This window comes from Octopus sinensis, linkage group LG3 (assembly GCF_006345805.1).
Source record: "Octopus sinensis linkage group LG3, ASM634580v1, whole genome shotgun sequence".
NCBI classification, from domain to species: domain Eukaryota; kingdom Metazoa; phylum Mollusca; class Cephalopoda; order Octopoda; family Octopodidae; genus Octopus; species Octopus sinensis.
In genome coordinates this window covers 131,831,270-131,903,358 of record NC_042999.1, presented here as the reverse complement: position 1 = coordinate 131,903,358, position 72,089 = coordinate 131,831,270, and the positions used below count along the sequence as shown (strand labels likewise).

The window sequence follows — 72,089 nt, the reverse complement described above, 5'->3', positions numbered from 1 at the left end:
TTTGTAGATTTGGGCTTTGCAATTTTGACATGTCATTCAGAACATCATTCTTCAACTTAGTTGTTTAAATTCAAGCTATTGCCTATTTTGAGTTATTTCCCTAAGATTGCATGACCATGAATTGTTGTCTATATTGATGGCAGGGACTAAATACCCTGCCCTTGTGTGAGGGTCAGCTAGGCCTAGGGCAGTATGTCAAGGTTGTAAGCAACCAGGTGTACCTCTGGTGGTAACAACATAACAGTTCAATCTCCCTATTAATAGATACTACAGGTTGGTGGAGAATGTGTAGTCTCCCATGAAGACAGAATTGGCAATTACAAGCTCCAAGTGAATAAAAAAGGGGCCTGTTAGGAATAATCCATTTGATGGGAAGTCATTTCGATGGCCACAATCTTCAAACGAAGCAGGACAGGGAGGTGGAGTGTTCTGTATTCATACATCTGAAGGACTGCATGTGCTGTGCATACCATCTCTTAAAGTTACTGACTCTCATGCCTGTGTAGTGTCTTGTGATGCCATCAGATGTGAGGGTGGCTCTATAGATTACAACTTTTGAGACAGGATCTTCCTAGTGGGCAGTTGATAGGATATTGACAGTTACAGGTTGGGGTGTAAGGCTGTGTATGTTTGTATTTGTGCCTACTGTAGAATGTGGGTTTTGAAACAATATTGGCTAAACTGAAGTGGCTGACCATGACACTATGAGGACTGAAGAGTTTATAACTATGAGTTCTAGGTATATGTGAGGATTGGGCACAGTTGTTTGGACGCTAGCAATTTGACATTGCTGACACTGAACAAGTTTTGATGAGAAAGAGAGAGGGGGGGAGAGAGAGAAGACGGGAGATGTTTGTAGCAACTGGGATCATAATGTTTTTCTCTCTTATTGATTTTTCTGCACACAGTGCCAAAATTGAAATTCAGTCAGATTTTGTAAAAAGATGTTCAGAAATCCATTGTGAGAAAATTATACGAGGTCTGATCAATAAATATCCGGACTATTGCCATAGTAAGAAAGATAAAGCACACAGAATGAAGCCACTTGGCAAAGATTGACCTTGAACTCTGCTGTGCATGTACACTAAGTTTTAATGGTCTAGCTCACTTCCACTATTTACAGCAGTGCTTGGAAGGAAGGTGTGTAGCTCGTAATTGTCGCATTAACCATGACAAAGAAAGTTGTCATGGTGATACCTGCTCAGAGGCCTACGCAAAGTTGCAGAAAGTGTATGGAGAGGAGTGTATGAACCACACACAAGTGTATGAGTGGTTCAGACGTTTCCAAGATGGTCAAATAAATGTCGATAATGACCAATGTTCTGGGAGACTTGCAACCGGCAGAACTGAGAAAAATATTGCAAATTATGAGCAACTGTGAGGGGAAATCATTGAATTACCATCCATGAGTTGTCAGAGGATGTGCAGATTAGTTACGGTTCAGTTCAGTCCATTATCACTGAAGATTTGGGTATGAGAAGCGTGTCTGCCAAGTTTGTGCCAAAACTGCTTTCAGCTGACCAAAAAGACACTCAGGTTTCAGTTGCACAAGATCGCTTCGTGTCGGAATGATGAAAACTTTGCGTAGGCCTCTGAGCTGGTATTACCAAACTTTTTGCAAAATTTGATGCAGATTCTCTACTCAATGTTTTCTGTCATGGTCAATATGACACTCATATGCTACACACCTTCCTTCCAAGCACTGCTGTAAATAGCAAAAGTGAGCTAGAATGTTAAAACTTAGTGTGCATGCACAGCTGAGTTCAAGGTCAATCTGTGCCAAGCGGCTTCACTCCATGTGCTTTAGCTTTGTTACTATGGCAACAGTCCGGATACTTATTGATCAGACCACATACATAAAGTGAAGCAGAAAGCTAAACGAAGTTGAGTTGCTGTTTAGGATAAAAACAAAAATTTTACAATGCTAAAAGGTCACAGGGACAGTACTTAAAACAGCTGTATCAAAATGTCTCAAACCCTTATAAGTGACAACCGTCACAAGAGAAAGCTTAACCCTTTAGCATTCAGATTACTGTCAAATGCAATGCTTATTTATCAACATTGTTTTGAGTTGATTATGTATTATCTCGTAGCTTTGAGATTTCAGTGATGTGATTTACGTTTAGCATGACATTGTAGGGTAGATGTAAGAGGCCAGATCTGGCCAGTTTGAACAGAAAACAAGTAGAATATTTGAACTAAATATGGGCAGTTTAACCTTTTAGCATTCAAACAGCCATATCTGGTCCACATATTCTACCTATTTTATATTCAAACAATCCAGATCAAGCCTCTTACACCTTCCCTACAATGTTATTCTAAAAATAAACAACCACATCATCGAAATCTTGAAGTTATGAGATAATGCATGATTAATTTAAAACGATGCAAATAAACATATTTGACAGAGTAATCTGAATGTTAAAGGGTTAAATGCTAAAGAATTAGAACAAATACCAAACTTCAGTTTTGTGATGCAGATGGATGCTGACAGCTCCATGATGAAGTGACAATCTCTAAAAGTAGATGGAACATGTAGAAGTGGAAGACCCAGGAAGATATAAGATGAAGTACTGAAGAATGACCTCAGGGTGCTGAACCTTTCAGGCAAGATGACAAAGGACCAAGAAGCCTGGCACCTTGCTGTACTCAAGAAGCCCCATTTTCTGCAGCAAAAGTGTTAAGACTGGCCTTTCTGATGGTGTCATATAGAGCATCCATGCAGTGCCATGTAAGAGCATCCAGGTGGTTCCACATAAAAGTGCCCATGTAGCACCATGTAAAAGCACCCGTCTGGTGTCACATAAAAGCACTCAGCACATTCTGTGAAGTGATTGGTATTAGGAAGGGCATCCAGCTGTAGAAACCATGCCAAATCAGACTGGAGTATGGTGCAGTTCCTCAGCTTGCCAGCTCTGGTCAAACTGTCCAACCCAAACCAGCATGGACAATGACCATTAAATGATGAACAGACTCTACAGACAAGACAAAAGAAAAAAAAAACTGAAGCCTAAGTCTATGGAAACATCATTGGTAGCTTCCCACTCCAGCATTCAGATAATTTTTCTGGGTCTTTTCCTTCTTCTTCATTTGTAATGTTATCTTTGGCTGACTATCAGTTTCATAATAGTCAGATGTATTTGAAAGTAAGCTGCACCTGAAGTGGAGACATTCTTGGCAGCTGTAGCATTCCACTTATATTATAACCCACATTAATATTTTATTGTATAAATGGTTAACTAATAAAATAGTGGTTCAAAAACAGTGTAGCACAAGAGGTGTCTTAGTGTGCCACAGATTTTTTTAAAATATCATTTAAGGATTTAGAAAATCCAACCTAATTTTTTAGCATCTTGAAAAAACATGTTACTGATAATTCTGTTATAGGTAGGTTTAGTAAATAAAACAATAGTTTACTTTACTTTTTTAAAGTTTTTTTTTTAAAGTTTTAACATTAAAAAGGTTCTTATTTTAAATTTTCCTTGTAAAATATATCAGCAATTTTTTGCTTGATCTGACTGCACCACAGAATCAAAAAGATTTTGGATTTTACAAGGCAGAGTTAGTCTCAATTCAATCTAAATCATAATCTACACACAAAAATAAAGGAATCCAATAAGAGTACTGAGCTATTTTTATAACTGCTAGCTTCATGACATTGATGGTATCAAATAAAGTACATGACCAAAAGCATCTTTCTCAGATAGTGGAAAGAATCAAGAGTTGACCATAAAGTACATGAGGCAAGAGGCAGGAGTATAAAAATCATCATCATTTTTACATCTGCTTTTACATTCTGGCATGGACAGGACAGATTCTGCTAGTCTAAGTCAGTAGTTATTCAGAGTTACTGCTTTCCGAGGTGAATTAGGTTCCATGTCTTGTCATATATTCCACTTTTTGGCATAGTTTCTAGGGCTCTAAATGCCCTTCCTATCACCACCCACTTTACAGCATGAATGAACTTTATTGTGATACAGGCACTAAAGAAGCTATCATCTTTCTCAAGACCAAGGACCCTATGTTGTCTCCATTCATTCCTTTACTGCCACCCCCCACCCAACAAAACCAAAGAGAGCTGGATTTTCTTCATGTTGTCTCTGTTTGCTTGTATCTTTCTTCCTTTCCTACACAACTAGCCATGTAAAAAGTGACAGTTGAAGGCGGAATGAAGAATAAAGACCTGCATTGGTCTTTATTCTTGCTGCTCTTGATGCCAGAATGGGGAGTTAGCTGCCAGGAGGTTCACTGCAGCAATAAACATTGCTAAGTATAAAGGTTGCCTCTATTTTAGGCCATTAAAAACATGGTAGAGAAATAGCCATAAAGGTATGGTAGAGAAATGGCCTTGTAACCCCTCTAACATCATGCCCAGGTTATTAGAGATTTAGCAGCCAGAGATGACTAACAGGTGGGTATATGGGCTGCCTTGTACAAGTCCACAGCAGTAGCCAGACAATGTTGATATCATAGTCGCATTGAAACTTTTATAGACATAGCCAACATTTTCTCTACTCTGCACCTAATTTACAAAGAGAGGATCTTTGCAGAGTTAAAATTACAAATGGACAGATAGTTGTCTCACATGCTACCTGCCAAGGCTGAAGGTGCATCCTGTATATTGCATCAGTCTTTGATGTAAGATTAATTGTAAATGAGCATAAAGTTGTCAATAGTAGAGTAGTACAGTCTCCATGGCACCAGGTAAGATGAGTTGGTAAAGAGCATGTCAGAACATATCACCTGGTGCCCAAGCTAACAGACCAGTGCTTCTTGCACCAAATAGTTAGAATGGCAGGGTAAACTAGAGAGCAAGCAGGGAGTGATGGACATGCTATCTTCTTTTATTTAAGGCAGCATGATAGAAGAAAGGAGTAATAGAAAAGTAACAGAAGAGACAGAGTAAGAGTGTACTGGAAAACAGAGATAGACAAACAGTGGCATGATGACTATTGGTAACAAGATTGAATAGAAACAACATGGTTAGAGGAGATATAAGAAGAAAATTGCAGTGGAATGTCAGTACACAACCTGAATCTGAAGCAGATTCTGAAGATCAGGAACAAGGACAGACATATTTCACTACATATTCAGATGTTCCAATGGAACTGCAATTTTGACACAGAAACATCTATTTCAAATTCAGCGTGAACTGTAGGCATGGTTCTCACAGCCATGTTATCTCCAGAAGCTTTGAATCTCAAGTCAATCTGACCTGAAGCCATTCTGTCACTTCAACACAAACTTCACATCTGAACTTCTATTGGAGCAACCGCCACAACAAATACATAAATAAACGTGTTTATAACATATACAGAGTTTGAGTTCCAAGTGATTCACAGTACCAAAAATAAAGTCAGTGAGCTGGATTTGTTAGGGTAATGCACCTACAGTTAATTCCTGCATGAAAAGAAGTCATATCCACTATCGTTAGAGATAAGATCCTCTATGTAGATCTCGTTTCTTTTTAACCACTACTAACTTTAAAAAAAAATGAAAGACCTAATGAATAATACAGTTTACTGTCTGCAAATGAAAAATAATGATCATGGCTAGAATGTCTTTCTTTATGAATTACAGTTCTACTTGATCAGTATGGAATTATAATTTATACAGGATTATATAATAACTAAAACATAATCACTTTAAGTATTGCCTTTACCAAAATCTTTTCCTTGAAACATAGTACCAAAATAAACATTGCATTCCAAACACAGACAGGGAAAGAGGACATCACAATTTCATGGAAAATCTTAAAAAGGAAAAAAAAAAGCAGCAACCCTCAGAAACGTAATGAAGAGCTCTAACACATGTTTAGCAGAGAAATACTATGTATTCTATCTGCTAAAGCCCATTCTACAGAGCTGGTATCAAAACCAGCAGAAATTTCTCACTGTCAAACCCAAACATATCCCTTTAATTTCACATCCACTGGATACCACTGCTGATAGATTTAATTATAAATAGCTGCCTTTATAGACATATGCAATATATATATATGGTGGCACGTAAAATACACCAATCCGACCGTACGACGGGCACCCATGCCAACCCCCTTTGCTTGCGAAGACATGTTGGGGCAAGCGAAATCGAAATCGAATTGAACCAGCCAGGATCCCTGGTCTGGTGGTACGTAAAAAGCACTATCCGACTTGTGCACTTAACACAACATTCAGACATCAGAGTGATTATGCTTCACCAATATTTTTTCTTTTCCTAAGCACTATCACTAGCTACTGACATCACCCATCATTGTTTATATTCATGTTGTAAAGCCAGAGCCTGTATATGTCCTTACTACAGGGGTTCCCAACTGGGAGTGCCTGCATCACTGAGTGGGAATGGGAACAACAAAGAAGGAAAATATTTATCATCATTATCATTCTTTTAATGTCCACTTTTCCAAGCTGGTATGAGTCAGATGGAATTCGTTGCAGATGATTTTCTATGGTCAGATGCCTTTCTTGTTGCCAAGTAAGGTAATATTTCTCCAAGGCCAGACATGTTTCCATGGAAGATTGGAAACGAGGGACACCACGTATGTAACAGTGACAATTGTGTACAACAATCACACACATACACAAATATATATATAATGAGCTTCTTTCAGTTTCCATCTGTCAAATCCACTCATAAGGCTTTGATCAGCCCAGAAGTCATACAGTGAAACTGAACCAGAGGCAAGTGGTTGAGAAGCAAGCTTCTTAATCACACAGCTATATTTACAGCAACCCCAAGGTGCCACCTAATGAGACTGAACCTGGAACCAAGTGGTCAGAGAGCTGCACCAGGCTCCTGTCTGATTTGGCTTGGTTTCTACAACCGGATGCCCTTCCTAATGTCAACCACTGTACAGTGTGTACTGAGTGCTTTAAATGTGGCATAGGCACAAGCACTTTTATGTGACACTGGTATGATTGCTTTTCATGTGGCACAACAGGCTTCTTTCAGTTTCCATCTCTCAGATCCATTCAGAAGGCTTGGGGACTATAGTAGCTAACAAAAGAAGATATAAAACAAAAATAGTTGGATGTGATTTGATGGAAATTTGGCTGCTATTTCAAGCAGGACAAGCAACCACTTGAAGGTTTTAGGTACCTGGCTTATTCCTACAAAAATGATTTAGATTGAGTTATTTTTAAATAATTTGCTTCAGATCAAATCTGAGGTGTGAATGACTGTACAGGGCTTGAAATGCTTAAATGGTATGAAAGAGGTAAGTTGAAAATGGAAAAGCTGGACTTACCTTCTTTGGGCTTTTACTCAATAATTTAGTTTGACCAGATCCAGAGATAGAATATCTAGTATTTTTAGACTTAAATATTTTCCTTTCAGTTGGTTTTTCTTTTGTTGTCTGACGGGTGTAAGTTTTAGCTGTTTTCATAGTTAATGATTTGTCATAAGTATCATCATCAAGATCAAAAATATCTGCATTAGGAGAGTCACGATCATTACTGTTCGACACAGAATTACATGAGTCATTCATAAAATCAAAGTCATCATCTTCATCTAATTTAAACAGATCATCATATTCATTGTGCTTTAACACATTGGTAGAATTAACTTCTTTCTTGCTGGGCCCATCAGATCCCGTAGAATCATCTTTGTCGTCCAGTGAAAACAATTTTATAGATTCTTCATCGGAATGATCATTGAACATCTCAACATCAACCTCAGCAAAATTCAACTGGGATGATCCACCTTTCTCAATTTCATCTAAGCCTTTTCGTACTTCTTCAGGAGAAAGTGGAGGTGGCCCTTCATCACTACTTTCTGAAAAAACAGGGCTGCTTGGAGAAATGATATTTGGTTGCTTCTCTTCACTTACATTCACTGATTTCTTTTTAATAATCTTATCAAATAACTCGCTGGCAGTTTCCCTCGGAGTTTTCTTTAAACTTTTGATATTGTCCATTCCTTTTGGCTTACATAGAAATATTATGGTTGTGCCACGTTTATTTTTCACTTCACTCCGAGAGATGACCGTACTGTTTGTGAAACTGTCTTGAGTGTCACATAAAACAGTATTAGATGCATGGGCACTGATGGGTGCTTTAGTCTTAGTTGTTGATTTTACCATATGTTTAGAAGGAGAGCTGGTTGGAACAACAGACACAGGCAGTTTATGATTTGTGTATGTGCGGAATATAGGTTTCCGTTTAAATTTATAACTGTCATCATCAGTATTCTCTTCAGATGGAGGCAAATTGCTTAAAACAGATATCAGTTTCTCAGGAGAAGATTGAGCACTCAATGTGATGCAAGATGAAGGTTCTGGACTGTTGGAATGTTGGGTAGAAACACCAGAGTTATTTGGAGAAAGGAAGAATTTCTGTGAGTATGAATAATCACTGACCTTGATGGTCATTTTCTGAGGAGAAGAATCCAAAGAGAGTCGTTCTTGTGGACTATTGTGCAAATTAGTAAATTGGTCTATTGTAGATTGACGCATGTTATCAGTTCGTTTAGTCGGACTTACAGAATAGGTTTTAGCTGACCTGTACAATACTTTATCAGGATCTGTGTTAGGCAATGGTTTTACTGCCGCAGGATCAATATTGTACTCATTGAAATTCTTCTTGGTTACAATGCCAACAGCAGGAGCTGTGACAATAATATTTTTCTGTGATGCATTTGAATGCAGAGGTACCATAGTTATGGAACTACGGCTTGTTCCTTTTAAGTCTTCAGATTCAAAGCTAAAAGGGTCATCGGAAATATCGTCATCAAAACGAGTTCTTTTAGATACTTCCATTTCTCTATCTCTGGCAATTTTTGCCTCTGGATCTCTTTCTCTTCGTCCACGTACTGCTGTGAAGGAAGTTTTTCCCCATTTTTGAATAAGAGGCGATGCTTTTACTGTTAAGCTTTTATTATTTTTGTTATGTATTATATCATCAAAGGCACGACTTGAAGCAGATTCAGATGATCTACCATACGTTTTCATGGCACACCGCTTCATTTTAGTGAAGGGCGCTGCAATAGATAGAAAAAATATTATGAAGATCACATTGTAATAAAGAAATAGAGATAATAACTTAAACACATATTGCAATAGTGAATAATATAGTACATTAGTACACATAATTTACACAATTAAACAAAATGCAATCATTATCAAACATACTGAAGTATTGTAGTGAACATACAGGAGTTGGACAAAATAATGGAAACACCTTAAAGTTTCAAACAAATTTATTTTAATATGGGGTAGGACTGCCTTTTGTAGTAATTACAGCTTGAATTCTATGAGGTATGGACTCATAGAAAATTTGATTTGTTTCCAAAGGAATTTTTGTCCATTCTTCAGCCAAAATAGTCTCCAGTTCTTGTAGTGATGATGGTGGAGGATATTGACTCCTTACTTGTTTTTCTAAAATGCACCATAAATGTTCAATAATATTGAGATCTGGGGACTGTGGTGGCTTCACTAGAATGTTCCTCGTGCCATTCAGTAACAACTTTAGCTGTGTGAATTGGTGCATTATCATCCTGAAAGATTGCATTTCCCTGCCGGAACAGTTCCACAACAATAGGATGAATTTGATCAGATAAAATGCTTAAATAGTCTTGACTATTAATTCTGCCATGATGGGAAATCATTGGGCCAGCAGATTTCCAAGATATAGCCCCCGCAGATCATCACAGATCCTCCTCCATGTTTAACTCTTGGAAGAAGGCAGTCTGGGTCAAATGCTTCTTTTGGCTGTCTCCACACGTATACTTGGTTGGTGGTTGGAAATAAGGTAAAGGATGACTCATCCAAGAACATAACATTCTTCTACTGCTCTAGGGACCAATTCTGTAGGTTGTTACTCCACTCTAAATGCTTTGCAACTTTTGTTTTTGAAAGTAGCAGTTTTCTGATTGCAGCCCTCCTGTGAAATCCTGCTTTGTGCAGCTTCCAGCGAGTTTTTGTGGAAACTGGGTTCTCGAAGTGGTCATTAAGCTCTGCAGTAATTTCAGGAGCTGTACTTTGGTGATCCTTTCTAACAATTTGCATAAGAGTCTGACGGTCCCTATCTGACAGTTTTGGTTTTCTTCCGGAGTTTTGTTTCAACAAGGAAGTTTTTCCGTTTTTCTTAAAGGCTGTCATTACTTTCGAGACAGTACTTCTTGATACACTAAACATTTTGGCTGTTTTCATTATGCTAGCATCTGCCATACAAATACCAACAATTTGACCAATAGATCTGTCATTTTAATGAATTTTATTTACCTTTTTCTGATGATATCTGAAAAGAAACAGCAATTTTAGCAAAACATATTAAGCAACACTAATAATAAATCAAAAAGCATAAAAATAAACAAGCTTTTGACGGTTTTATAAATATTCAAAATCATGATGCTAGGTGTTTCCATTATTTTGTCCAACCCCTGTACAATATAGTAGAAATACTATGCACTACAACAGAACATATCACCACAAAACATTGCAGTACATATACAGCAGAATAGTTGTACTACTACTACTGTGTAAATGTGTTTCACTTCAATATTCCAAACAGTAGTGAACACACAATACAATACTGAACATGGTGTCAAGGCTGGCCCTAGGGTTGCCGGCGCCCCAGGCAAGCTGAACTTCGGCGTGTACAAGCTGACGCTCATGGAAATTTTCTTGTCTTTGTCATGCCCTCCTTGGTTCCCCGGGCAGCTGCCAGAGTTGTCAGTACCTTGAGCTAGCCCTGCATATGGCAATATAGTTGTGAACACTGCAGAACTGTAGTGAACGTATCTGAACACAATAACCCTTTTTTTTATTAATAGCCAATACTAACTACAATAGTGAAAAAAATTTTAGTATGCTAACAGGTAACCACCTTAAGTTTGAAAACAAGTTTTATGTTATTTTATTAAATGCTCACCACCATATCAGTATGGAAACACCACAATTTCAGAAAATTTTACACAAAATAATATCTTGATTTATGGATGTTGTCAATCATACCTTACTATAGAAATTTCTGTTGTTTTTTAAAATCCTGGTCAGATCTAATTTGAACACACCAACAATTAATGGTATTTCAGCCATGTCCATCTTGTTTTTTACTCAGGCATGGCTTTTTTATTAAGAAGCTTGTTTCTCAATCATATAGTCTAGGATTTGGTCTCACTGTGTAGCACTTTTGGTGTCTTTGACTACAGCCCTGGGTTGACCAAAGAATTGAGAGTGGATTTGGTAGATGGAAACTGAAAGAAGCTCCTCACTTTAGGAGCAGTCTCCAGGAACAAATTAACTTGTATAGCAAGGCATTACTGTATATGTGTGTACCCTTGTCTTGACATCATGTGGTGGTTGTAAATGAGAATCGTCATACAAGTGAGCATGTCTAGCTATAGGGAATTATACCTTACTTGGAAACAGATGATGGTTGCAAGAGAAAGGCATCTGGACATAGAAAATTTGTCTCAACAAATTCTATCTGACCCGTGCAAACATGGAAAAATGGACACATGATGATGATGTTGACAACAATGACGATGATGTTGTGGTGCATGCATGTATTTGTACACAATAGCGTATTATCCAAAACCTTCCTCTATCTTTTTAAGAAGGTAACATGTGATTTGATATTTCTAGCAGGTTAAGCAACCACATACAGAGTTCCTCTTTGGTTTTTTTTTTTTTCTGACAGAGAATCACCAATGTGGGACACAGTATGACAGTCAGGTATACTGTAATCAAAATTCTGTCTAGTCTCTTTTTATATCTACCAATCAATGGCGGATACATTTTTGTTAAGAGGCTAAATGTAGCACTTGAGGTGCTCTGAACTAATTTTCTACAACTTTCAAAATGGTAACTACATATGTAAGTCTTAGGGCAATCTAATATTAAAGAAAACAAAAATCCAAGTGGTTAAAGTTAGAATGCAGAAATACAGCTAAAAATTGGAGAAATAAAGAGCAAATGAAAATCAATATAACAGTTTCATTCCAGCAGCTTGCAAAGACTTGAGGTAAAATTCCTGATAATAGTTAACTAATGCTATAATAATCTGGTTATAGGGCATAAAGAAAAATTTAGGATAGTTTTATGCAAGAAGGATCCCAAGTGGCTGTGTGGTAAGCGGTGTAGGAGTGGCTGTGTGGTATGTAGCCTGCTTACGGACCACATGGTTCTGGGTTCAGTCCCACTGTGTGGCACCTTGGGCAAGTGTCTTCTACTATAGCCTTGGGTCGACCAAAGCTTTGTGAATGGATTTGGTAGACGGAAACTGAAAGAAGCCCGTCGTATATATGCATATATATGTATGTGTGTGTGTGTATATGTTTGTCCCACCAACATCGCTTGACAACTGTAACTTAGCGGTTCGGCAAAAGAGACCGATAGAATAAGTACTAGGCTTACAAAGAATAAGTCTTGGGTTCGATTTGCTCGATTAAAGGTGGTGCTCCAGCATGGCCACAGTCAAATGACTGAAACAAGTAAAAGAGAGTATGATATCTAAGAATATTGACTCGCTGAACATTGTTTTGAATTAATCATGCATTATCTCACATTTGATTATTTTTTAGAAAGGCATTGTAGAATAGGTGTGAGCGGCTGGATTTGGCTAGTTTGACTTTATTAAACAGGTGGAATATTTGGGCCAGATATGGCTGCTTTAAATGCTAAAGGACTAAAATTTCGTGTTAGTTTATGTCCAGATATGGACATACCAAAGACAAAGTTATTGCATTAAATTCTTGATTACTTTCAACCTTAATTGAACAGAAAGGGCAGTGTATGGAAATAAGGTAACAAAAGAGAGTTAACTTCAAGTCCTTTCCAGTCTAAAACTGATAAAATATATATCTCTAGTCCATTAATGAAGCAGAACTACCTTAGCTCTTGAACACGATGAATCATAAAAATACTAATTTCAATACAAAGAATAAAAGAATAGAATATTATCTCCTACCATTTCTAAAAACTTAAGAAAAAAAGGAGTAAAACTGAGGTAAATCACTTTCAGCCAAAAGTCAATTATTATTTTTAATAAGCATAAGGGTTGTATACATATTCAAGCTTTTGCGTATTTTGTTAAATTAGTATTCAGTGTTTTCTTAATCTTTTGCCCCATGGCAGAAATTCCAGTATCTGCTTGTTTCTCTCTGGCCTCTTTATTAAAAAAAAACCTACTAGTAACCTTGTTATTGTTATTTAACTCTTTAGCATTTAAGCCTTAGTTATATTGGGCCCAAATATTCTATCTGTTCTATGCTCAAACTGGCCAGATCCTGCCTCTCACACCTACCCAACAATGTAAAATTCTCAAAATAAGCAATCACATCATTGAAATCTCAAAGCTACAAGATAATGCCTTATTAATTCAAAACAAGCATCATCATCATCATTTAGTGTCCATTTTCCATGCTGACATGGATTAGACAATTTGACTGGAACTGGGGAAACCAGAGAGCTGCACCTGGCTCCAGTCTGTTTTGGCATGGTTTCTGCAACTGGATGCCCTTCCTAATGCCAACCACTCCACAGAGTGTACCAGGGTCTTTCATGTGTCACTGGGTGCCTTTTATATATTACTGGCATTGACCATGACTACGATTTCACTAAGCTTGATGTGTATTTTCAAGCACAGCGAATCACCAAGCCTCAGTCACTTGTCATTGCCTTTGTGAGACTCAACATCCTAAGACAATGTGAATAAATAAGCATTATGCTTGACAGAGTAATCTGAAAGCTAATGGCTTAAACCCCAAATTAGTAGTCATCAAGCAGATTCATGAACAAAAGCATTCCAATTGTGAACATCTTGTCTTTTTTTACTTATCAAAGATCACATTGTCCAATTCATCCTTCCCTTTTCTTGAAACAGTAGCTTGTGATTTGAGGGAGATTTCACAGCTATTTCTACCAAGTCAAACATAGAGATTGCTAGGTCATCAATACTATCTGCTGCCTTATTATTATTACTATTATTATTAAGTTAGCGAGCTGGCAGAATCATTAGCACGCCAGGTGAAATGCTTAATGGTATTTCATCTGCCACTACGTTCTGAGTTCAAATTCCGCTGAGGTCGACTTTGCCTTTCATCCTTTCGGGGCCGATTAAATAAGTACCAGTTATGCACTGGGGTCGATGTAATCGACTTAATCCGTTTGTCTGTCCTTGTTTATCCCCTCTGTGTTTAGCCCCTTGTGGGTAGTAAAGAAATAGGTATTTCATCTACTACTACGTTCTGAGTTCAAATTCTGCTGAGGTTGACTTTGCCTTTAATCCTTAATTAAGTACCAATGAAACACTGAGGTCAATAAATTCACCATAAATTTTAGACCTGGTGCCTTCAGGAGAAAGGATCATGATTATTATTATTATATCCTATCCTCCAGTTAGTATCACCAGCAATAATGAATCAGAAATTCCCTCCCAATGACAACGTTGTTATCTGATGTTTTAATGACACTAAAACTCCAGCGAAGACTCCACTTCCCATGGATGACTTCCAATTTTATTTAATTCCTCTCAGTACAAATGCCATTCTGCAGTGACTTTTCCTGGAAGTCTCATATTCTTTACATGACTAAAATTAGAAAACATTTTAGCTGTGATTATTAGTTAACTGACAATGCACCTCCCCACTTTCCATCATACTGACCAACTCAATTATATCTCCTAACCTTATGAATTATGGGCAAATGACCTTATCTCTACAATATGAGTTAACCCTTTGTCATTCAAATTACTCAATCAAATATAATAGTTATTTATTCACATTGTTTTGAATTAATCCTGCAATATCTCATAGCTTCAAGATTTCAATGATTGCTATTTTTAGAATGACATTGTAGGATATGTGTGAAAGGCTGGATCTGGTCAGTCTGAACATAAAACAGGTAGAATAGTTTGGTTGGATATGACCAGTTTAAATGCTAAAGTGTTAAAAGCTTACGCTTTGTCCTTTTTTTTAGGTTAAATGCACTTTGAGAAGATGTTTTAGTTTTGTCGAGAACATGACAACTTCTTTAGTGCTGGTGCCACAATTCACACTTAGAAGATACACTGTAAAGATGTCAGGAAAGACATCCAGCTATTGAGACCAATAAAAATTAAAAAAACAAACAAAAATGAAACATGGTCCTCAGACGTATCTAGGCGAGCAGTAGCTTACAATAAGGATTGGTGTGGAGCATGACAACCTTTCCAACCCATGCCAACATGGAAAGCAGATACAAAATGATGATAGAATAAAATGGGGTGGGGGGCTTTAACCCTTTAGCATCCAAATTGTTCTGTCAAACATATTGCTTATTTATTCAAATCAGTTTGAATTAATCATGCATTATCTTGCAGCTTCAAGATTTCAATCATGTAATTGTATATTCTTAGTACGATATGGTATGGTAAGTGTGAGAAGCTAAATCTGCTCAGTTTAAACATAAAACATGTAGAATATTTGGGCCTGATATGGCCGGTTTAAGGGGATTATATAATATCTGTAACTTTATATATTGATATTATGTAGGAACAAATCAACAAGAATCTCCTGTTAGAGTTCCTGTTATAATTTTGTTCAAATTATTAAACTTAAATAGGACACTTTAATAACTGCAATCTTGGATGTATTCAAATTGAAAGAGTTAAATAGGTAAAAGAAAAAATGTTTCCTTGTATTAAAAGTAGCTCATATGAGAGGAACTCAACTCTGCATTGCAATCCAGTTAAAACACTCACCAATTTTATAGTGCTGCTCATAGCAGTAAAGTATATTAGCTGGTAATATCCACTTATGAATAAGGCAATGAACTGGCAGAATTCTTAGTGTGCCAGGCAAAATACTTAGAAGTATTTAATCCCTCCTTACATTTTGACTTCAAATTCTGCCTTTTATCCTTTCAGGGTTGATAAAATAAGTACCAGCTGAGCACTGAGGTCAATTTAATTAACTTACTCCTTCCCCTGAAATTCCTGGCCTTGTGCCATAATTTGAAACCAATATATACTTATTGGCCATCACACATATGTGTGATGGTCATATGAACCAACTGAAGCAAAAAGAAAATCAAAATATTCTAAATTATTTATTGAATTAATTTGAACAACGATCACGAGGGTGATCGTTGACAGAGTGGCTAACCGGCTTCCATGCCAGTGGCACATAAAAGGGCACCATTCGAGTGTGATCATTACCAGTGTCACCTAACTGGCACTTGTGCCCGTGTTAGTAGGGTGCCAAGAGTACCATCCGAGCGTGATTGTTGCCAGAACAGCCGACTGCCTCTGTGCCGGCGGCACGTAAAAGGGCACCATTCGAGCGTGATCATTACCAATGTCGCCTTACTGGCACTTGTACCGGTAACATGTGTAAAAAGATTTGAGCGAGGTCATTGCCAGTACCGCCTGACTGGCACGTAAAAAGCACCTACTACACTCTCGGAGTGGTTGGCGTTAGGAAGGGCATCCAGCTGTAGAAACTCTGCCAGATCAAGATTGGAGCCTGGTGCGGCCGTCTGATTTGCCAGCCCTCAGTCAAAATCGTCCAACCCATGCTAGCATGGAAAGCAGATGTTAAACGATGATGATGATGAATGAACTGGTCATTTAGAGATAAGTGTCTTGGACATGGACATAATACAAGGAACATGACATGAGCTGTTAATCTCAGAGGCTTATCTACTAACCCCAGTACCTTTCAAGTAGAGACTGACTCTTCAATACAGAAGACAGGTTTAATACACTGAATGCTGTGATCCTCTCAGACTTATGATTTGACAATGCCATCTTTTATATATGAGGCTACGTATGTGGAGAGGACATTTTTATGACTTTGTTAGACTAACTCTATCATTCATGATAGACTGGTTTTGTTAATCATGATAGTAAAACTGGCTCTATCAGTTATAATAATTAAACAAGCTTTGTCAGTTGTCAAAGTTAGACTGGTTCTGTCAATCATCATCATTTACTGTTCATTTTCCATGCTGGCATGGGTTGGACAGTTTGATAGGATCTGGTGAGCAACAAAGCTATGTTGAGCTCTAATGTTAGCTTTGACATGATCTCTACAGCTGGATGCCCTTTCTAACACCAGTCACTCTACAGTGTGTACTGGCTGCTTTTTTTATATGGCACCAGCACTAGTGGGGTTGCCAAGTAACTAGCAAGACAAGAAAAGAACAGACTCTGTCATATGATAGTTAGACTGACTGTCAGTCATTACATTTAGACTGGCTTTATCAGTCATGATTTGTTAGATTACAGTATTTTCTCCATCATAACTAGACTATATGACAATTACATCAGCTGTCAAAGAGCCTGATGCTTAATATTAGGTGTTTTCAAGAAAGGTTTACCAGTACAATGTGAGAGTGCATGGCCTATTGGTTAGGGAATTGCACTCACAATCATCAGATTGTGGTTTCAATCCCTGGATCGGGTGGTACATTATGTTCTTGAGCAAAGCACCTCATATTGCTCTGTGATACACCATGTATCTGTTCAGGCAATGTTGATTTGATGGAAGGAGTGAACTAATGTACAAGACATACATCTGATAAATAAATCATTCATGCAGGTTGTTCAGCTAGAAATTGCAGAACGGCCTTTTTTGGACTATCATCATCAACACATGTACAGTAGATTACTCTATGACAAGCATCTCTCTCTTTGTCCACCAGTTTTACACTGACTGGACAACAAATGTGCTTCAATTCAACCAATACTGAAGACAAGTTTAATATACTGAGTGTAGTGTTTCCCTCAGACTTATGATTTGGCAGTGCACTCTTTTATACATGAAGTTATGTATGTGGAGATGACATCTTTATGACTCTGTTAGTGTTAGTTGCAATAGTTAAACTAACTCTATCACTCATGATAGACTGGTTTCGTTAATCATGATAGTTAAACTGGCTCTATAAGCTATAATAATTAAACAAGCTTTGTCAGTTATCAAAATTAGACTGGCTCTGTCAATCATTGTCATCATCAACATTTAATGTTGATTTTCCATGCTGGCATGAGTTGGATGATTTGACAAGACCCAGTGAGTGGCAGAACCACACTGAGCTTCAGTGTCAGATTTGGTATGGTTTCTTTAATAAGTTGCCTGAGGTAGCTGGGTAGGTGACTGATACTATCTTCCTAGCTATGTCCCAAACTCAACCAAATCCCACAACTCCCTAGTGATTTAGATGCAGATTGAATTGCAAATGTGCATGTAGGTGAGGATACTTCTTATGACAACACCTGAAGAAGTCACTATTATCAATTGAGATGCAATTGCTCAATTTGCATCAATGCAAAATATCTCATCTCCAAAACAGCAAAGGATCTGCAACAGTTTCTAAAATCCTCCAACCTACCACTCTTCATCCTTTAGCATTCTGTCAAATGTAATACTTACATATTCACAATGTTCTGAATTGATCATGCATTATCTTGTAGCATCGAGGTTTCGATGATGCGATTGTCTATTTTTACAACATTGTAGGGTAGGTGTGAGAGGCTAGATCTGGCCAGTTTGAAAATGAACCAGATAGAATATTTTGGTTGGATATGGCTGGTTTAAATCAAGATGACCCACTCACTGATAAAATTATTATATTTGCTGTCTGTTTTGCTTATGATAGCCTCAACACAGTAAAACTGACTGACCAGCTAAGAATAGCAGTCAAATTTCCATCAAGTCATATGCTACTATCTTAAAAAGGAAAAATGATATGATCTAGTCATGAGACTATTCTTGAAGATAATGACAAAACAATGAAAGAACATGCATGATGTTCCAAAGTATAAAAATGTCTTTGGTTACTTCAAACCAACTCACTCTGATGTACTTTTTATTATCCTTAAACAGTTCACCTCAAGAGCTCTCATCTTCATCAACAATCTTGTCTCCCAACAGAGGATGCAACCATATCTATGGGAATATAGCTCCCTACCCCCAACCACATTTCATCCCTTAACACCCATCATTTCCTCTGTCATCTGGCTTTCTCAGTTATTGTTTCTTCCTTTCCTACTGTCGCCACCAATCATCTCCTTTCTGCACCTTCTCTCCCCTCTCTATGCTGCTCTCCATCATCAACTCCTTGCTTACCTGCTATTACCCTCAATGCCCTCACATATTTACTGCAAGCCCTGCTCTCAAGCTTTTCCTATATTTCTTTCCATTTGCTACAATTACCTCATCCTGTCCACTCATCCAGTCCAACCCTCTACATCACCTCACTTATTCTCAGAACTCCTAATGTCCCTTGAGGGCATGTCCTAACACATCTTTGCCATCCTCTCTTTCACTATTACTCTCCAGCTCCCCTGTCCTTTGTTTTCCTGCTGGGATACCCATGTATCTGTGTTACAATGAGATACCCATATCTGTCCCTTCTATGCCTTAAATTTCCCACCTGGCAAAAAAAAAAGAAAAAAAGCTACTCACCCTCAACATTACTCCCCCCCATCCCAGTTGAGGGATTTTTGTCTTGCAAGGTACTCGACCCTGTTGGTACTACATAAAAAGCACCCAATATAAAGTGGCTGGTGTTAGAAAGGGCATCCACCTGAAGAAACCATACCAAAACAGACAATGGAATCAGGTGTGGCTCCTTCACCTTGCCAGCCCCTGTAAAACTATACAACCTATACCAGCATGAAAAATGCATGTTAAATGATGGTGACAGTAGTGTGCCATATTGGATCTAAAATACAGTCAACAATCCCTTTCACTGAAGGGTGATGGAAGTGCATGTAAATAACCAACTTCTTTATTACCTTTCCAGTGTTCAAAAGCATAGGTCTATCTACAGATCAGATTTCTTACATTGTGCACTAATGGGACCTTGCTTTGGAAAACAGAGGAAAAAATAATTCAGCTGTTCTTAACATCATAACATTCAATTATGTTGACAGTATCTTTACTTCAAGATGAGGAAATCAACAAAACATTTTATTGCATTCTGCATAGAAATATCATGGCAAAGCTGCTCCTCTCTCCACAATCCAAATATAAGCTCTCAAAGCTGCAACAAATGCTAGAACTCACAATTTCAGACATGATCCTTTGTGGTGATTCTACATTGTCAAAACTGCATTACAAAAGCTAAGATTACTTTTCAGGGGAAGAAATATATCAGCTCTGATTAGTCGCTGAGCATCTTAAAATTCAAGTAAAACCCACAGATGACGCCAGCCACCACCATTTAACATTCATGTTTCATGCTGGGCTAAGTTGGATGGTTTGACAGAATGTTGTGAGCCCAAGGATTGCATCATGTTCCAGTGTATACCTGGGCATGGTTTCTACAGCTGGATAACCTTAATGCCAACTACTTTACAGCATGTACTAGGTGCTCTATTTTTTTTGTACCACCAACACTAATGAGGTTGCAACTTTATGCTAGGTGATGAGAGGTAAAAGTTGAAGAGAAGGGAACACAGCAGAACAGGTTTCTTGCTGCAGAGGAGTTACATGGCTACTCACATTTTAGACGAGAAGATGGGAGTGGTTGAGCAAGAGTTAGGGAGCAATAAAAATAATATGTGATACCGAGTTCGAGTGGACCTTCATACAATAAGGTGGATAGTAATAAATGGAACAAAGGGACCAAGAGTAATGGAAGGGTAGGAAATGACTGACAGTGCAGAGCAGCAGAATAATAATGATAAAACAGTAGACAGGAGAAGGACAAGAGAGGGATGATGTTGGGGAGGTTACATGAGTGAGATGGGGAAGAGAGAGGCAGGCATAGTGCATGAGATAAATAGTTGTGGGAGGAGAAGAGATAATTGGTGGGTCAGTAGTGGTGAGGAATCAAATAATTTTGATAACATAAGAAGGCCATCTAATTAATTGGCAATGATCCACTCATCACTTCAACCACTGGCTCATTGATGTGCTGTCTCTCTGCCTATCTTCTTTGAGCTATCTATACACTCTTTCTACTCAAACTCCCCTATCTCTCTTCCTCCTCCTAACACCCTTAATGTATCTCTTTACTCTCTTTTACTTATTTCAGTCATTTGACTGTGGCCATGCTGGAGCACCGCATTTAGTCGAACAAATCGACTCCAGGACTTATTCTGTGTAAGTCCAGTACTTATTCTATCGGTCTCTTTTGCCGAATTATGGGGACATAAACACACCAGCATCGGTTATCAAGTGATATTGGAGAGAAGAAACACAGACACACACACACATATATACGAATGGCTTTTTTCTGTTTCCATCTACCAAATCCACTCACAAGGCTATAGTAGAAGACACTTGCCCAATGAGCCATGCAGTGGGACTGAACCTGGAACTATGTGGTTTGTAAGCAAGCTACTTACCACACAGCCACTCCTATGCCTATCTGTCATAAATCTGCACAAATCACTTTGTCCTATTTTTTCACTAGATGTGAAAATTGAACACATCAATATTAGTAAGGGGGGGGGGTTGGAATGGTCACAGGCACCCCTTTCCCTCCCCTATCTAATAAACGCAAAGTTGCTGAAGAATTCCTGGCTTTGGATAAAAGAAAGTACAGGAGGATCAGTTAATTTTGATTTTATTCAACATTCTGCTCTCAGATTTACATACTTATTGCAGGGGTCCATCAGTTTTTTTAAACCCTGTAAAAGAACTCGGAAAGTTGGGCCTCCAACTAGGCCTTTTGCAATACCCTTAAAGCCAGGAACTTTTCAGCACTCGCTCATATATAAAAAATACTAGAATAATGCTCATGTATGTATACGGAGTGGTTCAGCCCCCACCTCCCACAAACATATTCATCAATATTCTACAACCAGTATCAAACTGTGGCCACTTTCTCTTTTGTGCATACAGCAACTGGCTCTCCATTGAATGAACTTGTCAACTCTATATAGCACTCAAGTCACTCAATAAACCAGTTTCTTCAAATCCTCACCAGAATTTCTCACTTTCCATACTACACTACACAACACATTTTCCTAATCTTTCTCTCCTTTAAACCACTAACTTTCCAACTTCTTTTATTCTAGGAAAGTTCCAAAACACCACTGACACAATTCCATCGCACATTGCAACATACCACTCTCAACCAGCCTGCCAGAGACATGGGTCAGAAACCCATATCTTCACAATATATCATCATCATCTAACATGGATCAATTGGAATTTGTTGATTTCATTTTTCACAGTTGAATGCCCATCCCATCACCAACCCTCACCTGTTTGCAAGGAAGTTAATATTTCCCCACAGTCAGATATGTTCTCACAAAATATTGGAAATGAATGACATTGCTTGTATGACAGTGATAATCATTTAACAACTATCACGCAATGTCAGAACAAGGAGACACAAGCACACACTCAATGGACCTTTTTCAGTTTCAGTCTACCAAATCCACTCACAATTCTTTGGTTGTTCAGGGGCAATAGTAACACATGCCCAAAGTGCCATGCATGAGAACCATGTGGTTGAGAGTGATGAAGTTTGTTTCTCAACAACATGATCTTAGGTTCAGTCCTATGGCATGGTACCATGGGCAAGTCTACTATAGACTCAAGTGAACCAAAGCCTTGTAAGTGGATTTGATAAACAGAAAGTGAAAGAAACCTGTTGTGCATATATATCTTTATCTTTTACTTATTTCAGTCATAAACACACTAACACCAGAATGATGAGTTTGGAAAGCAAGCTTCTTACCACAAAGCTACACCTGTACCTAACTATGTGTGTGTGTGTGTTACTGTCTCCATGCCTTGACTTCATGTGATAGTTGTAAAACAAATGTGGCTGTCGTTCATTTTGAGTCTTCTGTCTAGCAATGGGTAAATACCCACTTACTTGCAAGCAGGTGAGATATCTCTGTGGAATGGTATCTTTAACCATTATCATGTCCTGCTTTCTATACTGGCATGGACTGAACTGAACAAGTCTTCTGCTTTTCAACAAATCATCACTCATCTATACCCTGTGTTGTCATTTCATGACTTCCATTGCAACATGTACTTTTTACTGTCAGCACACAGCCCTTTTCCAGCTAACACTCATCATCCATACATACAAGCTATACCAACAAAGGAACCTTTACAGTTGCTGAAAGTGCTAGAAGTAAGAGCCAAATATCCCATTCAGCTATTCTGAAAAATGAAGGACATGTTGAATTATATAGCTTTAAATATACAAAACAAGGGGATAGTCATGACTGGAATGCCTTTGATCGTAAGTCTGCTTCATCAAGGATGGCCTGGAGCTAAATAATAACATCATCACATGTCCATTCTAGCACACACCAATTTCTTATATACACAGGCTGACAACTTTAACCCTTTAGCATTTAAACTGTCCAAAATATTCTGCTTGTTTTAAGTTCAAACTGGCTAGATGTGGCCTCTCAAACCAACTCTACAATATCATTTTAAAAATTAAGTTACCTCATCAAAATCTCAAAGCTATGAGACAATGCAGGGTTAATTCAAATGAATGTGGATAAATAAGCATTATTTTTGACAGAATAATCTGCATGCTAAAGGGTTAATGCCCAGTTGTACTCCCAGCCAAGTGTCCCACCTCTATTTGCTGCTTACTTTCAACCCTTTAGTGTTTAAATTACTCAGTGAAATGTAAAACCTATTTAGTCATGTATTGTCTCATAGCTTCGAGATTTCAATGATGTGATTGTCTATTTTTAGGAAGACATTGTAAGGTAGGTGTGAGAGGCCAGACCTGGCTAGTTTGAACAGAAAACAAATAGAATTTTGGGGCCAGATTTAAAAATCCCAAAGATCATAGCCAACATGCTTCTCACCAACCTCCACAGATCTTCCATACTGAGTGCTGTCTCACAATGTACTACAGTATACTTTTTATTCAGAGACTGCTATACAGTATGACCAAATGATTAAGCTTGCTTCACAACTATGGGGTTCAGGGTTCAATCCCACTGCATAGCATCTGGAATGTCATTTTCTGTTTTTTTTGTATAGCCTTGAATTAACTCATACCATGTTAGTGAAATTGCATAGAAGCCTGTTGGATGGATTGTACCTATGATTTAAAAGGTACAGTCTTGTCACAAACTATGCCATGCTGATTTTGTCTGAGCATTACAAATAAGGATACAAAAGTCTGTGGAATGTTCATGCACTTACACACTAATTCATTTGATATCAAACAACTAAATCTTCATTGCTGAAACCAACAGACATCAATTATTTTACTATACAATCATAACTTCGACTTACAAGTCACCTGGGTAACAGAAACTATCTACCACATTCAGTGAAGCACAGACTCTGGGCTTTGTTGCGAGGTTGCTTCTTACTAAACCACTTCTACACATGACATCTGAAGTCTTAGTTTCGTGAATCTACAAGAGATCTCACTACACTCTGTACACCCATTACTTGCAGTGATTAAAGAAGTATTAAGGTTCCATCTAATGGTACTGCTATCTGTTATAACTATTTATTACTTTATTGTTTTCCATGTTGAGCTTTATACCTTTCAAATCTAGACCATTCTTTCAGATTTGGAACTTTTTCTGCAGTTCTGCAATGATAACTAGACCAGCAGTATATAAATGTTTCCAAGTCATGATGAACAAATATCAGAAATTTTCTTTCAAATTTAACAGTCAATATCAGACCTCTCTAGTTGAAGATCCTCATACAAACATCATCATTATCAAATACACTTCTTACAAATGGTATGGTTATTGGTACTGGTTAGCAGAAAGAGGGTGGATAGGCTAAAGAGATAAAGAACTGAAGAGAAAGGTTTGAAGCAAGTACAAGTTTTTGATGAAATAGTGTTGTGGAAGTAAAACTGGTAGTATCAAATGGATTTAAGAAGAATGTGAGGGCTACAATTAGCCAATCCAAAGATGCAGATATATTCAAGTATCAACAGAAGATACAGAGGACACAGTTTGACAATGAGTAAGTGTTAAAATGTGATAGTTTTATGTCAGTAGTGAGTGTACTTTCTCAAGATGTGATTAATTTTCTAATATAGTAAATAGGGTTGGAGAAGTTTCTGGTTCTGTAAAAAAAAATCTCAGCTTTTATAATTTAGTCTTCAAATATGTTGGGTTCACAATGATAAGGCGCAGGAGTGGCTGTGTGGTAAGTAGCTTGTCTACCAACCACATGGTTCCGGGTTCAGTCCCACTGCGTGGCATCTTGGGCAAGTGTCTTCTACTATAGCTTCGGGCCGACCAAAGCCTTGTGAGTGGATTTGGTAGACGGAAACTGAAAGAAGCCCGTCGTATATATGTATATATATATATGTATGTGTGTGTGTGTGTTTGTGTGTCTGTGTTTGTCCCCCTAGCATTGTTTGACAACCAATGGTGGTGTGTTTATGTCCCCGTCACTTAGCGGTTTATAATTAATAAAGTTTTTCCCAGTTCTTTACATTAAAAATTTTGCTGACCTGTTCTTACATCACATAGTTGGTTTTCTACTGGTACCAATTTCTTCTCCAATCAACTTCCCATATTCCTTTGATGTAACTATTAACCACTTCTTGTCACATAGGTCCTTTCTCTTAAAAACTAGTTTACTTACATTAAACTTTTGTAATGGCTTGACACTCAAACAACAATACCACCAAGCTCATCCAAACTTTATGGCTGATCTGCATCCGACTACCACTTTCTAATTTATCACCTGCAGATTTCCAAAACTGGAATCAATGCAGATATAGTATATTTTGGTCTTAGCCTTCAGAGTTGGTGGCTAAGGTTTGACCCTGCCTCTGCCATACACACATCAAACAGAAACAAAATTCCATGGCTCTGACAACTTTATTGAAAAAGCAATTACGGATCTATTCGGGATATCGACAGCATGTTGGACCCAAAGCCTGTATCGTAACGTAGTGCAGCAATCATCACAAGTACACACACAAATCTTGCATCGTCTTACCGTTTCTCAAGAATTATTATCATCATATATATAGAAAATGAAAATAGGTGGAGTTGTCCAGTTGCTGATAATTCCCTTGCTACGACCATTCCGTTACACACAATGTTCAACTACGGTAAATCATAATAACGATGATAGAAAGATGGAGAGAATAAAGATGGGAAGTAACAGAAGAAAAACAACAAAAAAGTTTTATAATGTAAAGAAAAAGTTTTAAAAGAGGATTCAAAGTTTACTATTTAAGATGATGGAATAGCATGCATGTGTAATTGTGAAGTTTGTGAGAAGTAACGCGGGTATTTGTGGAGTATGGTATGTGTATTGTAAGAGTAACAACGCGCGTGTGTATGTAGCTTCAGTTGACCATCACAATACACAACAAACTAGCACCATTTACTCAGTAAACAACATGCAAATTTAAAAACAGAATAAGGTAGGACCAAAAAATATGAAGATGATTTACTTTCTCAAGTTGGACCCTAATTTAAAGATGCCACCGCGCGCCTGAGTGTTTGTGCGTGCGTGTGTGAACGTGTGAGTGAGTGAAATAATGAATGTGTGTGTGTGTTTCAACAGAGAACAGTGGATCCTTATGAAATCTTTCTAGTGATTAATCATTCTCGAAATAAAATCGTTACTTTGAAATAATGTGAGACAACCGTGTAATGATTGTCCCAAGAAGAGCCGGAGAAAGTTATCAAATTGTTTAAAGAAACATGTTTAATTGTGGAATCTCCAGGCAGCGAGTTGCTGGAGAAATATAGACTTTTTATAACAACTTATCAATCAAAACAAAAAAAAAGAGAAAAAATTATATTTATTGGACAAATCTTAAAGACAAACTGTTTGGAAAATACAATCAACTACATAAATACTCAAGTATACATACATGCACACACACACACACACACATGAACACACTCAAACTATGCGTGTGTTCATGCGCGTGTGTGTGTGTTGTTAACTTGTTTACTTTCAACAGTGGAGATAAAAGAATCAATGAGAAGTTTTAACTTTGCACTTGTTTATTTGTTTAAGAAGAAGGCAGAACGCTAGAAAAGTCCTTCGGATAGAAGTGAGGTGAGATATTAAGAGAAAGTCTGGCTAAGAAGAATTAAAAAAAAAAACACGAGGAAACCGCACGAAGTTGAATAAAAAGCTGTTCGAAAGAAATAGTTACGGCTGAGAAATCGTTGATTTACAACATCAATGGAGAAGCTGATTATTGGAGAAGTGGTGAATAGGATGGATAACTTCAAAGTGTGATATGGATGAATTGTCAGAAGAGATAGGACAGTAGAGAGTGTTTTGTTGGTAGAGACAACAAAAAATATAGAACAGAGTCTGGTTCCCAGTCGATTGTTTCCAAAATACTCAAGAAATGACAAAGAAAATGAATGAAAATAATTCTTACATTCCCAAATTTTGTTTTCTTCAAATCTAGAATGACATCAGAAGAATCTGTCTGTGGTGATAATTAGATGGGAAATCGAAATTCTTTCGGGACGGAGATTTCTGTCTTTCTTCTTAGTTTTACTAAACAATGTTTACACCTTGCTGTGTTTAGTTTAGTTGACTGATTGACGACACTTCAGACAACGATCAGTACAGAAAGAAAGTACATTTGAAAAAGAATACGCATGAGAATATGATGGTAGTACTTACTTGGAGAACAGAAGAGGTGTTTGGAAGAAAGCCACACTAAGTTGGACAGATTCTATAACAACTTCACGTAAAGCGCCATTTTTCGTCAAAGTGAACTTAGAAAATATTGAAACTTACGCATGCGTACAGCCATCGTTTCAAACAAAGCTATGTTGTTATTTTTAGCTTTAGTTTAGTACAAATTCAGGGGCAATAACCTTGAATGATTGAGTGAAATTGTGTCATGGATTGGCCTCCCTTACAACTCTCACTTTAACTTACAAATCTATCTAAAAAGAAATGGATGAGGTTACATACCATAACATCAGAACATATTCCAAACACTATAGAAGTCAATATAGAGAATATTTAGTCGAAAAATACATAGAACATAGGAATATCTCCGAAATTTAAATGAATTAAGTAATTCAGTCACTTGAAATATATTTTTATTTTTGTGAATACTAGGTAAGTCAACCCTTGAAAAACCTCCGTCATTAAATAATTATTAGCCAATGTTGGCTGGTTAATTAATTAATATATCATTCTTAGAGATAATTATTGCAATAAAGCAAGCAAACAATAAATTTCAGCTTGAAAAAGTCCTTGGAAAGAAAATGCTACAAACGTCTGAGAACTTCTTTGGTAGGGGATAAGATGGCTGAATTGTCAGAAGAAATAGGAGAGTAGAGTGTTTTGTTCGTAGAAACAACAAAAACTGTTGTTTCCTCGTGTTTTTCTAACAAGACTTGCTCTTAATATCTCAACTAATTTATTCTAAAAGTTGTTAATATCTTAAATAGGAGCAGTAATCTCTAATAACAGTTCAGTGTATTGAGTGGAGTGATCTTCACCATGGACCTTTCATAAAATAGTTAATTGATAAAAGAGGGAACGATATTACAGATATATAATTGGGTTACACGATTTCACTTTTAGGGGGAGCAATTTCTGATAGCAGCTCTAAGTATAGTAGATGATTTCCTTCACGGACCTTTCATAGAATATTTTAGTAATAAGGGAGGGGAAAATATTAAAGGTATATTAGAGATTTCATGATTTATTACTTTATGGCAAAAATAAATTTCCCAAATTAGTATTTAAAAACTATATAAATATAGCAAATTTTAAATCCATTGGAACAAATTTGAAGTTGAAAAGTGAAAGCCAAACAGAAAAGATTGGGGAGTTCCCCAATTTTGATTTTACAAAACGGTTAATGAAACGCTTGTCTTCAAAAATGAAACTGAATCTTCTCAACGAAGATCTGTATGTAGACTATGGTAGATAAACGCAGCAGCTGAAATAGCTGTCATTAATTTTGTCTTGTCTATCAAATACTGTTTGGTTGTTTATTTGTGTTAACTGTTACTAGACTGTTAAAGCTATTACTGCAAAATTATATTTTTTGTTTCGGAGGTGTACTTGTCAGGCAAGTAATTTCATTTGGGAATCGTGTATTGAAACAAAATTGATTGCAGCGTGGAAAGCACATTCTAGCCATTCGAAAGCATGCAGACCATTAACTTCACTTAACGTTGGTTATGCATCAAAATTTTCAGCGTCCTGGTGGTCACTGATATGATTTCACTGCACAGGATGCAGTGAAATTATGTTAGAGAACAGATTACAGTTCGTGCGTCGAAAATTTTGATACGTAACAATAAACTTTAAGTGAAGTTAGCAGTCTTGGTGTGTTTTGAACGGCTAAGATGTGTCTTCCACATACACATTTTCATTTTATGTACCCCACGTTTTGTGTTGCCTGTCTTCCTATTGTCCCCTCTTCTTTTAGGCTATATACCTGTAATAAAGATACAAAGATGCTGCAAACCGTATATTTTTAATGTTCTCCGCAGCTTAGATATTTCGTGAAATACAAACACTTGAAATACGCGAGTGTCTTTTCCTATCAACTGTTAAAAACAAATTATCAAACTACATACATTAACTTTATATAAATTGTAATTCATGATAATGTTATCTTTGTCTAAGTAGGCAAGTTTGCTTTAACTGTTAATGCTACTGTTTTCTTCTTGAGATGATCTTACATATTTTATTTATTTTTTGCAAATAAAAAATTGCTAGAGTTGTTCCCCCTTACCTAGTCTCTAGGTTTCATAGCTTCGCCATGCAGAGATTCATTATAAGCTAACAAAAAACATTCTTGTTTATAACGGTGAATTCTACTTACAAGTGACCATTTTACAGCAAAGTGGTTTGTGGTCATAGAGAGTTATTGCTGTTGCATAACACTCAAGGTAATATAAAGTTCATGCAGGGTAGGACTGACACTTGATCAATTCAGGTAACTCTGTTTAATTTTGCGTATTTATGAAAATAGTCATTAAAAATAACCAGTTCTTGGCATCGTAATCTCATCGATTGAATAAATTCGTGGATTATAGAACACAATACAATTTCTTAGAGAGTATTTTTATTCTTTACTGAAAGAGAAAACTTGGTAATTTTTTTTTGCATGCGTAAAAACAAAAGACATGTGAAATGACAACTAACATGGGAGATACTAATTGCATTAGTCCCATTAGCAATTTAAATTATCTTACACAAGTAATTAAACATCTAAAATGGTTTATTGTTAATAAAATTACCCTTTTTCTGACTATCAAAGCTCATTTTTAAAGTTCATTTTGATCTTGACCATCAAGTTTCATATTCATACTAGATTCAAACTCAAAAACTCCTACTCTTGGGTAGTAATGCTCTTATCCGCTGTCAGTAATGCTAGTACATTTAAAGACACATTTTTAGGCTATTTAAATTCATTTTTCTAGTAAAGACAGTCATATCTGAAGCTGATGAGAGGACTAAACTAACTGGGTTTTAGCAAAAATAAAAACTGCTTCTTTGATTTTTATAAACTTACAATACAATCCTCTATCAATTACATTCTGTTGTGATATATTGTTTCCATTTATCATACTAAATATGTTTTCGTTAAGTCTTTTCAGTCTTCCTCTATTCTGAGCCTCCGGTTTTTCCTTTGCATAACCTAAAATGTTACTTTAAATTATTAAAATGTAATAGTAAGTGTACTTAAGGTGACAAGTTGACAGAATCAGGCAAAACGTTTCACCACATTTCATTCATCTTTGTGTTGAGTTCAAATTTCACTAAGGTTGACTTTGCTTTTCATCCTTTTAGGGGTCAATAAAATAAGTGCTATTTGAGCACAGGGGTGATATAATTGACTTACCCACTCCCCTGAAATTGCTAGCCTAGTACCAAAATTTGAAACCAATATTAAGTGTACTTTAGTGGTATAGTGGATAAGTATTAAAACCCTTAATTTAAAAATAAATGTTTCCTAATTAAAATCTCATCTGGTACTATGTATATATCCAGGTTTAAAACACCTTGATGCTGATTGGATCTGGTCTTCAATTGAAATGTTGTGTAGAGGTAAAAATTAGATATTAAAACAAATGTTTCATCACTAAAAATTTTGGTAACTGTATGAAAATAGTCTCATACTTTTTACTATTAGATTACTCTATTAAATGTAATGCTTATTCATCATCATCATCATCATCATCATTTAGCGTCCGTTTTCCATGCTAGCATGGGTTGGACGGTTCAACTGGGGTCTGGGGAGCCCGAAGGCTGCACCAGGCCACACATTATTTTGGATTGATTTTGCATTATCATGTAACTTCAAGATTTCAAAGACGTGATTATTTAGTTTTAGAATGACAATATTGGGTACATGTGGGAAGTCAGGTCCAAATTTGAAAACCAAAATTAGATAGAATATTTGGGCCAGATGTGGCCAATTTAAATGTCAAAGGCTTCAATATAATTTTATTTAATCTGCTTCTCAAGATCAAAACTCATGACCTTATAAGACCATCTTAGACGAGTACGATCAACATGTGAAGCTGATAATAAACCTGAGCATCAACAAATCAAGAAAAATGTGAGTGGTCAAAATATTTGCAACAGAACAAATTCTATTAAAAGCATCCAAAGATTAGGTGGTTGTGGATACTAAACTAAGCTTAAATCAATCTTCAACTTGAGTATTATGTTTTGCTAAATCAAATTTATTTCACTCATTATAAAGATCAACTTATACAATATAATGCTACATCTGTAGATGGTTCTTAATAATAGTGGTTACTTGTTTAGGTACAGCCAGTAATTTTGATGGCAAGGTTAGTTGATACCATCAATCCCACTAAACAGGTACTTTAGTTTGTTGCCCACTCCTCAAAGGGATGAAAGACAAAATTGACTTTGGCAGGATTTGAACTCAGAATGTAAAGAGCCAGAAAATATACCCCAAAGCATATTTGTTGTACAAACAATTCTGCAAGCTCAACATCTTCATGGTTCTTTAAAATATACTCTCTTCATGTCAAGAATTTTCCCTGAAAAATGGAGCCATTGTGAACATTAGATCTTTCCCACTGTATGTGAGTGGAGGCTTCTGTTAATAATTGAGTCATATACTTGGAATTAGGTGTCCTTGCAATTCAATTTCAGGATTGATAAAAATCTGAAAACTGTTTATAACAGTTTACATTATAAAGTTGTTGTAATGAAATTGGAGCTTTAAATCCATTTCAGAACATACAAATTCCTCACAATTTACACACATCAATGGCATTCATGTTTCAGCAAGACCTGATCACCTTCCTCTCTTATTGTACAGCTTATGATGCATTTAAAATAAAGTTTGAATCAATCTTAACAAGTTTGTCCAATAAACCGCATTAAAAACAGGGGGAAATAACTCTGGCAGACTAAAAACAATTTCCTTTGATGAATGTATTATCCAAAGGCAACCGAACCTGTGAATAGCAAAAAGAACGGTTGAAAAATAGCACATTTTCATAAATAATATTATTTGAGGAAATGATAATTATCTTTTGATTAAATGAGGGTTATTTGTTTAAAAGTGAAGCTCAAAACCCAAGCAAGGCCTTTTCACACTAGCACAGCAACACTAGTTAAATTAAATTCATTATAAAACCAATTCATATGACAATATTAATATTTCCTAATCTATCATATTCATACCTATATGGAGGGAAAGAAATAAGCATTTAATATGTAAAAATTGATCTTAAAATGTGTTTTTTTAATGTTTAAGATTCACAGAAAAAAAGCATGTAATTCTACATCAGGTATAATCAAGACATTCCAACCATGATCATCCCTGACTTAATTGAATGTCTAAAATAATGTGACCCTAGATGCACATTGTGTCCTTAACTCTCAAAGCAGTATGGTGAAATTTGAGAGATATTCAGTTACTATTTCGAGCTCCTGTTAAGAGGACACTCAAAAGTTGTTTTTTTTTAATGTTTATAACCTGACGCTTATTAACATTGTTAATGATGAAATATTTCAAAATTTACAATACCAGGTTTACATTGGTCAAATCTTAAACTATCATCAAGTGCAGTGCAGCTAGATGTGTATATAGCACAAGACAAAAATTTGAACAAAGAATCCTTATTTCTAAGCTAAGGATAACATTGCTCTTATCCACTAACACTTGTATATCTTTAAAAAGATTAAGAATATAATTACTACTTGTGGGGCCTGTGAATATTTCACGGAATTAATGGTAAATTTATTGGGTTATTTCTGAAAACCTGAAAACACTGCCTGTGTTGTGTCTGTATCAAAAGATAGTTGCTCATCTGCTAATCATTGAAAAGTGAAGGAAATTGGAATATGATGATTACTTAATGCACCTTATATACTTTAAGGACAATTTTATAGACTTAATGCACAGCACTCTCCCTCTTTCTCTCTCACCCTTCGCTTTACCCTCTGTTTCTCTTTGCCTTTCCCTTCAACTAATCACATAAAAGTGTTACTGATGGGCTAAGTAATGGAGAAAGAAAAAATTACACATTTCACTCACTACTAACCTTTCCCTCCTCCTTAAGCTAATCATGTAGAAGCATTACAGATAGATTAAGTAATGGAGAAACAAGCAGAATTATGATATTTAACAAAAAAGAAAAGGTTTAGAGAAAATAGCAGTTAAGAATTGCAAAATGAATATTATTATTATATTATAAGGGGTAAGCTGGCAGAAATGTTACAGCATTGGATAAAGTGCCTTGTGGTATTTTTTCCAACTCATTATGTTCTGAGTTCAAATTCTGCTGACAACTTTGGCTTTCATCTTTCAAGGTCAATAAAATAAATACCAGCTGAGAACAAGGGCTGAGGTAATTGACTTACCCCACCTAAAGTCTGCCAGCCTTATACCAAAATTTGAAATCTTTATTATTACTACGTAGTTTATTTTCCTACAGATATCAGTCAGATTTACAAAATTCTCTAGGGGCACAAACCTGAGGGGAGGAAAGAATAGTTGATCATATCAATTACAAAACATGACAGATATATTTTATGGACCTATAGAAAATTGCAGAAAGTAAAAAAAATTTTTTTTTTAATTTAACCTCAACAGGATTTGAACTCAGTGTGTAAAGGGGTGTAATTAAATACAAAGTATTATGTCTGATGGTCTACAGATTCTGCCCCTCCTTTGCCCTGATGATTAGTTTAAGAACAGAAATTTCTAAAATGAAAACTACTAAGTAAAACATGTATTTGTGCAATAATTGTTTAAATCATGGTTATACAGGCATAACAAAAGAGTTTTTAAGATCAGATGTTTGTAGAAATGTTGATAACCTAGTTCTCATATTAAATATTTAGAAAGAATTCCAAGTGAGGAATTAAAATCTAGAATTAAAACAGTTCAAAGTAATCTCAGCCAAGACGAAAGTTTTAGTTAGCAAGTAAGATGGCTATGCTTGATATGCAGAAAAGGAATTTGTGCGAAGTTCATATCTAATGAAAACTATGGGTGCACAAGGGATGCAAGTAAAGAAGAAATACTTTGCATGTGGCAGATGCACAACAGGAGTTAGTGGTAATGTACTCACCGAAGGCTCCAGAATGGAGTTTTACTTAAGTGATCTAATTAGCAGAAGAGGTGGCTGTTCTCAAATCACAGGCAAGAAAAGAGTGGAAAAAGTTCAAGGAGCTATTACTTTAACAAAGAAACCCCTTTTCCAAATGAAGGGTCACTTATATGCTTGCACAAAAAGTGCAATAATGCATGGCAGAAAACAGGGGCATTGGATGAGAAAGCTATATGAAGGCTGAAAAGCAAATGAGGCAAGCATGTTCTGCTGGATGTTTAATCCTTTAGCATTTAAACAGATAATATCTGACCAAAATATTCTACCTGTTTTATCTTCAAATCAGCCAGATCTGGCCACTCACACCTACCCTACAATGCCATTTTAAAAATAAACAATCACACCATTGAAATCTCAAAACTATGAAATAGTGCGGGATTAATTCAAAACAATGTGAATAAATAAGCATTATGTTTGACATAGTAATCTGAATGTTAAAATTAGTGTGCATCAACAATGGAGAAAAAATAAGTCAAGAGAAAAAACTGGGTATAAAATATATCAGATTAAACTTTACAGCTAAAAAAGGTAGGTCAACTGACAGACTAAGACAACTCTGGAGGATCAAAATGTCCATGTGAAATGCAACAGGATTTGGAAAGAGGGAGGCAATGTTTATACATGTTTACACTATACACTAGGTCGAATTGTATGCCAGAAAATACCATATCAATGCAATATGTAAGAGAGAAGCTTGAGCTGGTGCAGACACATGATGTGCATGGCAGATGACAATTAGGTAAAAAAACGTGCTAAGCAATCTAAGCAGAAGGAACTAATGGAAGAAGAAAACTGAGCAAGACAAAAAGAATTTTCAAGAGGCTGAATCTCACAAAAATTACAATGCATAGCAACACAAAGTAAGGTAATTTGCTGAATAAGACCAGTTCAACCCCTTCAGAGCATGCAAGTATGGGAAAATAAGACAGCATCATGATAAAGATGAACTGCTCAAATCTAAAATAATTTCTTTAAATGGAGTTGAAAATAGAGTTAAGTATGTGCCTACCAGAGGAAGATGAATGAATAATCTCAGTAATAACAACAAATTTTTTTAAATGTTGGTTTTTTTTATTTGAAATTATGAAACTGAAGGAAAAATATAAAAAGATGAACATATTTAGTAGACAACTTGTTGAACATATTTTAGCTTCAATGTAGGCATCTGTCAATTTGAAAAAGAGAGAAAAGAGAGAGAGAGTTTTCTCATCAAATTGACAGAGTACCATTCTTCTTTTAAATGGAGAATCCACAGCATAACTTATTAAATTTAACACAAAATACCATTTAATGTATTTAAAAAAAATCAATTTATCAGGAACATAAATGTAAAAACATTACAATAGCACAGTTTGAACAATACCATAGAAGACAAAGAGTACAAGAGTAACAAAGAAAAAAATATTAATATTCAGAACCCATTATCAAGTGTTATTTCAAAATGTTAGGAATGACAAAATGTTAGTTTTGTTGATAAGCAAAAAAGGAAAGAAGTTTTAAAATGAGAAATGCTGAAGAAATGAAAGATAAACAAGTTAAGTGTACTTGACAATCACTCAGAGTTCTAAAGCTGAACTCAACAAGGACTTGCTTTTCAAACATTTTCTTACAGAAACAAAATATCCTTTCATTAAGATGTTCTTTCCAAAATCCACAGCCATATAACTTTTAATTAAAAGACTTTTATCATTGTTTTCTAACACATTTTCAATCCACTCATTCTGATAAATGTTAAGTACAAAAAAAAAATGCTTTTTTTTCCTTCTTCTTTGATTTTATAATTTAGATTGAGCAGGGATTCTCTCTCAATAAATTGTCAGCTTAGCAGGCATTCTCCTACTTTGGAATTTGATATGTGAACCTGAAAACAAATAATAATGATAATTTTTAACACAAGCAGAAGTTTGGCGGGGGGGGGGATTATTTTTAATTATATTGATCTTAGTATTTGTCAGGTAACTATTTAACACTTAAGCATTTAAACAGGCCATATCTGGCCCTAATATCCTGCATGTTTTATGTTCAAACTGGCTATATCCTGTCTCTCACACCTACTCTACAATGTTATTCTGAAAATAAGTAATCACATCATTGAAATCTCAAAGACACAAGATAATACAGGATTAATTCAAAACAAAGTAGATAAATAAGCATTACATTTGACAGAGTAATCTCAAGCTAAAGGGTTAATCAACCCAGGAAGTGTGAAAGGCTAAGTCAAACCCAGAATGCAATACAATGTTAACAAAATACAAGATATTTTATTTGGAGTTCTACCAATTAGTACCAATTAATTTTAACTTCAAAAGTAGGGCACACATTATTGGAGACATCCAGTTCATTTGAGTACCAGGAATATCTAAAGAGGTTTTTAGCAGAAAGAAAGAGGGCAATGTTGATCCTTCCAGGATTTGAAACAAAAACACAAAGGGAATGTTACAAGGTATTTCGTATATTAGTCTACCAATACTGAAACTCACCATTTTAATAGTTACAAATCTCTATTACTTACATCTTTGTATCAGCATAGTTAATTGATAAACTCACTTCAACTTTGTCCATTTATGAAACTAAAACACCAACAGATCATACTTCACTTTTGCATTTATCATTCATATTTCACTACCCTAAGCTCATTACCTCTGCTTCCGTTTGAGAGTGTGCATGTGGGATGGTGGGAGGTCTTTTTGAACTTAAAACATGTAATATTGCACTAAACTGGTATATATTTTAATCATGTACAGTATAGGCACAGGCGTGGCTGTGTAGTAAAAAGCTTGCTTCTCAACCACATTGTTCTTCGTTCAGTCCCACTGCACAACATCTTGGCAAAGTGTCTTCTATTGTAGCCTTGGACCAACAAAACCCTTGTGAGTGGATTTGGTAGACAGAAACTAAAAAAAGCCCGTTGCATGTGTGTACGTGTCTGTCCTCCACCACCACTTGACATCTGGTGTTGGTGTGTTTATGTCCCTATAACTTAGCAGTTCAGCAAAAAAGACTGATAGAATAAGTACAAGGCTTAAAAAAAATAATTACTGGGCTTGATTTCCTTGACTAAAACCCTTCATCTTCATGGCCACAGTCAAATGACTGACACAAGTAAAAAAGAGATTAAAATTATTACTTACACTTTCATGATGTTTTAGTTGTAGATGTTTTCACTTCAGCTCGATTTTGGAACGATGGAAATTCAGAAAAAAAGTTTGGAATACTGTTGCCAAAAAATATTTTGCTATTTTTCGATAATGCTTGGTATTTCAATAGTTCCAGATACCGATCAGTTAATTTCAACTACAAATATCACAAATAAATACAATAAAATAAAACAAAATTATTTAGCTGAAAGGAAAACAAAATATTACACATTCATTTTAGATAAAGGAGCAATAAATTATTTTTGTTACAATGCCACAAGACTTACATTAAGAAGAATTATTTCACACCAAACAATGTACTGTTATTAGCCACTTCTGGCTAGAATTAAGAAATATACATTGAATTAGTTCCACTAGCATAGCTGGGGGAAGGGGAAGGTAGTAGGGGCGGTCCACCCTGGGTGGCACTTTTAAAGAGCACCACGGGTCTGCTGTAGGCATTATGTGTTTTTTGTGGGGTCTGAGGGCAGCAAATGGAAGGGCCGCCTTGGGTGGCACTCATTCTAACTACGCTAGTGATTAGTTCCAGTGGTGTATGGTGGTTATTGTATTGGGTGTGCTGCCACACCCAATACCACCTAATTTCAAGCAGGAGTATAACAAAAGTTTTTCATTAAGATTTGTGATTAAATTAATGAGTGAGGTTAATATTTATAATGAATTTGCCAATTTCAACGGGCGTGCAGCGCACACCTAGAAAACCTGGAATATACATCCCTGGTTAGTTTCCTAATACATAATGGTTTCAAATTTTGACACAAGGCCAGCAAGGTTGGGGGAGGGGTAAGTTGATAACAACCCCAGTGCTCAACTTGTACTTATTTTATTGACCCCCAAAAGGATGAAAAGCAAAGCTTAGCAGAATTTGAATTTAGAGCATAAAGACAGATGAAATGCCACAAAACATTTTGTCCAGCATGCTAATGGTTCTGCCAGCTTGCTGCCTTAAGTCTCCCAACACATAATGAGAAATGACATCAGCAAGTCATCTCAGACTTCTATAATTCTTCAGTTTAAACCTTTTACTAAACAGCTTTTTAGTCTTTGCAAAATTTTGTCTTCTAGGAATATTAGAAAATTCTGCCAATCATCTGCTTCTTACATCATTCATTTCACATTAAACTACTAAAAACACAATACATTGCTGGTTTTCACCAACTACAAATTTTCCTTAATTTATTACCTCATTTGATTCAGCCTCTTTTAATGCTTTATAGTATTCTGCATCTGCAAGAAGTTTTTCTTTATTTAAATGTGTAAGAGCTGTAAAAGAAAATGAAATTAAAAATTGATAAAACCCTAGGAAACTGCTAATGCTTAGACATTGAAAAAAACTGGAGCTATTTTTATGAGGTACAAAAAAACAAGAGTGATAAAAATCTGTAAAACCATGAAAGTCTCAAAAGACAAAGATAGGTATATGTATTCTAAAGGTCACTGGGCCTTTCTTTCTAGTAGAAAGATGTCAGCAGCACAATCATGTTAGAAAAACAGAAGAAAGATAATTCCATATGTCTAATACTTGTGGACAGGCTTACAAAATCAAAAAACAACACAGCACCCATGACTTTCAGAAACATCTTTTCACACTCAGAATTTCTGAAGCGTGGAATAAACTACCTGCATCAGTTGTAAGCTGTTGAGACACTAGATCCTTTAAAATTTCCATGCTTCCTGAATTTTGCCAACAGTACACCTGCCATCCCCATTTCTTCTTCATCCCTTTTTAAAAAATTCTTTTATTTTTCTTTAGACTTTTTTTACTGTTTGCTTCATGTGCATATTCTATGTACTTGTTCATGCAGTTTGGGTTACTTTGAGCACTGTATACAATAAGTTCATTATATATATATATATATATATATATAATATATATATATATATATATATATATATATATATATATATATATATATATATATATATATATATATATATATAGAACAATCTTACTTAGAAATGGATGCGTGCGTTCCGTCATATGATAAATTAATAAATAAAACATATGCATATATACATACATATATGTACGTACCTACCTCTACATGTATATATACATGTATATATGGGTACAGGACACCAAAAAAAATGTCCAACACAATGAGAAACGAAAACATAAACACAAAACCAAGGAAATGGACATTTCTTTTAAACATGTAGAGGTAGGTACGTACATATATGTATGTATATATGCATATGTTTTATTTATTAATTTATACACACACAGATGGAACATACATTATAAACAAAAACTCAAATACAATCATTTAACTGTAATATCAACTGATGTATTTGTAATTAATTCAGTGTTTCAGTAAATCAAGATTAGCATGTACTAACTGAGCTTGCTTTGTCTATTTCTGCTACTACAGTCAACAGAGCTTTCCATTTAGATATATTCAAACTAAAAAAGACAAAACAATGCATCCACACTGCTAATGCTGTGTCCCACATGACCATGTACGAGATCCACTTATCCAAAAAAAGAATTACTTACAGACTGTGGCACTACCATCTCGATTATATAGATTATGTCATCCCCAATACTTATTTTATTGACAGGTAAAAATGGCACTGATTGAGATTTGAACTTAGAGAAATATAATTAATTTATTTTTTTCTTCCATTTCCAGTTCATTTTCACTAAATATTTCAGTAATATTGTTACTAGCACAATTTACACAGAACTACTTAAGTGAAATAATAGACTGCAATGGTCTGAAATATGCTGACCATGTTTCTTGGAGTTATTAAAGAAATACCAAGAGAATAATATTTAAATATAAACTATCTTTAACATGTCTCAGTCATTAGACTGTGGCCATGCTGGGGCACTGCCGTGGAGAATTTTTAGTCAAATGAATTGACCCCCAGTACTTGTTTTTTATTTAAGCCTGGTACTTATTCTATCAGTTCTTTTGCTGAACTGCTAAGTTAAGAGGACATAAACAACACACCTGCATTGGTTGGCAAGTGGTGGTGGGAGATGAACACACACAGGCTTCTTTCAGTTTCTGTCTACCAAATCCACTCACAAGGCTACAATTGGCTCGAGGTTATAGTAAAAGACACTTGCCCAAGGTGCCATGCAGTGAGACTGGACCTGGAACAATGGGGTTGGGAAACAAGCTTCTTACCACACAGTCACGTCTAAATCTTAAAATACCCATTAATTAAAATACAACTCCACTGTTATTTGAAAGAATTATTTTTACTAAAATTTCTAAATCAACTAAAGCTGTCCCTCAAAAGTGAGTGTTCCACTGTCAAGGAGAAGAATGGCGTAACTTGAGTAATATTGCTAATTTGAAAAATATTTACAAGACAAAAATGGAAAAAGAGAGAAAATGTCAACCATAGAATAAGTAATAAGAAAACATAGATTCAAAAGACAGTTATGTGAGAGAAAATGGAAAACTAGAATATATTTACATTCTATGGCTGCTATTTTTTGTTCTGATTCTTTTTCCATTATTTTTTGCTCCCAGGTAATTTTTGCAACCATCTGAGATTTTTCAGCCTCTAAATGAAAATAAAAAAATATTTTTAAATCTTTGATGAAAACAAATATAAGTATTTCTATAAAAGTTATGCTTTTAGTGCATAAGTCAATCACACAGAAAATAGCAGTTACACAGTCATCAAGTCAATTACACAGTGTAATACAGACCTAAACTCAATCACCTAGTTAATTAATTATTGTACAGTCAAGTCATTCACTTAGTGAATACCAGTTATCATCATCATTTAGCATCCATTTTCCATGTTGGCATGGGTTAGATGATTTGACTGGAACTGGTAAGCCAGAGAGCTGCACCAGGCTCCAGTCTGCTTTGGCTTGGTTTCTACAGCTGGATGCCCTTCCTAATGCCACCCACTTCAAACATGTCACCAGCACTGGCCACAACTACAATTTCACTTGGCTTGACATGTCTTCTCAAGCACGGCAAATCATCAAAGGTCTCAATCAATTCAATCTGTCAGAAAGTACCAGACTGTTGTAGTCAGGGAAATGAGTACCAGTCCTATAGATAACAAGGCAATCATAACAGTTATACAGTCAAGTCAGTTACCTAGTTATCCAGTAACCAAGTCAATCACTTAATGTGTAGGTGTTATATAGAGACGAAGTCACTTACACAGGAAACACCAGTTATACAGCAATCAAGACAATCTATCAGGAATTAACAGTAACAGTCACCAAGCCAATCGACCAACTACTAAAGTTATCAAGTGAGTCACTGAATGGATCTTCATCATCATCATTGTTCGACCGTGGTCGAGACAATGGAATTTACTATGTTACGCCAGACTTCACGGTCCATCATAGCGTTACGGAGGTCCTGTTGCTGGATGCCTGTATCCCTGGAGATTACATCAGGGTAGGAGAGTGTGCGCCCTCTGGTATTGTGAGTAGATGGCTTCCAGAGGAGAAGAGTAGAAATTACTTCTTTTTCAGCTCTACAACAATGTCCAGCAAACTGGACTCTCCTACCTTTCACAAGAGATGACACAGGTGGTAATTTCCCATATATTTGCATTTTGGTTGGATGGCGCTTCCACGAGAGATTTTGAGCTCTCATAAGGAGGCGAGTGTAGGTTCCATCCAACCGCCTCTCAAGCTTCTTTGATAACGTCCAGGTTTCTGAGCCATATAGTAGAATTGGTTCGACTGTGGCTTTGAATATTTCAAGTTTGAAATCTCTACTTAGATTTGATGACCAGATCTTATGCATGTCAATACAGGCTGACCAGGCCATACCCTTTCTAGTTAGAAAGTCTTTTCCAGATGATGATATGTATGACCCAAGATATTTATAATCAGAAACCATATTTAAAGGCGCACTGTTGAGAGTCTGGATGATGCAATCACTGTTGGACAGGCACTTGTTTATGTATTCAGTTTTGGTCTCATTGAGGTAAAGACCTACACAATTTGAGGCTTGTTCAAGAGATTGTAAAAGAGACTGGGCATTGGAGAGAGAATCACTGATAAGAGCGATGTTGTCAGCAAAGTCAGTGTCTGTCAAGTACTCAGCTGGGTGTCTGGAACTTCTTCTTGGTTTTATTTCAAAGCCCTTGCCAGAGATGGTATCAACTGACATACGTAGCACATAATCAACAACAATGATGAAAAGAAATGGGGCGAGTGTGTCTCCCTGCAGTATTCCGGCTTTGATTGAGAAAGATGATGAGACAGCAAGACAATCCGTCAAAGTACTAGTTACATAATCAATTCAATTATTTAGTAAGTACTAGTTATGTAGTCACCAAATCAATCAATCACGATGTAGGTGCTATAAAATCAAGTCAGTCACCCTAAGTATCAGTTATACAGATATCAAATCAGTGAAACGCTATTAAAATAGGGCTTTTTTTAACCCTTTAGCATTCAGATTTCTGTAAAATGTAATGCTTACTTATTCACATTGTTTTGAATTAATCATGCATCATCTTGTAGCTTAGAGATTTTCATGATGTCAGTGCTTACTTTTAGAAGGACCTTGTAGGATAGGTGTGAGAGGTTGCATTTAGTTGGTTTGAACATAAAAACAGGGAGAATATTTAGGTCGGATACAGCCAGTTTGAGAAAGAGCCAATTGGAGTAATGGTTTCAAATTTTGGCACAAGGCCAGTATTTTATGAAATGGGGTTAATCCATTACAATGAATGCCAGTGCTCAACTGGTACTTATTTTATCAATCCTAAAATGTTGAACAGCAAAATCAACCTCAGTAGAATTTGAACTCAGAACATAAAATGCTGGAAGAAATGATGGCTAAGCATTTTATCTGATGTGCTGGTACAATTAAGAGTCAGATGTAACTTTAACACTTCAATTTTAGACTACAGTTAATAACTAGAAAGCTGAATAGAACATCTAAACTTGTCACAAGAGATTCTTTAACTTAGGATTTGCATCAAAATTACTAAAATGTTACAAGTATAGCTACAAGCACCATCACCACCATTATCATCTGTCTTACATCTACTTTTTCATTCTAGCTACTGGAGAGGACATTTCAATGCAATGTATATGATCTGATACTCTTCTATACTAACTACTTTAATCACATCTTACAATATGCAAGTATATCATATAACTATTTTAAAAACAGGGATACACATGACAGTACAAATTAAAAGTTGCTTCAAAAAATTATATTTACCAATAACAGCCTTTTTTCTTTCTGTTTCAGCCTCCTTTTCAACTACCTTTTGTCGTGCTTGAAAAATTAAAAGTTTAGTCTTTTCTGCTTCCCTGGAAAAAGCACAGATTAAATTAATTGACTCAAATATAATTTATACCACATATCGATTCTAACTGATGGAAAGAAATGTTTAATAACTTTAGAGTCCCCTTCAAATACATTAGTGTCTACAGATGAAATACAGTCAAAATGATAAAGTGTTGCTGGATTTTTTATTTTTGTAGCCTTATTTATTGTTGATTTCCTGTGCATATTCTATATACTGTTCATGCAGTTTTGGTTACCTTTTCTGATGAGTTGTGGTGCACCTGAGCACTGTATACAATAAGTTCATTATTATTATTATTATTATTATTATTATAGTCAGAACACAAGTGTAGCACTTATCTTTTCCAAATAATGATTTACTGAGACAATTTAAAAGAGAAGTTTTACTTTCTCTTACACACACCATTTTATCATAGAAGAGCACTGCTACAAATTCAACAGAGAAGTAGATTCCTCATCATCATCACTAATTTTTAAATTCTATTCTCTACTGTAGATTTCTTCTACTAAATCTCTGTTGATTCTGTCATCTGTGAGAGGTTTGAAGAAGTGATATTCAGGGTATAATTCAGGCGAGGATGTTCAACATTTGTAGATGAGAGGAACAATACAATTCTACAGTAAGGTAAAGTTTGCAAACAGTTGTGGGTTTTTTGTTTGTTTTGTTAGCTTTCCAAAAATAAGACCATTGCCCTTTAGTAAACATTTCTGAAATATGCTACAGACAATTTGGCTGTTTAACAAAAGCTTCGGGAGTATCAATCTTTCATTATATTTCATTATACCGAGATGTTACCTGCTTTTTACTTGAGGAAGCCAAATTGAATTACTAACAAGTTTGTGGATAAAGTTTATGGCTATAAACACTAAAAATTATTGGATATAGAAAATCCAGAACTTAGTGAAATTCTTTATTTCATAATCACATTACTAAGATTAATTCACCCACATTTATAGATTATATTCAACTGAACAATATATTTACATTGCTTCATAGTTACGTCGAATACTTTCAGGTATTTTTGGCTTGGTTACTCGAACAGCTTGAACCAAGAGACCCTCAGCCAGTTGATCTAAGTCTTCTTGTAGAGCCTGCTTTAAGTTTTCATCAATTTGATCTGGAAATAAACCATTGACAGAATTCTTAATTCTACATGTCAAATATAAATTGAGAAGGTTTTAAATTTAATATTCTAACAAGATTATGATTGTGTGTCCTATTAAATTCATCTTTAGAGATAAAACATTGACTTTTGAATCTACACTTACATTGCATCAGTCTGATTTCTGAATGACAGAGTGTGTCTTGTGCATGGCTATGTAGAGAGTGTCAGCCTCTCTACATATCCAGGCACTAGGAACCTTTATTCTTCAACTAAGGATATTAATGCTCTAATCTACTAGGTCACTGGTGCATGTAATATTGGTTTCAAATTTTGACACAAGGTGAGCAAGTTCAGGGGGAGTGGGTAAGTTGATAACATCAACCCCAGTACTCAATTAGTACTTATTTTATTGACCTCAAAAGGATGAGGGGCAAGGTTGGCCTTGGTGGAATTTGAACTCAGAACATAAAGATGGATGAAATATCATTAAGCATTTTGCCCAGCATGCTAACAATTCTGCCAGTTCACCGCCTTACTGCTGCATGTAATATTGCATATTACAATTGGAGACAAAATAACTGAAACATAATGTAGATGTGAAATATTAAACATCTGCTATATATAATGATGATGTGTGGTTTAGTGGATAGGGAGTTGTATTGACAAATAACATCATTGTGGTTTCAGTGCATTGTGTTCTTGAGCAAAACACTTCATTTCACATTGCTTCAGTCCATTCACCTGTAAATGAGTAACCCTGCAATGAACTGGCATCCCATTCAAGTGGAATATTGTGATCTTGGTCAATTATATGTTATGGAAACTGGGTAACCAACCCTCAGTCTTAGGACTTGTGACAGTAATGTCCAGGAGAGGATACCTTCATTTTATGAACACCATTTCACTTCGAACATATAGACGTGATATTGAAGTTTTCCAGTCTTATTACTCTGCGTAATGTGACTTTTGTCTTTGGATAGCAATTGCTATTTCCTACTTGCGGACTGCTAGAAATTATGAAAATGGGCTAATATTTCCTTCAAACTTTGCTTTTGTTGCATTTATTCAAACCTCTAAGAATTCCTCTCAACACACGGCTATGATGCTTCCCAACTACTCCTGCTCAAAGATACACATATTGTCAGACACTAAGGGACATGCTCAAGTGGTTATGGTCAAGCAACTGACAAGCAAATCTGTGGTATTGAGTAGAATATTTGCTATCATGATATTTCTGCTTCAGTAACTCAGCACTGAATCTGTCTAAAACATAATGGAAAATAAGTCAGTTTCATAACATTGATATCCAAGTCACAAAAGCGAAGTCTGAAAGGAATAGTAGTCATTTCCTTTGATTTCTAGATAGAAGCAAGTAGGGAATAATACTTACTGACCAAAGACAAAAAAAAATTTTAATTTTGTTACAGTGTTATTGGTTGAGTGAGTGTATATTTCCTGTATATTTCCATATATTTCAATTTCAGCACCTCACACACAAATGACTGATTACATAACAAGTAAAGAAAACTCTACTTAACACATTAACTGCCATTACTGGAACTTACCGGTGACGCCATGTATTTCTGGTCACATTGCATATTGTTTAATTACAAGGAAATGTAATTTTTTTGACATTTTTACAATATTTCATAATTAAACTTCAATACTTAATACTCGTGTTATTTCAATATCCTCCAAACCATGTCATAGATACAGAATAAAATATTTTCTCAAATTATGAAAATGTACCACTGGTGGTGCACATGGCAGTTGTGTGAAGTTTGTGATGAACCACCAGTGGTACATATGGCAGTTAATGTGCTAAATCTATCATATGTATCCTTCAAACTGTGTAGTTCACTGTTCAACCATCATTACAGCAGCTGTGATAGATTAACTATGACAACATCAACTTACATTATCATAACAGAATTCTCAATTTGATACATAAACATTCATAAACTTACCAAACAAATCAATATAAACTTCTTGCAAATTATGGACACTGCAAAACTGATTAAGCTCATGATGTATTTTGTTATAAATAAGGGTTTTGTCGTAATCTGCTGTGTAATTTTTAACAATATCATGAACTGAAAATAAATAAAAATGTTTACAAATATAAAATAATGTTGATTTTTTAAATAACAACAACAATAACATCAGTTTCAAATTTTGGCAAAATTTTGGGGGAAGGGTAAGTCAATTACATCAACCTCAGGATGAAAGGCAAAGCTTACTTCAGCACAATTTGAACTCAGAATGTAAAGATGGACTAAATGCCACTAAGCATTTTGTCGGGCATACTAATGATTCCGCCAGTTTGCCATCTTAAAAAAAAAATACAAAAATAATATCAGCATTTTTTCATTAAATAATTATAACAATTTAGATGGAACTAAATGACTATGATGTTTCAACTAATTTTTGGTCAAAACAATTCTAAAAAGAGAAATGATTTCATAAGGCAAGTTCAATAACAACAGATATTCCAAGGGATCAATACTCATTACATACATGTAGATAAAGGGTAAAGACCCATTTTGGTCATGAATGACATTGAGAGTGCAGCGAGAAAGTTACTCACCAAGGCACAAGTCTGGGCAAGGTTGATTTTGAAAGACCAGCAGTCACCCATGCATACCAGTCTGCTCTCTCCATGCCACTAATGTTATCCAAGGCAAAGGCCAATACAGCTTGACACCACAACTCATTTCTACAGCTAAGTAAACTGGAGCAACGTGAAATAAAGTGTCTTGCTCAAGAACACAACAGAGTCTGGTCCAGGAATCAAATTCATTACTTCATGACTGTGAGCCCTACACTAACCACTGAGCCATGTGCCTTCACTTAGATATGTAGATATATGTAAATCAATCAGTTTGGGGTTATATCATGTATTTAACAATGGGATTAAATAGAAATTAGTTTTAGAAAGAAACAAGTATACAATTTGCTTGCTTTTACTCCCTAAATCATTTAAGAATTTAATAGATTCATATATATATATATATATATATATATATACACCATATTTACTTGTGTATAAGACACATCCCTGATTTAGTGTTAAATCTTGGTAAAAATTTTTACCCTTCATATTCAAACTTGATATCAATTTTGCCTTGTATATAAACCACATTCCAGTTCTTTTCAGTTAAAATCAAGGATTAAATAGTAAGACTTATATATGAGTAAGTACGGTGCTAACTGTAAAGAGTAAGTGAACTGGAAGGGTATCCAAAATAGATCTTTACTTTCATTTAATATCATGCTGAATTCACTGTTATGTTGTCTTCACACTATAAATCACAGTGGAGACACATGGCTTAGTGGTTAGGGTGTTAGATTCATGATCATAAGATTGTGGTTTCGATTCCTTGACCAGGTGACGTTATATTTTTGACCAAAACACTTCATTTCACATTGCTCCAGTCCAGTCAGCTGGCAAAAATGAGTAATCCTGTGACAGATCGGTGTCCTGTCGAGGTGGGGAATATATACATCAGGGAAAATCAAGAAACTGGCCCCTGTCAACATGACTCAAGAAGGAAACTTTACCATATTTACCATAAATCACAATGTATATATATACATCAAACTGTTGTAATCACCTACCTGCTGCTATATCCAGTTTGTTAACAACCTCAATGCGGTCAAAATATATCATTACACCACCACTGAAAGAAGTAAAATAAAACATATAAGCTATTAAACTATGTCATCATCATCGTCACCATGTTAGGCCTTGATAACCCCAACTACTGCATTAGCTTAGATACAATCCACATTTAGACTTACCCTTTCACATTTTGCACCTGTATCATAAGCCACTCAATAGATTCAATGCTAATCTCAACAGCTTCAAAATATATGGTCAGTACAGTTCTTATCAACTTGTCATGCACATCTACTTTCCCATTGCTCACCAAATTACAGGCTGTGAAAGCACACCAAAAGCCTTCTCAACATCAACAAATGAAAAGTAAAATGGTTTTACTACACAACATTTATCTCTATCAGAGCTGTCACATAAGTTCTATATTCTGGAATAAATTCTACATCACACTAGCTTGTCTATGACTTTTTTTATGCATGCAACCACCACCATAACTTAGCCCAAGAGCATATCCATCTCTTGTAATTTCCATTGTTGTAGTACATCATTATCATCATTTATTGTCCATGCTCCATATTGGCATTGGTTGGATGACTTGACAGGATCCAATGTGTCCAAAGACTACCTTCAGCACTAATGTTCTCTTTGGCATGACTTTTACAGCTGGATGCCCTTCCTAACACCAGCCCCAACCACTTTAGATCATAGACAGCATAGCTTTTTGTGCCACCTGTACTATTGAGGTTGCCATGCAGTTTACAGAACTATGAGCTCTGGATGAGGTGGGAGGTAGGGGTTCAGTATCATGCAAGGGGACAAGGGTATTGCTCACCAACACAATTTGAACTCAGAATGCAAAGAGCTAGACCAGATATCACAAGGCATCTCATCTTATATGCTCTACCAAATTTTCCAAGTCTCAACTGGTTTCTTTATGACCTTGGACGGATAAAAGGTAAAGTTAACCTCTTGAAGTCAAAATTCAGATGCAGAACAAATATCACAAGGCCATTCTACCTTATGGACTAATAATTCTGCCATTCTACTACCCATACTTAGTTCAGATATATTGTACTGTAAAATTAAAGCATACGGCTTGTCACATCTTCTTCATAAACAAGGTAGGAATTTAGTTCACTAGTTATTTGAGCACTCCGCAAACACACCTACTCTTAACTTAGTTCTCAAGGAAAACTGTGTTAAGGGTATGCATGTTTGCGAGTGCTCAGCCACTTGCACGGTAATTTCACGAGCAGGCTGTTCCGTTGATTGGATCAACTGGAACATTCATCACTGTAACCGACAGAGTACCAGTTATTAATTCTTAAGATATCTCAATAATAATTAAGATATTCTGACACTTACTCTGTATGTTTAAGATACAAATGAAAATTGAAGGACTACTAATATGTATACTACTGATGGTAATGATGTTAATAGTAGTAGTAATAAATAATAACCTAAAGAAAGGAATACTTTACTGGTTCCAGAGAAAGTGGAAAACTAGTTGACTGCAGTAAGATTTGAACATTCAATCCAGTTGCAATCAAACCAGATATTATAATGTATCTAGCCCTGTTTGCAGCTGTCTGCACCCATTCCACTGCCTAAGAATTAAATGATTTACCTTGTGCCACACGGAACATTCTTCACTTCGTCAGTCTGTAAGGTTGTCTGAAACCAAAAGAAGAAAAGACATTTATGAAAGGAAATAAACAAATGACAAACTTGTAATATTTTTTTCTTATCAGTCACTTTATTAAAATTTTCAGCTCAATACAGCTGTGGGTTGGAAGAGGCCCCGCACTAGATGGTTGTATGTGATTAAGGAAGATCTCTGGAGGCTTGACGTGACTGGGCGAGATCTCCGGAGGCTCGACGTGACTGGGCGAGATCTCCGGAGGCTCAACGTGACTGGGCAAGATCTCCGGAGGCTCGACGTGACTGGACGAGATCTCCGGAGGCTCGACGTGACTGGACGAGATCTCCGGAGGCTCGACGTGACTGGACGAGATCTCCGGAGGCTCGACGTGACTGGACGAGATCTCCGGAGGCTCGACGTGACTGGACGAGATCTCCGGAGGCTCGACGTGACTGGACGAGATCTCCGGAGGCTCGACGTGACTGGACGAGATCTCCGGAGGCCCGACGTGACTGGACAAGATCTCCGGAGGCTCAATGTGACTGGATAAGATTTTCAGAGGCTTGACATGATTGAGGAGGATCTTCAGAGGCTTGACATCACCTTAGCGGATGCAGAGGGACTGGTACAGGACCACCAGTGATTGAGAGCATTGGTAGACCTGGTCAACTCTACGCATGATGACATCTCTGGGACCACCAACTTGGAATGACCCCAGCCCCATCAAGAAAGAGCATGAAGCCAAGCCAAACCAATACTTTATAATATTAATTGCACTTGTTTTGGCAAGGGATTTAATCCAAGACGATGTTTTGGACTGTCACCAACCCTCACTTGCTTCCAAGCAAGGTAATATTTCTCTATTGTCAGAATAAGTTTTCACAGCGTCTCTGGTATATTAATATTTCTTCTTTACTGAGCAAATACTGTTTGGATGTCTGACCCATGCAAACATGGAAAAGTGGATGCTAGACGACGACGATGATTGTTGTGATGGTGGTGAAAGTTATTCAAATTACTCAAACAATTCATATAATTGTCAATGTGTACCAACCCTAATCAAGGGTCATGATTTGTTAAAGTTTGAGGTGTAAAAGAAAAACGAAAAGTAAATGAAGCATAGGCTTACCTGAACAGAACGGAATGAAGTAATGAAAGGTAACATGAAGTGGTAGCCTGGGTTACTTGTAGCACACAATAAGGCTCCTCCCTAAACAGGACAGAAATACTTGAATCAGTCAACAAAAACAGCAAAGCAATATATTAACCCTTTAACATTCAGATTATTCTGTCATATGTAGTGCTATTTATTCACACTTTTGAATTTATCCTACATTATTGCATAGCTTTGAGATTTTAATTGTGATTGTTTATTTTTTGACTAACAAAGTAGGAGTGGCTGTGTGATAAGTAGCTTGCTTACCAACCACATAGTTCTAGGTTCAGTCCCACTGCGTGGCACCTTGGGCAAGTGTCTTCTGCTATAGCCTTGGGCCGACCAAAGCCTTGTGAGTGGATTTGGTAGATGGAAACTGAAAGAAGTCCATCGTATGTATGTATGTATGTATATATATGTATGTATATATATATATATATATATATATATATATATATATAGATAGATAAGTATGTGTGTATATGTGTGTCTGTCCCCCCAACATCGCTTGACAATCGATGCTGGTGTGTTTACGTCTCCGTAACTTAGCAGTTCGGCAAAAAGAGACCGATAGAATAAGTACTAGGCTTACAAAGAATAAGTCCTGGGGTCGATTTGCTGGACTAAAGGCAGTGCTCCAGCATGACCACAGTCAAATGACTGAAACAAGTAAAAGAGTAACATCATAGGTAAATGTGAGAAGTTGGACCTAGCCTGTTTGAACATAAAACAAAGAATATTTTGGCCTGATATGCCAGTTTAAATGCTAAAGGGTTAAAACAGAAAAAAAAAAACAGGAAAAAAATTCTTCAGAATTCAAAATTATCAATACAAATACATTAGATTTGGTTGCTCAGAATATTTTAACCAATATACTGAATGTTCAACATCTAAATCAAACATTTCTTCAATTGTTCAACTCTTGGTAAATTCAACAAGTTCTATGTGGTTCCTGAAAATACATCTTTCTTTTATCTTTCACATGTTTTAATAATTGCAGTATGCCCATGCTGGGGCACCAGATTGAAAGGTTTGATCAAACAAATCAACCCTAGTACTTATTTTTAAAGTCTGGAGGTTATTCTATCAGTCTCTTTTGTGAAACTGCTAAGTTACAGGGACATAAACAAACCAACACCAGTTGTCAAGCTGTGTTGGGGGGAAAAACATATGGCACATAAAAAGCACCATTCGAGCGTGATCGTTAGCTGTGCCTTACTGGCACTTGTGCTGGTGGCACGTGAAAAAACAGTCGAGCGAGGTCATTGCCAGTGCCGCTGCACTAGCTCCTGTGCAGATGACATATAAAAAGCACCATTTGAGCGTGGCTGTCACCAGTACCACCTGACTGGCCCTAATGCCGGTGGCACATAAAAGCACCCACTACACTCTTGGAGTGGTTGGCGTTAGGAAGGGCATCAAGCTGTAGAAACTTTGCCAGATCAGATTGGAGCCTAGTGCAGCCATCTGGTTCGCCAGACCTCAGTCAAATCGTCCAACCCATGCTAGCATGGAAAGCAGACGTTAAACGATGATGATGCTGATATATATATATATATATATATATAAATAAATAAATAAATAAATAAATAAAACACACAGAATGGGCATCTTTCAGGTTCTGTTTACTAAATCCACACACAATATATACATACATATATAATTTTACATTTATGTATTTGTTTTGCTAGAAGGAATACATGAACTAGAGAATCACTGATGAAGTCATGGGATGTATGATGAAAGAGCTTTGACAATGAATGTAAAATAATAATAAAGCCAAAGTGAAGACCAAATATATAGTGTGTGTGTTTAATTGGCAAAATATGATCATCCCCAAGTATAACAATATATATAATATTTTATATATATATATGTGAAGACCTGTTGAGGCAAGTGAAAATCAAACCAAATCAAAATAGATGAACATCAATGGAATTTGTATCTTTGTGGTACCAGTGCCGGTGGCACACAAGAAAACCATCCGAACGTGGCCGTAGCCAGTACCGCATCGACTGGCCTCCGTGCTGTGGGCACGTAACAAGCACCATCCGATCGTGGCCGTTCGCCAGCCTCATCTGGCACTTGTGTCAGTGGCACATAAAACCACCATCCGAGCGTGGCCGTCTGCCAGCCTCGTCTGGCACCTGTGTCGGTGGCACATAAAAGACACCATCCGAGCGTGGCCGTTCGCCAGCCTCGTCTGGCACCTGTGTCGGTGGCACATAAAATCACCCACTACACTCTTGGAGTGGTTGGCGTTAGGAAGGGCATCCAGCTGTAGAAACACTGCCAGATCTGACTGGCCTGGTGCAGCCTTCGGGCTCCCCAGACTCCAGTTGAACCGTCCAACCCATGCTAGCATGGAAAGCGGACGTTAAATGAGGATGATACCCTCCATCAGACACCTACCATATTCTGAGCGCCTTGTTTCCCTGGGCATGGATTCACTGAAGCTCCGGCGTTTGGCGACGGACTTGGTAAACACCCACAAAGTTATCAACCACCTCACCAACAACAACACTGAACACCTTTTTGATCTCCATGTGTCTAACACACGTGGACATGCCTACAAAGTCAGAAAACAATACAGCTCCCATGACTTTCGGAAACATTTTTTCACGCTCAGAGTTGCTGAAGCATGGAATAAACTGCCTGCGTCAGTTGTTGACTGCCATGACACTGCATCTTTTAAGGCCCTCATGCTTTCCGAAATCCGCCGAAACTTCACCTGATTATATATACACTTTAGATGAGTTGTAGTGCACCTGAGCACTGTACAAGATTATTATTATTATTATTATGATGATGAGGATATATATGAATTAAATTAGAGATAAAACCACTATTAGGCAACTCAAAGAAGTAAAATAAACCGAAACATAAAACAAAATTAATTAATATAATATATAATATATATATCACGTGATCACGTGACTGACCAGACCATCAGATGTTTTTACACATCACTGGTCACAATGTGTTCGCATTGTTTTAGCCTTCGAATGACGCCACCCCGCTGGCTAAGCAAGCAGGCCAACAGAAGAAAGAGAGAGAGAAAGAGTGGTGAAAGAGTACAGCAGGGATCACCACTCCCTGCCGGAGCCTCATGGAGCTTTTAGGTGTTTTCGCTCAATAAACACTCACAACACCCAGTCTGGGAATCGAAACCGCGATCCTACAACCACGAGTCCGCTGCCCTAACCACTAGGCCATTGCGCCTCCACATAATATATATATAAAATATAAAATTTAAATTATTAAAATTTTAAATTCATATTTTTAAATTATTAAATGAAAAAAATTTTTTTTTATATAACTAACCAAAAAGTATAAAAAAGTTAAATATAATATAATAAGTAAAAACACTACGTACGTTTCATGGCTATAATTCAATTCGAATAACAATTAAGTTTAAATTCAATTGAAAATTCGAATTAAAATTAGATATACTCCCTATTATTATTATTATTATTATATACATATATATATACATACATCCCTGGAGAAAAAAACAACTTTTTTATTTATGCATGATTCCTCAAGGAGTGGCCATCCCCTAAGTTATAGGATTGTCTTCACTCTTCAGTATGTGAGAGTAGATTTTTTCAACTTCTGCCACAACTTGTAGTATTCTTAGAGTTCTAAACTTATGTTTAACTGTTCTCATATATGTTTTCCTTCATATTACTTAGTTTGGTACACATCCTGTGTTTATCACTGCAGTGAAAAAAGTCTTCAGTTAAAAAAAAAAAAAAAAAAAAAAAAAAAATCAAACTAACTGAAATGCAAGTCTGAAGTCTACCTAATAACCTGTTTATCTTTCAGCCTGAATTCACATGGAAATAATTTAGGTGAAGTGGATAAAAATTATACTGATTTTCACTTTAGCTCAACCCACTTTTCACTGATTTGGTATAGCTTTATCACACATGTACAATTTTCTCTCACCATTCTATTTTATTTTATATTTAGTCTTTTCATCCATCACCTTACAATATTAAGGTGTAGTTTACATTACATTAAGAAATTTTCTTTTTTAATATAAAAAGAAAAAAAAATTAAATAGCATTCTTCCGATATCTTAGCAACCTATAAATAAACTTCAAGGAATTTGGTTTTCAAATCAGTAAAATTCAGTTTGTTTTGATTGTGAGTATCTTCTATCTTCGTTCCGGTCTTTGGACTATGGCTATGTTGGAGCACCACCTTGAGGGGTTAAATCAACAAATTGACCCCAGTACTTTTTTAAAGTTTAGTATTTATTCTATCAGTCCCTTTTGCCAAACCACTGTTTCAGGGATGTAAACAAAACAACACTGGTTGTCAAGCAATGATAGAGGACAAACACAAACACACATATGAGAGGCTGCTGACAGTTTCTGCATACCAAATTCACTCACAGACATAGGTTAGTCCAAGGCTATAGTAGAAGACACTTGCCCAAGGTGCCACACAGTCAAATTGAACCAGAAACTACATAGTTGTGAAGTGAGCTTCTTAATCGCACAGTCATGCCAGTATCAGTTTACTCTTTTTGACAATACTGGCTTATTTTTGACAAGGCAAAAGAAATTATAGTTTGAGAAAGAAAACGCAACATTAATGCCTTCCCATCAAACACATATGCACAGAAATATACATATACAGATAGAGAAAGAGAGAGAGAGAGAGAGAGAGAGAGAGAGAGAGAAGTAGCAGATAACAGTAATCTTTGGCCACTATTTGGCCCCAGTTGTGTCCACTACTTTGATTGGTTGGTATTGGCACAATTTATCTCTTACTCTGTCATGCCAATATGCAGTGTACAACCAATTGGAGCCCCTAAATAAGATCATGTGAGACAGCTTGTTCTTAACTCAGTTTGAGCCTATAGTTCCTGATAAAAACCTAGCTACTTCTCATCTCAAAGTCTTTGGTTCCAGACCTTTTAAGGTCTAACCACTGACCACACAAAACACAGCTAGTTCCAGTGACAATGCCAGATGCCCCAAGTTTCAACACAGCACTGTTTGTGAATTACTTCACCAGGGATCAATAGCAAGTATACAACCTGTGACCCAGACAACATTATGGCAATCTCTTTCTTTGTCGCTACCATCTTCTTAATGACATCAACAAAATCTCTATGTATACAGCTCAACCAGCAACACTGCACAGGTTCTAACAAAGCACTGTTCGTGAATTACTTCACCATGGTTAACAGCAAATACAACCTGCGAGAACTCCTGTACAAGTGATCCAGGCAGCAGCTTTACAGCCACAACTTCATACGACACATACCACAACTTCTTGATACAGTATTTCAGTCACCATGTACAATTGACTAAGAACTAGTATTTCTCATTCTTGCATCTATGAACATTTGTCTAACTTCTCATTATAGACTCTTTCACTTTCTCCTTTATTGTTATTGTTATATATACTTAATGCACATGCATACACCCATGCCTATACACACATACACATTGTTCTTATGATGGTATGTCATTTATTCTGTATACATGACGCACACACAGACACACGTTAAGCTATCAATAAAATTTCTCTCTAAACCTTCTACTCGGTTGTGTCTCTCTTTTTCCAACTGGCATTATATATATATATTATTCCAGCCTTCTCAACAGAGTCATTATTAGACAGTATACACCACACTTCACGTACATCTATCTATAATATGGTGACCTGACGTGGAACACACACCACAGTCCACCATCTATAATGGTGACCCTACATAGAACACACACCACTGACCATTTAAATTGGTCACCCCGATGTTCTAGATCACAAGAGAAATATACTCACACATATAAATGGAGAGGAAGAGAATGAGAGAAACATTAAAACAAAATGTCTCATGGCAAACGAGTCAGCATCAAATTGGCTGTGTTAAAACGATTGTGCCAAAACATTTTGCTCCCTCAACTCCAACCGGATATAATCAACAATATTTCACTCTTAGTTTAAAATTTTGGCTCAAGGCCAACAAGTTCAGGTGAGTGGGTAAGTCAATTACATTGAGCCCATTGCTCAACTGGTACTTATTTTATCAACCCTGAAAGGATGAAAGGGAAAGTCAACCTTGGTGGAATTTGAACTCAGAACGTAAGAATGGATGAAACTCCATTAGGCATTTTACCTGGTGTGCTAACAAATCTGCCAGCTGGTCTCCTTAACAATATTTCATTATTAGTAGATCATAGGGATTCAATTACATGTAGGAAATAACTGTCCAGAGAAGGAAATGCTAAAAGTGTTGCATGTGTTCACATTCAATGTCCTTGACCGCCAACCTCTGGTATGAAACAAAAGTGATGCAGCAGCTGATACATAACACAATAACAATTTTACACATATACATACAATTTAATGATACTGAGTTGATTACCATTTTATAATATATTTATACAATTTATATAAAATGTGACACAATAGACATGCAAATTCCAGCATTGTTTATACTTTAGGAGGCACCAAAGCAGTCTCTATGTGGTTTCATTCTACCAGGGTTATGGACATTCAATATGACTGCATAAGTAGAATTTCTGCCACAAACTATGCAAAAATTATAATTAGTTTACAAATGAATATTAATCTACTTACTCTGTAATAAACACCAACATGACCTGCAAGTTGCAAAAAGAAAGATAAATAAATACACTGGAGCAGAACAGAAGAGCAATAGTTTAAAATAAACATAAAACATTCCAACTGATATTAAAATAAGTTTCTTCTTTCAAAATATCTTAATTTTGTATCCACATGCCTGTCTTTTATCATTCTTTATTTAAAAATCTTATGTAATACAGTACATGCAAGCGTGGTGTGGTTTGCTTCCCAGTCACTTGGTTTCTGGTTCAGTCCCACATTACGACACCTTGAGCAAATATCTTCTACTACAGCTCTGGGTGTTAATCAGCCTTGTGAGTAGATTTGGTAGACAGAAATTTAAAGAAGCCCACCATATATATGTACATATACATACATATCCTTCATCATATACAAAGATTAGGGGACATGCCTGTATGCAAGGACAGCCCCAATTTTACTTAGCTTGACATATCTTCCCAAGCACAGCAAACCACAAGAAGATTCAGTCCCTTGTCATCCTCTCTGTGAGGCTCAGTGTCTGAAGTTCCTTTCTCTCTACTTTGTTCCACATCTTCCTGGGTCTACCACTTCCACACATTCCCTCTGCAATTAGAGATTGGCACTTCTTGATACAGCAGTCCTCATCCATATGCCTCAGCGAGGCCCAATTTCTGAAGATCCTTTCATTTGGTCAACCCAGTGTTGCAGTAGAAGACTTTTAGCCCAAGGTACTGCGCATTAAGACTGAACCTCTAACTACATGGTTGGGAAGTGAACTTCTAATCCACACAGACATGCCTGCACATCATCATCATCATTTAATATCTGTTTTCCCCATTGACATGGGTTGGACATTTGACAGGATCCAGCAAGTCACAAGGATATATCGAGCCCCAATGTCAGCTTTGGCATGTTTTCTATGGCTGGATACCCTTCCTAAAGCCAAACAGAACCTATGTAAATGTGTGTATGTATGTATCATTATCATTTAATATCTGTTTTCCATACTGGTATGGGAAAGATGGTTTGACTGGAGAGAGCTGCACCAGTCATTTGCTTTGGTTTTGTTTCTATAGCTTGATGCCCTTCCTAATGCCAACCACTTTACAGAGGGCACTAGGTGCTTTAAGTGTTTAGCATTAGGAAGAGCATCTAGCCATAAAAACCAAGTCAAAACAGATGAATGGAGCCTGGTGCAGCTCTCCAGCTTGCCAGCATGGAAAACGGACATTAAAACAAATAGTAACCTTAACCTGATATACAGCTTAATACCTCCATCTGGTCTTTGGCTGCCTTTAGTAAAGCTTACTTTGTAGTAAGGGCTCAAGCTAGATCTTCGATTTGAGGATAATGTCCTCCTAACAATCTTAAAGACATTGAAAAAAAAATAAAGTCTCATGAGCATTGTCTTTCCTTCTTGTTGCATCAATTAATTGTATTTATATGTATTGATAATTCAGGTGTGGTTGTGCTAAAGACATGCATGAGGACAAAGTAACATGCCTACCTGATCATTTCTATGCAATTACAATCTTATCTGGTAAGTACAAAATACAATTATAATATTTACATAATATTCCTGACCCTGGCCTTCACTTATCTACCAACAGTGGCTCCAACATTTTCACTCACTCTGTAACCTCTAGACACAGCCAGACACTGTGGAGGCACATAGCCTAGTGGTTAGAGCAGCGGACTCGCGGTCGAGGGATCACGGGTTCGAATCTCAGACCGGGCGATGTGTGTGTTTATGAGCAAAACACCTAAGCTCCATGCAGCTCCGGCAGAAGGTAATGGCGAACTTCTGCTGGCTTTTTCACCACAACTTTCTCTCACTCTTTCCTCCTGCATCTTGCAGCTCACCTGCGACGGACCAGCATCCCGTCCAGGTGGGGAACCTATACGCCAAAGAAACCGGGAAACCGGCTCTTATGAGCCAGGCATGGCTTGAGAAGGAAGGAACAGCCAGACACTGACATGATGACCACTCAACACTTGATACCCAGGACAATAAATATCTAAGCCACACACATATATATATATGTATGTATGTGTGTGTGTGTGTGTGTGTGTGTGTGTGTGTGTGTGTGTGTGTGGTGTGTGTGTGTGTGTTGTGTGTGTGTGTGTGTGTGTGTGTGTGTGTGTGTGTGTATATGTATATATATGCGCACACGTAGTGACTATATATAAATAGTGTAAAAATAATATATGTATGTGTGCGTGTGTGTGTGTACACACATACTTCTGAACTACTTCCAATTGACATCCATCCCTCATTCTGATCATCTCTCCCCACTCATATTTACCATGCTCACCCCTGTTCAATAAATCTATCCCCTATATACATCTGACCACCTCCACCCAACGTTTATATCCATCTCGCACTTCCCCTCACACTCTTGCAGCCTTACCCACTCTTCCTGATTTATTTGTATTCACACACTCTTCTATTCACTTTCATGGATATGTTTACCTTGACAGTACATTCTGACATCTCATCAACCAAAATATTTACTTCTCTTTCAGGCACCCCTCCACCCACTCATTTCCTCCCCATGTAAAATGCAAGGTAGCCATGAATTTCCTCCACAACAATAAACCTGTTTCAGATCTTCCCAGCATACTTTTTAACCTCCCCATTTCCTCGCATAAAGCAACTACCCTACCTTCTGTCTCAGATGGGGGGAGGTGTCTTCAGATTTGCAAGTTATAAGGCAACCTTACAGTCTATGACTATATATAAATAGTGTAAAAATTATTTGCTGTAATGATGTACACATAAGATTAAATTCGGTAATGAATTAAAAGCAATGCTAGTGTTGTAAACATTGACTGCAATACTCAATGTATGTTTATTGTTTGTTTGCTGGTTCACTGCGGTAAAGCACCTGAAGGACGATTCTCTCATTGCACTGGATGTTACACAAACACACACAATATATCTCTGATATATACAGGCCAGAATTTTATATGGTAATTTTTCACTTAGCATGTAAAACTCATGTAGAAAATGTAATAAACCATATTCAGTTCTCTCCAAAGGTTACAGTAGAAAGGTTTTTTTTTTAAATTTTTACCAAAATCCTCATTATACAATGTTAAATTAGAAATTGACTTCACAGAACAGTTGATTTCTAAATAGTAGCCATCATCAATGCAAAGGCAGATTCCTTACAATTCACTATCATCTGATGCAACACTAACATCAAAATTTAATTAATAGAAGCACTGCATGGCATTAAGAGAGAGATGTAATTTCAACTTATGAGCATATGCTTTTAGTAAATACATTTTTAGTCTTACTCTGGAAAGTAACAACCAAATTTTTCACAGTGAAACTAAAAACATATTTACTACAACACACCTTCATCAACAGTAACTAATACTTTCTTATAAATGCTTTGTCACCTAAGTCATGCACAAACTATGGTCAATTAAATTCAATGTAATTTAACTATCACAGCCCAAATTTTCATAGACATATCTCAACCTCATTTTGAACAGCTCAGAGATAAGTGTTTGAACAGAGATAGTTACATTACTTGTCAAGTTATAAAGAGGACTAAAACAGAAAAGATTTCTACTCACCTTCTTCAATTCGATGAATAGAGGAATTAAAGATTATAGCAATCAATACAAACAGCACTGACACTGAAATAAATACTCCTTGAATGGCCATTTTTGAGGATGTTCTGAGGAAAAGAAAAAAAAATTATAAAAATTTCCGTGTCTTTCATAATTTCTGAATTGGAAAAAAATAATTTTAAAAATAGATGTTTACACTTTTATATATCTTGAAAATATCCTAGAAATCCCCCTTTTTAAATTCTCTTACTTTACTAAGCCAGAATTTTAAAATTTCTTCTAATGCATGGTTCATGACCTGTGTAGGGCCTCCTAAACTGGTGGAATTAATTGGCGTTGATGTTCAGATTAGAACTTTAGCATTTAAACTGGGCCATATCTGGCCTAAATATTCTACTTATTTTATGTTCAAAGTATCCAAATCTGACCTCCCACACCACCCTACAGTGTCTTTCTAAAAATAGACAATCATATCATCATAAACTTGAAGTTTTGAGATAATGCGTGATTAATTCAAAACAATGTGAATAAATAAGCTTTACATTTAACAGAAGAATCTGAATGCTAAAGGGTTAAATTTCTTCTAATGCATGGGTTTTGATTAGTCTATCATGACATCCTACAGTGTTGCAAGATTTTAAATTTGAATAACACACTTGGCAGTAAAAGTGTTGTGTATCTTATGTATAAGGAAATAAGGAGACATGGTCACAAGAACATTGGAAACCACAGACATAGGGACTGAAGACAGTTTCAGGTTTAGGGAAGAAAGATTATGGGAGGTGTTTATTGCAAAGTCTGGAAGGTGAGACAATAAGAGTAGCAAGAGGAGAAATGAGCATGTCATGTAAATGTGTGTGTTCAGGTAGACAGCCCAGAAGAGAAGAGGCCACTATAGTAGTAGAAGTAGAATACAGAAAGAAACAATGTATCGCTCAGTGATTGTTATGTGTTGGTGAGGTCTTAGCTAAAAAGTCAAATAGCCTTCTAAATGTGATCTAGGATGCTTGTGCATGTTGTAGAACACTGCCCAATGCATGTGAACACTGTGTTAATGACACTTACTTAAACTTTACAGAGTGATCAGAGCTGAAGTGTTTATTTTCTTGTTCTGAAGGTAAGAGCCAGTCTTTGGGAAGTAATTCTTGTAATGTTGTATGCATGACATTTCTATGAGAGAATATCAGTGCATAACTGCACTGGGGAGTGTTAAATGGATTTACGTAATAATTGTTTGTGTTTGTATTGGAGGAGTTGTGTAATACTGAGGCTACCTGACTTTATAGAGAGGTGTGAAGCAAGATGGATATCAATGCAGGATGAGAGTCAAACAACTACTAACAGATTAATAGATACAGTGAAGGAAGTTAGAAGAATGAAGAAGGAAAATTTGTCTCATATTAACTCTTGAGTTTTTGTGGCAGCTATTCAGACAATAGAAGTGAATAGCAAAGAGAGTGAATTCTATATATATGCAAGCATTACCTTTCAGAATGATTTTGAAATACAAAGTATCAGATTGGAGCCTGGCGCAGCCCACTGGCTTGCCAGACCTCAGTCAAACCTATTTCTTTACTACCCACAAGGGGCTAAACACAGAGAGGACAAACAAGGACAGACAAATTAATGAATTAAGTCGATTATATCGAATCCCAGTGCACAACTGGTACTTAATTTATCGGCCCCGAAAGGATGAAAGGCAAAGTCGACCTCAGCGGAATTTGAACTTAGAACGTAACGGCAGACGAAATACGGCTATGCATTTCGCTTGGCGTGCTAATGTTTCTGCCAGCTTGCCGCCTTAAATGGTTTGACCTCAGTCAAACCATCCAACCCATGCCAACATGGAAAGCAGGCGTTAAACAATGATGATGAAAGTATGGTATGGACAACAGGTTTGGGTTAATGATAAAAGGTGAAAAATTTGTGTCTGAGAGATTGATAATGCAGAGGTTGCATGTTAGACAGTGTATAAGATTAAAGCTGGTGTGCTGAAAAAAAGAAAATTGTCTAACAATTTGATTGTTAATCAATTTTGTCTATATGGTTCATGGTGGTAGAAGAAAAGGAGCTGCCAACTCATGGGCTCCCATGAATCACCACTTTGATCTGAAAATCACAAATGGAAATGTCATAAAGATAAGCTCTTGAATTGATGTACTCACTAGTCACAATCTGAATGAGAATAGAATAGAATACAAGATTAATCATCAATGGGGCAGCCTTTTAAGCTGTTATAGTTTCAGGCCAGTGCCATATCATCAACTACAAAACCTTTCTCTACCAATACTTTGGCAAACAGGGAGTTTGTATGTCAAGAGACTGGACCTTTAAACTGGACGCATGGTCTAAATGCTTGCAATAGAGTGGCATTTAAGAGCTAGGTGATGTTAAACTGTTGAGGCTAGGCTGTGGTGTTCTTATGTCATGTCAGTATCACAGAGAAGTTGTTTCATAGAACTCAGAGCCCCATTATCCATGAGGTAGTCATTTGCTGTTAGGAGAGACCAGGCCTCCTAGACTCATAATAGTAACAGAAGTCACATTTCTAAGTTGATTCTCTGATAGTTAATGGTAAAATTATAAGGCTATCAAAAGAGTAGATATTCAGAAAGAAAAAAAGAACAGAGAAAAAGACTGAAAGAAATACAAGTAGAAAAAGAAGCCCATCGTGTGTATATATAGATATATATATATATATGTGTGTGTGTGCCTTTGTGTCTGCCAACCCCCATCACTGCTTGACAACCAGTGTTGGTGTGTTTGCATCCCTGTAACTTAATGAGTCAGCAAAAGAGACCAACAGAAAAGGTACTAGACTTGAAAAACAAGTCCTGGAGTCAATTTGTTTGGCTAAAACCCTTCAAGGTGGTGCTCCAGCATGGCTAGAGTCAAATCACTGAAACAAGTAAAAAAAATAAAAGAACTTATAGTGCCTGAGTTTTGATATTCATAAAAAGTTTAGAAAAAGATCATCCTCAGTGCTAGTAGTGAAAAAAGTTCAATCAGATTTCTGCAATCTTATGCGATGTTGAGAATCTGAGCAGCTGTCCTGATTCTCAACAGAATAAGCGAAATTGGGGATTGCATTTTTTTTTGTGATCCATATTATTATAAATAGAAATAAAACTTTGAGAAGTAAATACATGAGAAAAGACATGTTAAACCAAGCATGACTTGTATCACTAAATAACATAAATAACCAGCTGCAATAGAATAGGACTTTAAAATTTCTTGGATTCATATATGATTTATTCAATCTTTCTTTACTCTATGGTTAATCGTGTATGAAACATTTATATAATAAGATCATACAAATGTTTTGTTTGGGCTTACAGTATATGAAATAATGGTTGATTGGTTGGTTGTAGGAAAGTGTCCAATCAATCTTACTCCATAAAGTAAAAATTTTATAGCCATATGTCAAGTTTAGAGAAAATAAAACGTTTAAAAAAAAAATCAATAATTTTAATTCAGAGTTAGTAACTTAAAACTTTCAAATCTTAAAGAAAGATAGTACTATAATTTCCATCAAAAACAGCACAAAAGGAATTAACATAAAAGGAGGTTTTTAAAATAGAATTCAGTCATACAGAATTTCAGGTAAAGAATAAGAAAAAAATAAAGAATTAATAGATTGATTGTAATAATTTCGGCTTCTGATCAAAACTTCGTGTTGAGTGACAATGTGTAGCTAACTTTAACATATAAGACAACATCCACACAGTGATGTTGCATGTTATTGGTGCATAACCATGTACTTGCGGTTGGGTGTGTATAGTCTGAGTAAAACTGCGGAGCGATATTGTATAGCATTTCAATTAAAATTATATCTACTGTTGTACAAAAGAGTGTAATAGAATGTCAGATGTCAATTCAGTGACAAAATATGGGTCGTACAATTGTGATTAACGTATCTAAAATGCGAATAAATTTTTAGATATAAAACTGCGGTGGGAAGGTTTATAGCTAAAAAAAGGGATCATTTAAACGATATTTATCAATATTCTGATGTTCGGATTATAAATCTGTAACAGGATATTACATCTTAAGTACCTAAAATCCAAAAATGTAATAGAAATGCATTACATAGTTTAGGGTTAGAGTGATGATTATCGACAGGGCCACTGGATTCTGGGAATGGTGGAACGTCACAGCCTTAAATGTGTCTCTTATGTGGCCCTGATTGAAGTGTTGCAACTTTATTAATCAGGTGTTGCTTGGCATCTGCATTTTAACGGATAGTAGGCCGTAGCTATAAACAATTTCCAAACCCGTAAACCACACGCTTTTTGTAGAGCCCAATGAACATATTTTGCACACAAACACCATAAAAGGGAAATGGAATATCATCAACTGTATATATATTTATGTTCTGATCAGCAGGTGTCATGTTCACAAAAACAACGTATTTATAGCCTTACAATGCATTTATAGCCTTCTTCCATTGTTATTCCATGTAATGCTATTTTAGTAAATTCAGGAGGCGTTTAGATTATTTGTACCTAAGACGGAAGGTCCCCATTTACATGTATCGATATTATCGTTCCAAATTCGGTACTTCGTTCATGTGAATGTAGAAAGTAATTGGTATTTTAAAAATAACACCCTAGCCTCTTTATAACAAACTTTCGAGAAGATAGAGGAAAACAGTACATAAGTAATATCTTCATTTGCATACTAAAATATGGGACACACATAAAACAAACAGCAATAACATTAGTTAGTGTTTAATTGGTGTTTAGATAACAATATAATTAACGAGACAACAATAGCAGAAGACCGGTAAACATGAAAAATGTTACAGACGACATAATAGAAAACGGACGTGATATGATAATATTGGGGAGTTTAATGTGACCAATATGTGTGTATGTAGAATATAAATGACACATGGAAGAAATAAGAAATAAATATTTAAAACTAGAGAGAAAAAAACTTACATGTGAAGAGAAATTTCATGTGGTGAGGAGACAGCGGAAGTTATATCCGTCAGCTCGAGTTAAACATCTATTCTGGATTATAGTTACGTAGCACTAACTTACGACAAATTTGACGTAATGACCGAAAATGTTTATTTTAAATTTATATCTTTTCTAGAAATATATATATGACATGTTGAAATAAATTTTATTTTTTATTTTGCTCATGTTTTGTATTAATCGAGTTCACACGGATTGTAAGTTGTCGGACGAGTCTCATTTTTAGCTATAAAACATTTTTTAAACATTTACATCACATCCCTCGAGATGAACTCTACCTTTCATCCTTCCGTAGTTCATAAAATAAGGTACCCGTCCAATTTAAATCATATTCAATTCAACCGAATATACCCTCCTCCCTAATTTGTATGCTATAGCTAATACAAACCCGAAAGCGGAATTTACATATCATCATGTGTTTTATTTATGGATAATGTATACAATATCGGACTGCATTCGAACTAGAAACCTTTATTTTTAAACCGATGATAGTAATAGTGAAGTAAGCGCTGACATACTTGATGTAACGAATTGAGACAATTTAATTAGTAAAAGTTACATCTTCAGAGGTAAAAAAAAATGTCATGAAACAAATTACTAATTGTGAGTTGAAAAAGGTAGGGAAGACAACCTCAGATATTTTAATTACATATAGAATCCAAAGGGGAATGAGTCTCATCTTTAACAGTACGGGGATAACCCCAGACATGTTTTACTCTTATTAGGCCTCATCAGCGAATCGTAATCTAACCATTACAGCAGATCTCACAAAGAGGGGAAGGATATATAGGCTTTTCATGAATGAACTCTGAGTAGCGTGGGAGCTCAAAAGAATAACTTGGACGAAATATTACAAACGGGTGCTGCTTAAAAATTTTTTTTAAATGAGTGCATCAATGATATAGGGAATGTGAAAGACATTATTACAATTATTACAAGATGATGGTAGGGTGTGGTCTGAGGGAAATTTCGTTGCTATTTCGGTAGGTTGAGTTTACCATAAAAAGGATTTAACAAGAAAAGTTACAAAGGCTAGTTCAGCCAGGTGTCAATGTAACTAACTGTAAAAGAGATAGGTGACTACAACAAAGACATGTCTTGACATTTATAACTCTGATATTTCATTCAATACATTAGTACCACAACTTGCTTCTTTAAATATTGACAATTTAAAAACTGTCTTCATGTAATTATATAACACATGATGTTGAGTAGCATGGAGACAATGACAAGTGACTGAGACTTTTGGCGATTTGCTGAGTTTGAGAAGACACGTCAGGCTAACTGAAATAATAATCATTGCCAGGCTGGTGACATGTAAAAAGCACCCATGCCAGTAACATGTAAAAGGCACTCATGCTGGTAACACTTAAAAGCACCTTGTACACTCTGTGAAGTGACTGGCACTAGGAAAGGCATCCAGCCATAGAAATCAAACCAAAACAGACTAAAGTCTGGTGCAACTCTCTGGCTTACTAGTTTCAGTCAAACCATTTAATCCATGCCAACATGGAAAATGGATGCTAAATGATGATGATGATTTGCTAATACTATTCTCGCCATCTTAGAAGCATAACATGCTAACTTTGACAGAAATTGAAAATTGTACTCATTATGATATTTGAAATAAATGTTTACAGAAGCTGGATTTAGATTTCAAATTTTACTTCAGAGAAAAAAAGGCAATAATAACAATAATGTTATAATCTTAGAATTAGTTCAAAGAATAATTTTACAATATGGTCATCTTTCTCATGCCCAACATGTTTGGCTTGATGGATTTTAAAATTACAAAACCTTCTAAAAATAAGAGTACATCATATACAGTTAATTTTTCCCCCCAAATAATCTCCATCATAGGTTTGTAATAAAATACAGTAACATATTTTCTAATGATAAAATGCTGGAAATGAGAGTCACCATGGGACTAATATTGTGGCCATTACTACTCTTTATATCTATTATAAGATGCAGTTATGGCAGTGTGGTTAAGAAGCTTACTTCTCAGCCATGTTGTTTTGGGGGTAAGCTTTGATACTTTCACCCGCACAATTTTCACTAAGAGAAAAAAAACTTGGATATTTTGCATGGAATCAAGTACCCTAACCTCCTAATATGTTGCAAACCCCTTATTTTTGTTTGGAAAAAGGAAGTGGCATATTAAGAGATCACCATAGTTCATTCAATGGAAAAAGAAAATTTCCAATGATTCCAGGATAGGGGCTGATTTCCCCCACTTTTTTTCTGAACAAAAATAAGGGATTTGCAACATATTAGGAGGTCAGGGTACTTGATTCCATGTAAAAAAATCCGAGTTATTTTTTTCTTAGTGAAAATCCTGCGGGTGAAAGTATTGAAATTTACCATTTTAGGTTCAGTCCTACTGCATGACTCCTTAGACCATAGCTTCCCAAAGTGGGCAATTTCAACTTACAGGTGGGCGATGGTGGACTTTCTAGAAAATGGTGGGTGATGTGAACATTTTGTGGGTGACAAAGAATTTTTAGAAATTCAGTCTGCATTTACTTATATCTAGGCATGTCTAGAATAAGGATGCACTTTTATCGATTTGACTACTTGCATGAGACATCCCTTTGTATTATAAAAGCAGACTTGTTTATTCATTGAATATTTTTGTCGCACAGTCATTGAGATGGTTGTCATATTTGCTAAAAATGCCAGCCAAATAGGCCAAGGCTTTAAATCATGTGCCACCAATTTTTTTTTTTTTGGCATAATTGTATGAAGTCCTGCACGTAGAATACAAATTTGCAAATGTTTTCTGAAAACTCAGACAAATAAAAAAGTTATGAGGGGGTTATATGTTGTGCATATTTCTACAGTTTCATATCAAAACACAAGTGCTATTTTCAGGATGTTGACAAAACGACAGCTTTGGAACTGTTTTTCTTGACTGGATGAAAATGATCAAACTTATTACGTTTTTCTGGAAAAAGTTGAATAACTCCAGCAATTTAGCTTGGAAAGGTACATTAATGGGCCAAATTAAAAAAATTTTGATAAACTTTAGTTTTTGAAATGTTTGCAGCCAAATGAACTAGATCCATATTTGCTCCATTAAAGACATGTTATCTGACTCTGCTCTATCGACTTCTTCTTTTCGGGAATACCACACTGCCTTTCTGACACCATCTGTGGAAACCTGTTTTCACATTATCACTTTACTGATGCCTCCAGTCAAGAAAATTTGTCAACAATACAGTAGTGATTATGTATCATCATCATTTAACATCCGTTCTCCATGCTAGCATGGGTTGGATGGTTCGACTGGGGATCTGGGGAGCCAGAAGGCTGCACCAGGCTCCAGTCTGATCTGGCAGTGTTTCTACAGCTGGATGCCCTTCCTAACGCCAACCACTCCGTGAGTGTAGTGGGTGCTTTTTACGTGCCACCTGCACAGGTGCCAGGCGAGGCTGGCAACGGCCATGATCGGATTGGTGCATTTCGCTCCTCAGAACTATCAGTTACCAATATGACTTCTTTGCCATCAAACATTGACCAACGAAGCAATGAAACCTTCACACTTGAAGTATCGCTTTGAAGCAAAGCATTCTGACAAGAAGGACAAGCCGTTATCATACTTTTTGCAATTGAGGTCCTCTTTCAAAAAGCAAACACAAACATTCAACACGCTACTCCAGGAAGCTAGTAAACAGGAGAATGATGGGTTGATTGCATCGTACAATATTCCATGGCTTGTTGCTAAGTCTAGAAAGTCTTACACAATTGGAGAAACATTACTTTGCTGAGTTATCAAAGAGGTTTTGTCATCCATTATACACGAAAACCTGATAACATTATAAAGAAGATCCCACTTAGTAATAACACAGTTTCTCGAAGCAACGATGAAATGGCCAACGATGGCAAACATCAGCTCATTAACATACTCCAGCGTTCTGAATTTTCTATACAAGTGGGTGAGTCGACTGTTGTGGACAATCAATGATGACGGTATATGTTCAGTATTTCAGTGAAGACCTTCAACCTTGTGAGGAAATGCTCTTCACAGAGAAATTGCTGCTTGATTCAAAAGGTGGAACTATTTTTCACACACTCAAGTCTTTTCTTTTTGAACATAATATCCCACTCAGTAATATTCTTGCCTGTGTATCTGATCGAGCCCCTTCAATGATAGGAAGATACAGAGGTTTTTCATTTCTCCTGAAGTGTGAAATTTCCCACCAGATACTAACTGTTCATTGCTTGGCACACCAGCAGCATTTAGTGGCAAACAATATGAATGGTTGAGTGAATGATGCGCTACAGTTAGTTATCAAGATTGTAAGCAAATTGAAGTCCTTACCTGATGGAATTTTCTGTCAACACTGTCTGAGAAATGACAAGGACTATACTAAACTCTTATACCATACCGAAGTTCGATGGCTTCAAAAGGAAACTGTATTTTATGCTTTGTTGAACTTTTCCATATAATCATATCTTTCTTTGAAGATACTCCACTATCCACTTCATTGATGGTTGCAAGATGCGATATCCTTTTTCTTTGTAATATATTCACAAAATTAAATTATTCAAATATGTTATTGCAAGGAAACAGAAAAATTCTCATTGACTGTAAATCATTTACCAATACCTTCACTTCAATACTGGTGCTGTATAAGACTAACATTTCAAAATATCAATTCTATCAATTTCTGTAGCTCCTCCTCCCTCTCATCAAATTTCTTGATGAGGATGCCCCTAAATCTCTGACCATATGAAGGGTTATGGTTAAAATTTCATCAACAGCAAAAATAGATGAATTTTCATGGGGATTATGGCCTCATTTATACCCCCTCACTGTCAAACATATACTGCATTACATCTGTCCTTATGCATAGAATATAATTTCCAAATTTCTTAAATATCCATTCAGTACTTTTGACCTAGTTTTGGATTATAAAAAAATGATTGAAATTTGGGAGTTAAGGCCCCCATTAGTGGGTTTTAGAATCCTCACAAGAAGCAGAAACTTTGGGAATACCTCTTGATGTGTGTCAATTACCTATGGTTGAAATTTCATCAACATTGGAAATTTATGAATTTTCATGGGGGTTCTGCCCCCTTTAAGCTACCTCAAATTCTAACCAAACATACTGCATTATACCTTCCTTTATGCATTGAATCTAAGTTCCAAATATCATAAGGATCCATTCAGTAATTTTGGTCCATGAAATTATATGAAACACAGCATTACCCTTCTCCCTAGGCTTGGATTTTGTGTTCCAAATTTCATTAGTATTAGTGCAGTAGTTTTCGAATCTATAAGTAACACAGGAACCTACATAAAGACATTGACTTTTATATAAGCGATATAAATATGCACATATACATACATGTCTATGTGTGTGTGTGTATTATATATATATATATATACACACACATACATACACAGAAAGATAGATTGATAGGTACAACTGAGTGAGCAAACAAAGATATGAGACACTGCCTTGAAGAATTTTTTGCTGAATGAATCAACCGCAGTGTTTTTTAATATTTTGATAAG

At 36.2% G+C, this 72,089-nt stretch overlaps 2 protein-coding genes and 2 long non-coding RNA genes across 4 annotated transcripts in view; 2 read left to right on the top strand and 2 right to left on the bottom strand.

Annotated features, from left to right (window-relative positions):
* Positions 1 to 11,363, bottom strand: part of LOC115209096 (wings apart-like protein homolog) — a 201,977-nt gene extending 190,614 nt beyond the window's left edge. The window contains exons 1-2 of the mRNA XM_036501343.1: positions 11,359 to 11,363; positions 7,247 to 8,976 (exon numbers count right to left, since the gene is read on the bottom strand). Of these exons, the coding sequence (XP_036357236.1) occupies positions 7,247 to 8,962 (1,716 nt within the window). The 5' untranslated portion in view covers positions 8,963 to 8,976; positions 11,359 to 11,363. The remainder of the gene's footprint in view (positions 1 to 7,246; positions 8,977 to 11,358) is intronic.
* Positions 11,364 to 35,522: 24,159 nt separating this feature from the next.
* LOC115209423 (erlin-1) lies at positions 35,523 to 66,985 on the bottom strand. Its single transcript, XM_029777837.2, has 13 exons — positions 66,527 to 66,985; positions 61,587 to 61,690; positions 58,011 to 58,033; positions 51,381 to 51,461; positions 50,237 to 50,283; positions 48,609 to 48,670; positions 46,958 to 47,083; positions 44,870 to 45,002; positions 43,795 to 43,886; positions 41,057 to 41,146; positions 38,808 to 38,887; positions 37,598 to 37,760; positions 35,523 to 36,327 (listed from the first exon to the last, which is right to left on the bottom strand). Exons 2-12 carry the CDS (start codon positions 61,675 to 61,677, stop codon positions 37,602 to 37,604), a joined length of 984 nt encoding a protein of 327 aa, XP_029633697.1. The 5' UTR covers positions 61,678 to 61,690; positions 66,527 to 66,985; the 3' UTR covers positions 35,523 to 36,327; positions 37,598 to 37,601.
* Positions 46,694 to 62,939, top strand: LOC118762578. The gene is made up of 3 exons (XR_004998332.1): positions 46,694 to 46,773; positions 50,100 to 50,104; positions 62,928 to 62,939. It is a non-coding gene; the product is annotated as an uncharacterized LOC118762578 (long non-coding RNA).
* Positions 66,986 to 71,300: 4,315 nt separating the features above from the next.
* The window catches only part of LOC118762577, an 18,618-nt gene continuing 17,829 nt past the window's right edge, over positions 71,301 to 72,089 (top strand). Inside the window, exon 1 of the long non-coding RNA XR_004998331.1 lies at positions 71,301 to 71,313. This is a non-coding gene — a long non-coding RNA (uncharacterized LOC118762577). The remainder of the gene's footprint in view (positions 71,314 to 72,089) is intronic.

Excerpts from the sequence above, each read along its gene's own strand:
- LOC115209423 (XM_029777837.2), bottom strand. The coding sequence starts at position 61,677 with ATGGCCATTCAAGGAGTATTTATTTCAGTGTCAGTGCTGTTTGTATTG. Across the intron at positions 45,003-46,957 it reads AGTTTATATTGATTTGTTTG|ATCAAATTGATGAAAACTTA; the intron begins GTAAGTTTATGA and ends GTTTATTTCCAG. Across the intron at positions 37,761-38,807 it reads AAGAGGCTGAATCAAATGAG|TTGAAATTAACTGATCGGTA; the intron begins GTAATAAATTAA and ends TGATATTTGTAG.